Raw genomic sequence first — 64,551 nt, forward strand, 5'->3', positions numbered from 1 at the left:
CCCCCCCCGCTCTAACCGTTGGGGCGAAAGAGCTACAAAGAAGCAGCCTCTTCCCCACCAATGGTTTGAATTTCCTGCCTTTTCTCCCTTGCCCTTTTCTGTTCTTTGGTCGAAGCTCCGCTGGCAAGTTGAAGCAAAATTTTGGGAGCGGAGCTACAGTACTCGTAAGTCGAAATGTTTGTAGGGTAGGGGTGTGTGACAAACCCAGACCTACTGGGATATGTCACACAGTTACACTAAGCTGCCACCAACCATTCCCTATAAGAAGTCACACAGACCAGGGATGGATTTTTAAACAATAAAAAGAATAAGGTTTATTTAAATACACACAGGGAAAAATAAACAATCAGGTGAATAAGATAAAGTAACGTGGCTTATTCTCACTCATACAAACATACAGTTTGGTTCACCCAGAACCCTAACTTGAAGCACAGACCCTGAACCTATCAGTTCTGGCTAACCAACAGACACCTGAACCTATCAGGTTGGTACTCTGACACACAGAAGTACCCTGTCTGACACACAGACTCCCACAACAGCTTCTTCTTCCCAGCTGCTGCTTCGTCACATCCCAGTGTCTCTCAGTGTCTCCCAGTGTCTCTCTCTCACCACACAGGCATCACATATTTATACAGTACAGCCCCTCCTCCTGATGTCCCGCCTTCCACTCCCCATAGGATGGAACTTTCCCTCCAAACCCATGACAGACAGGTAACATCAGTGCTGTATGTAACACCTCCCCTCTTTATAAGTTGTTTCGTAGGGGGAAAGCTAACGTGCTTTTCACCAAAAAACAACCTGTATAAAATACACAACAACAGTTATACATACCATATTATACTTACTTATACTTACATTCTAAGTTAAACCATAGCAAATAGGCATTTAAACATTTAACATATACATTACATCAATTTACCTTTATTCATACAAACCAAATTCAAAAAACAGGTACATTTTACTTTTTGTCATCATTATCTACACATAGTCCATGTTCTTTCGCCGTCTTCATTCTTCAGGTCTTCTTGATAAGGCGTCAGCAACACAGTTCACTGACCCTCTGACCACCTTCACTTCAAAGTCATAGTCCTGTAGGTTTAAAGCCCACCTCATAAGTTTGCTATTGTGGGTTTTCATTGTCTTTAACCATTGCAATGGTGAATGGTCAGTACACAGAATAAAATGTCTTCCCCAGATGTAAGGCTTGGCCTTCTGGATCGCGTAGACTATGGCCAAACACTCCTTCTCCACGGTTGCCAAATGTCTCTCACCTTTTTGAAGTTTCCTACTCAGGTAGGACACTGGATGCTGGTCACCATTCTCATCCTCCTGGCACAGAACTGCTCCTACCCCGCTGTTAGACGCATCGGTGTAGATGATGAACTCCCGGTCGAAGTCTGGAGCACGCAGGACAGGATAGTTGATTAACGCCTCCTTCAACCTCTGGAACGCCGCCTCACAGTCGCTGGTCCACGGGATGCGGTCATCAGCCGTCTTCCTCGTCAGATCGGTCAGCGGAGCCGCAATCTCGCTAAACCTCGGGATGAACTTTCTGTAGTAGCCCACCAACCCAAGAAATGATTTGACCTTTTTCTTGGTGTTGGGTCTAGGCCAATCACGAACAGCTTCTATTTTGGCCTCCAGGGGTTTTATCATTCCTCCCCCTACCATGTGACCCAAGTATTTTATTTCTGGGCTACCCAGCTGACACTTGCTGGCCTTTACTGTTAGCCCTGCTGCACTTAACCTCTGCAGCACTAACTCCAGGTGTATCAGGTGATCTTCCCAGGTATTACTGAAGATCCCTATGTCGTCAATGTAGGCCACTGTAAAGTCACTGAGCCCTGCCAAGGTCTGGTCCATCAGCCTTTGGAATGTGGCTGGTGCATTTCTGAGACCAAAGCTCAGGACTCGAAACTCATAGAGACCAAAAGGGCTGCAAAAGGCAGTCTTTTCTTGATCCCTGGGATCAATTCTTAATTGCCAATATCCCTTTACCAGGTCCAATGATGAGATGAACCGACAACCCCCTATGGTTTCAATCAGGTTGTCTAGCCTGGGCATTGGGTAGGCATCAGGAGTGGTTACACGGTTTAATTTCCTGTAATCAACACAAAACCTAATGCTCCCATCAGGCTTGTCCACAAGGACTATCGGAGAGGACCAAGGACTAGAAGAGGGGACGATTATGTTCTCCCTCAGCATCTCGTCCAGCTCCTTCCGCACCTTGTCCCTATAGGGTCCCGTTACTCGGTATGGGGATACTGCCTGCGGGGGTGCATCCCCTGTGTGGATCCGATGCATCACTCCCTTCACTATCCCCGGCTTGTTGGAAAACACCTGTTGATATTTACTAAGCAGCATTTTTAGTTCTTGCTGCTGGTCTTGGGTGAGTGCAGGACTGATCTTTACCTCCTCTGGGTTGTATTTTACTTCCCCTCTACCCTCCCAGAAGGGTAATTCAGCTTCCTCACTCTCAGCTGCTTTTATAGCAAATAGAACCCTCTGTTCCCCTCTGTAGTAGGGTTTTAGGGCATTCACATGAACCACCCTCCTTGCTTGGTTCTCCTCCTGCTCTATTAGGTAGTTCAGGTCTGACATCTTGGAAATGACCCTATATGGTCCTGCCCATTTGAGCTGCAGTTTATTCTCTCTGCAGGGCCTAAGCCAAAGCACTTCCTCCCCTGGGTCAAAGTGCCTCTCTCTAGCTTTGTGGTCATACCATGTTTTCTGTCTGACCTTCTGAGCTTGCAGGTTTTCTGCTGCCAGCTCTAGATTTCTCCTTAGGTCATTCATCAGGGTGTCTATGTATGTTACAACGTCTTGTGGGTCATCCTGGGTGATCTGCTCCCAATTTTGTTTGATCAAATCAAGGGGCCCTTTCACCCTTCTCCCAAATAAAAGTTCAAATGGACTGAACCCGGTGCTGGCTTGTGGCACTGATCGATAAGCAAACAAAAGGGATTGCAGCTTCTGGTCCCAATTGTTTGGATTCTCTGCCAAGTAAGCCCTAATCATGCGCATTAGAGTCCCATTGAACTTCTCAGTTAACCCATTACTCTCAGGATGATAAGCAGTGGTTTCCTTGTGCTTAATTCCACAGATTTGCCATAAGCGTTTCATGAGCTTTGATGTGAACGATGCGCCCAAATCTGTGATTATCTCTGAGGCAAATCCCATCCTGGACATATACCCCACCAGAGCATCGGCCACTGTGTTAGTTTCAATGTTAGCCAAGGGTATGGCTTCAGGATACCTTGTGGCATGGTCCACAATTGTTAGAATGAACCTGTTCCCCCTCTTTGTGGCCTTGGGCAAAGGTCCCACAATATCCACCCCTATGCATTTGAACGGAGTGTCAATCACAGGCAAAGGGCACAACTTTGCTTTGGTCCTGTCGCGGTTATTCCCCTGCCTTTGACACACATCACATTGTTTACAGAACTCCCTGATCTGCTTCCCTATGTCAGGCCAGTAGAAATTCTGTGTGATTCTCTGCTGTGTTTTGTTCACTCCTAAGTGCGCAGCAAACATGTCAGAGTGCCCCCTTTGTAAGATCATGGGGCGATACTTTTCAGGTACCACCAGCTGACTTCTGATCCCATCTCCCCCTTTTGAGATATTCCTCAGGGTTTCTCTATATAAAATCCCCCTTTTCTCCAGAAATCTCACTGGGGTTTCAGGTGTTAGCTGGACGTCAGTCACCTGTTCAAAACACTTTTGGAGAGTGGCGTCTGCCTTTTGCTCCTGTCCAAATCTGCTGTCTGTGGTTAAGGTTTCCACCACAGCTTCTGAACTCCCCTCTGCTTCCGTCTCTGGCTCATCATTACCCCCCTGAACTGTCCCTGTGGTGGCTTGTGAGCGTGTAATCACTAGCACCCGTTTCACATGTTCAGCCAGGTCATTTCCCACGAGCACGGCTGCTGGCAGAGTCGATGAAATCGCTAGCCGCCAAACTCCCCTCCAGCCTTGAAAGTGGACAGGTACCTCTGCTACTGGCAGAGAGATTACCTGCCCCTCAATCCCTGCCACCTTCATGCTCTCATTTGGGATTATAAACTCCCTAGGGATGATATCTGGATGGCACAGGGTTACCTGGGAACAAGTGTCCCGCAGCCCCCTATACTGACGGTCAAGTATTCCTACGTCCACCCCTGCCGTCTCAAACAACTGAGAATCTGTTTTCACCAGCAAGCAGCGTTTTACCTCCACAAGAGGACCATTTTCCTCAGCCTGATCAGCAGAGGTAGCTGTTCCAGACTGAGTAGTCATGGCAACCGGCTCCCTCAGTGACACTGAGCCTTGCTCTTTCTGGACACAGAACACAGCTTTTGGCTTGGTTCCACTAGAATTCTGAGGCACCATTCCTTTTAGCTGCTTTAATTTCTCACACTCTGAGATTAGATGACCCTTTCCCTGACAGAAATAACATTTTCTGGTGTATTTTGATTCTCTCTCATCTTGTTTTGGTTTTCCCTCCAAAATCTGAGGTCTTAGTTTCATGTCTGAGGGCTTCCCTTCACCATGGGCCCCTCCCCCTTGCTGGCTTTTCCCTGGTCCCTGAGAGTACTTGCTGTAGGTTTCTTTGGGTTTACCTACAGATTTCCCCTCACCCAAGGGCTTTCTTATTTGGGAAATAAAATCTGCGATCTCTGCGGCTGCTGCCACAGACTTCGGTTTCCTTTCCCTCACCTGGAATTTCAATTCCCCCTGCAGGACTGAATAGAACTGTTCCAGTGCTATCAAGTCTTTAAGCTGCTCATAGGTCTCTGTTCCCTCCTGCGATAGCCATTTCTCAAGCAGCCTCACCAATTGGGCCCCCACTTGGGTAAAAGTCTGCTCTGGCTTCTTGGTGAGGGACCTGAATCTTTGTCTCAGCTGTTCCGCATTTATCCCATGTCTTGCAAACACCAGTTTTTTAAACTCTGCAAAATCTTTCATCAGTTCCTCAGGCATCTCGGCATAAACCTCAGCCAGGCTACCACTGATTAAAGATCGCATGATGGTCATCTTCTCAGTTTCCCTCACTGAGAAGTCCACAAACGCTCTTTCCACTAAGGAAAAGAACACCTCAGGACAATCTCCCTTGTGGTACACAGGGAATTTCTTCAGGTCCGCCTTAGACAATTGGCCTCCCTCAGAATCCCTATTGTTATTATTGTTCTGGTTCATCAGTTCCAATTTTTTTAATTCAAAGGCCATTCTTTCTTTTTCCAGAGCAATTTTCTCTCTCTCCCTCTCCATTTCCATTCTCTCTCTCTCTAATCTTTCTTCTCTTTCCAATCTCTCTATTTCAAATTGCCGCTGTTTCTCTCTTTCCCTTTCTTCTCTTTCCCTTTCCTCCATTTCAAATTGCCTCATCCTCAGTTCATGCTGTTGGGCTATGAGCAATTTTCTAAGTTCTGGGTTCTGCTCTCCTGTGCTGTCACCCTGCACTGAGCCAAATTCATCCTCAGAACCTTGGTCAATCTGGGGGTCTTTCACTTCACTCATTTCGGCCATCTGGCTTCGAGTCAAGGGCATAATCCCCCCTCAGAACAGGCTGCTTTAAAAGTCAAGCCTCAAAATAAAACGACCACTTTTTTCCTTCTTGCCTCAGAACCAGCCTTCTCTAGGCTGCTGTTCTTCAGCACTAACTTGCAACAGTATCGAGTCAGAGCCTACCCCCCTCTGCTGGGCCTCTCAGCTGGCAAGCTAGCTCGCTGTTGCTACGCAGTTTTGCCTCAGCTTTTTTCCCGCCAAAACTAGGCTGCCTCAGAGCACCTTAATCTAAGTCTCCCCAGTTGGCACGTTCTTCTACTAGCGCACCTCCCCGTGAGGTACACCTAGAAGATTACCTACGCGCCTCAGACTGTCCCTGCCTAGACCCCCCTTGCTCTGGGCACACTTGCCAAGGCTTTGCTGGACCACTGGACAACTGGACCAGTCGTATCCCACACGCTGGACACCAATCAATGTGACAAACCCAGACCTACTGGGATATGTCACACAGTTACACTAAGCTGCCACCAACCATTCCCTATAAGAAGTCACACAGACCAGGGATGGATTTTTAAACAATAAAAAGAATAAGGTTTATTTAAATACACACAGGGAAAAATAAACAATCAGGTGAATAAGATAAAGTAACGTGGCTTATTCTCACTCATACAAACATACAGTTTGGTTCACCCAGAACCCTAACTTGAAGCACAGACCCTGAACCTATCAGTTCTGGCTAACCAACAGACACCTGAACCTATCAGGTTGGTACTCTGACACACAGAAGTACCCTGTCTGACACACAGACTCCCACAACAGCTTCTTCTTCCCAGCTGCTGCTTCGTCACATCCCAGTGTCTCTCAGTGTCTCCCAGTGTCTCTCTCTCACCACACAGGCATCACATATTTATACAGTACAGCCCCTCCTCCTGATGTCCCGCCTTCCACTCCCCATAGGATGGAACTTTCCCTCCAAACCCATGACAGACAGGTAACATCAGTGCTGTATGTAACAGGGTGTTCGTAAGTTGAGGGAAGCAGTGGGCAAGTCCAGATCCAAAGGTGGCAGTGGAGGGGGAGGGGAAGGGCTCTCCTCCATTTTCTCCCCCACCTTCTCTCTACTAGGGGAGCGACAACTATGTAGGGCAGACTTGGGCAAAGTGTGGCCCGAGGGCCACATATGTCCCATGAGCTGCTCCTGTCCAGCCCGTCAGTTGTTGCTCCAGTCCAGTGTTCAAGCACTTGTTCAAGCCCAAGACAGACTGGATTTCTTTCACTGAACAAGTTGAACCTCAAAACCATTTATAGTTTTTTTTTGTCTGAAGTTGCTCAGTTGCTTACCTTTTATTTTTAAGTAAAGTTGGTTTGGCCCCCGAACACAGTTCAGATTTTTCATGTGGCCCCCCTATAGAAATTAATTGCCCACCCCTGATGTAGGAGTAACTGGGATGCCTTTGTTGGTACAGAGAGAGGGAAATGGACACTGAAGGCAGAAATGATGTTGGGGGAAAGAGATAATTCATATTAGAGGAGGGAGCAAGGCAGGGTGCATAGTAACACCCTTGGGATGTCATCCAGCTCTAACCATTGATCCAGAAGGCATGAACAGAGTAATTTGCTCCCCCCCTCCAGTCCATAATAGTTCCCTCCTCCTGGCACAGATCCTTTGGATGAGGGACGACGTTTTCGTAAGTCTTTGGACTATTGCCCAAACCACGCCTATGCGGACTGAGGAGTTGTCTGAAAAAGTTACTTTCTCAAGTTCCAGTTTTACCAGTGGCTTTATCAATGCATGGATTCCCTGTCTCCCTAGTCATGAAAGAAAGATGCCAACTGCTTCAGCCAAACAGCCTTGGTTGGGACTCTGTTATTAGCCGTTTAGTCATTCATATCAGTAACAGGGGAACTTCCCTGAAGTCTCGCCTGGGCAATTCCCATGGTAAAGTTTTGCGTTGTATAGGGACCAGGGGAATGTCCCGGCCCACATAGTTCCCCCCCCCCCCATGCCTCTGGGTAGGGAGTCCGTTGGCGTCAACAATTGTTTTAAAAAAAAAAAGCCAGGTTTTCTGCCTTTTTACTAACCTTAACTGTGTTCTCTGCACCTTCTTCAGATAAAAATGAAATGGCCGAACAATTGTTAATCATGGCATAGTGACACTGGACAACACTGCAGGAGAAATGAACAGTTTGGTACAATGAAATACACCGAGTGGGAGAAAGTCTTTGCTGAGTGGGAAAAATATAAAGCTGTCTGACCACATAATGGCCAGTAGATGTCAGTGAACACACATCAACAACCAGTACTGTACAGTGCTTATTTTTGAAGACAAGCGTAGGTGACCCTGGTTAACTGTAAGCAAGTCACCTCTCACTTTCAGCAATTCTAGAATCCTTTAAAAAGTAAGTAGGACATATTTATTTATTTATTTATTTATTTATTTATTTATTTATTTATTTGTTTGTTTGTTTGTTTGTTTGTTTGTTTGTTTGTTTGTTTGTTTATTTATTTATTTATTTATTTATTTATTTATACCTTGCTTTTCTCCTTAAAAAGGACCCAAGATAGTTTTTTTTTTAAAAAAAAAAAAATCAGTGCCCCAGCCCATGAGTTTCCACGGCCAAGCAGGGATTCATAGCCAGGTCTCCATCACTCTATCCACTACTCCATTGAGGTTCTTGTTCCCTTTTTGAGGCCAGGTTCTCACACGTCTATCCAGCTCCATCACGCCCAGCCTGAGGAAGATTTCTGCAGCTTTTATATCTGAAGAAGCTTGCTTTGGTTTGTCTGACTTTAATGACCTAATGAAGATACCACCCCCTATTATGCTTGGATAGTGTGCAAGGTCCACGAAGCTTATTCTTTCTTTTCTAATTTCTAGGTGGTCTTCAGATTATTTCCAAAGAAGAAACTGGCAATAGATCAAGGCAAGTGGCAGGTTCACTCAGACACGTGATATCGTTTTATCATCTGACTGTCGCTCATTGGTTAATTTTCTGAACTGATCCTGCTGAAATACATTCTTTTGGGATGGCAGTGAATATTTCTGATACGTTAGATGAGTTCATATATGTATGTCCACATTTGACCTGGAACATTGCCAGTTTTCCCAGCTGAGGCCCATCCACTGCTTTACCCAGAATGGGTCTCTGATGACTACCCTCACAAGGCCAATGTGAGGGACGCTTTCCCATGACTGGTCCCATTGTTAAGCAGTGTGCTGGGGCAACACTGGTACTCTCCCAGCTGCTCAATTTTTATTTGCTGAAGGACAGAAGTGTGTCCATGCACACAGTCTATTGTGACCCCTAAGACAGCATAGTGTGCTTCAGTGTAAGAGAAGATCCTGTCCCATAATCAGTATTGAAGTAGGATTGCACTAGGAGTTGAGCCCACGTCTGTATGAAAAACAAGGGAAAGGGGTTATGTGGTCCTTTTCCTCAGGAAATGAAGTCTCTTTTGTCAATTGATTTTTCTCCCAAAATTGTTATTGTGATATTTACTATTGATATTCTCCTTGCGCTTCTGGGTTCTCTAGCTTTTGAAATAAAAGTGCCCCCCGCCTTTCTGTACTTTACTCGGAGTGGCATTCCCTTTGAAGTGAACGGATATTCCTGCATGCGTATAATCACAGGAAGTGGCAGCAGGAAGGACCGCATAGGAGGGGCATGCCACACATATTACTGAAGAGCTGATGTCATCTTTTTTTAGATGCCAAAAGATTAGAGTTCAGAGGACCAGGAAATGTCTGCAGAACTTAGAAGTGGCTCGTGACTTCTGTCAAGTGACAGATTTATTGGGGCCCTTGGTGATATGTGACCTGTGGACATTTTTTTTTTTTGCTCAACAATCAGTTTTCTTCATTTGGAATAGGAATGCTGTAGAGGGAGTGGAGGAGGGGGGGTTCTTTCTATGTGCTATGTGAGAGGGATGCTAAGCCAGTGAGTTTCATACTGTTTTGCCATTTTGTATTTGTCAAGTATGTGGTCATACCCTAGAGGGATGACCAATACAACTGGCTCATCATCAAAACTTTGAAAACATTTTTGGGAACTTCAGCTTCCCTCCTCCCCTGCACACATGACCGCAGATCATGGTGGCTTGAAGACTGTGGAAGTTACATTTAAAAACAGCAGTTTTTTTTTTGAAGTACTAGCCATAGTATCTTAAATCAGGCGGAAGTGGAAAAAGTGAAAGGTCATAAGCAAAGCATGAAAATATCCTGCTCATAAAGCCCCACTTTCCACATTGTAATATTCTGATCTTTTATAACCTCTTTCTTTCTGTCTAGGTCTTTTCTTCTTTTCAAGCCCAGACAAGCACTCTGCATGTGTTTGTGTGTGTGATGCAGTACTGCTGATTCACAGTCTGTTTATTCTGAGTTTTGTTTCTGCTTCTGTTATAAACAAGACAGTCGTGCTGCACATGGTGGGAATTTCCTCCAGTCCATATTCAATGAGACTTGCTCCAGAAAGCAAGACAAATGCCATGACACACAAATATTTGCCAAACTTTGTCATATCCTAGTTGAAAGTGTTCATCTGAGAGCACAGAAACTGGTCAGAATACAGCCATCATTTCCTCTTTCAGCCGATAATTCACAGTGATAACAATGACTGTTACAGATTAGACTTGCAAAGTGACTTTCCAGCAGTTACACTGGTGGGATCTTACAAGGGGAAATGACATGCATTTCTACTTAAAAAAATTATAGGCATATCCCAAATTTTTGAGCTTGTCCGTAACGGACTTTTAGACCCTAGCCTTTATCTTTGTGCTGTGTATATCATGGTACTTTACTAACAGTGGGCATGAACCAAACCACGAACCAGAAAAACTGAGGCACCAAGCTGAACTGACAGGATTCGCTGTTCAGTTTGTGACCTGGTTTGGGGATCCTATTTTACTAGAGCAAAATGAAATGCCAAACTTTTCCCTCTTGGTGCTTCATTTTGCCCCTTGCCCCCTCCTCCTCTTCCTCCTCCACTGTAGTCCTCAGAGGCAGCAGGCCTAGCTTTCTTTCCAGGAGCCAGGCCTGTTGCCTCTGCGCATGGAAGTTCCGTTCAGCTGATAGGTGGACACCTGCAGAGGCAGTGGGACTGGCTCCCTCACCACCTCTCTCTCTGAGGGTGGTAGTGGTGGAGAAAGCAGCAGCAGGACCAGGTAGGGAGGCAACGGGGGCAGTGGGAAGGGGGTGGGTTGAGGGGTGGGCAGCAGGTAGTCCCCACCCCCAGGCACAAACTTGAAAAATGGATCTGTTTCCTGGTTTGTGCCCATCTCTATACTTTACATAGGTTGAGTTGAGTTGTAAGTAATGATGAAAGCTAAGTGATGAAAGTAAAAGAAAATGAGGAATGCTAGGGGGCCCTTTTTGTCATTACATTAAGGTTTAGTTGATAGTAAGGGGCTTTAACCTCATGGTATGCTGATAGGGTAGGGATGCGAATCTGTATTTCCACTTATATACATAGGTTTCCATCCCTAAACACACACACTTCCTCATCTAGGGATCAGGGCCACTGCATATGGGCAAATAATGCTGCTGCTTGGTGCAAAGAATGATATGTCTTCCATTCAGTTTCACCTACAAAATCCAACTAGAATAGCAGGTGGAATTTACCTTCAAAACTGGTGGTGGAACAATTGCTCCCAGCGATTAGCTATCAGGTAAAGTTGTTGCAGGAGTGGGGAAAATTAGCACCATTAACTGATCAGCCTGAATGAGAACATACAGAGGACAAACTGATCTCTTTCAACAATCCTTCCCCACACAGGAGGGAGAAAGGGCACTTGTTGACTTGTGAAAATATAGAAAGGAGTGTCTCAGCCTCTGTCCCTGTCCCAGTAGAAGGGTCTGCAGATGAACTCCATCAACACAAGATGACACTGAAGACAATTTCAGGATCTGTCTATGGTGATAAATGCCAGATAGTAAAAACAAAACAAAACTTTGCACATTTGGAACATCAAAAGGATGTTTTGTTGAAGCAAATGTCTGTATGTTTCCTCTGATAACCAAGGCATCATAAAGCTAGTTTGACAGAAAAAAAATCTTTGTTTTAAGATCATTAACTGGTATGCATAAAGTGACTTTGGCTGTAAATCCATTATAACTGTATCCAAAGGTATGCACAATTCCCATTGTTGATTGATAACTGATCGATATTATGTTCATAGCTGTAACAGAAAGAGAACTAAATATTTCAAATTAGGTTTGTACAATTGACTTTTAATTGGCACTTTAAAACTGCAAACTTGTATACTGTATGTTTATCTGCGACCAAGAATTTTGAACTCAGTGGGACTTACTTCTAAGTAGATATGTTCAGGATTGTTCTATTAACCAGCTTAGACTTATATGTGGAATGGAAGAATATAATATATAATGTGCTGGGATAGACACATACTGTAGATAGATTTGGCTGCTTGAAAATATATTTCACCATCTTTCATTGTTGTACACTATCCATTTTGAAAATCACCCAAAGTTCATGCACTTAACATGTTGCATTGTACTTCAGGAACAAACAATACATCACTTATAATATTCTCACTTATTGCATCAGGCAGTTCACATAGAAAAACCCCAGTTCCTTTTCTTTCACTTTCCATGGAATCACCATTAACAACTTGAATTTCTCCACTGGATCTTCCATCTAGATTTGGAAAGAAATCTTTTTAATGTGTACAATGACTGATGCGCCCTGAGTCAATGATCCAATAATCTGATTTCTGCTCACAGTCATAGGCCATGGAGGCCTTCAGCTCAAATCTCTTTGCAGCCTTTTCTTTTTGTCTCTCGGATAGAGTAAGGCTCTACATATTTTCTGCAATTTCTTTGTTCTTTTGATTTAAAACTAGTACAGTTTTTATAGGCTGAGGAATCTCTTGGGAATGGACAATCGTTTGCCATGTGACCGATCTTCCCACAGCTTCAGCAGATGCATGATTGGCTGTAAGATATGCCCCTCCTATTGCCTTTTCCACTCTGCGTGAAATCTGAGCCACTTTCATTTGAAGTCTCATGGGAGCCCTTTTGGTTTATGCACTCTTCTCTAAGACAAATGAAACACTCTTGAAAACATAGCTGTTTGCTGTACAAGATAGAGGCAAAAGGATCAAAACATTCATCCAGTGACACTGTGAGAAATCACATTTTCTGTCAGTAGGTCAGTTCAAAGCCAGTTAATCTTAAATTGTCAAACACTGTTAATAGAACAGAAATGTGCTTTTCACATTTTAGTTTGCTGTTAAGATGGAGCTGTTCAAGTCCCTAATAAAAATTGTATCTGATTTGAAGCTGGAAGAACTGTTGGATTGCTGAAGGCGTTTTGAAATAATTGTTTATGTGGCTCATGCAGATGGTTAATAATAATCATGTGCCCATCTGGTCAATTCTGATTTATGGCGACCCTTTTCAGGGTTTTTCAGGTAGAGAATACTCAGAAGTGGATTACCAGTTCCTTCTCTTGGGGCCGCCCTGGGACTGTGTGGGTTGCTGAAAGCCACACAGGCTGAGTCTACTTGCAGGAGGCACAGTGGGGAATCAAACTACCCTGTTCCCCCAAAATAAAACCTGAAAATAAGCCCTAGTATGATTTTTCAGGATGTTCATAATATAAGCCCTACCCCCAAAATAAGCCCTAGTTAAGTGAAACCCCACCCTCCACCAGGGACTCATTGTGCAGCAGCCGGGATTGACTCTATCTCGTCTGTGCGGGCCAGTGGGATCCATAATTCCCCCTCCCACCACCACCTCAACAAGCAAGTGTGTTCCCAAAATGAGAGAGAAACCATCTGGCCCTGTGGTGGAAGGGGTTTGAGGCCACTTCTTCTTGGAACCCTCAATGCCAACATCATCACTGCCGCAACCACTCTCCCCTCCCTGGAGGCAGTCACAAGAAATTCAGGCCGGAATTTGGGGTTTGGAGAATTATGAGGATGTTCCAGAAGAAGATGATATGACTGTATTTGAATAAATGTAGATCGTTGTTCACGAAAAAAATAAATAAATCATCCCCTAAAAATGTGCTTTTCACATTTTAGTTTGCTGTTAAGATGGAGCTGCTCAAGTTCCCTAATAAAAATTGTATCTGATTTGAAGCTGGAAGAACTGTTGGATTGCTGGTTTAGTTGTCACCTGCTGGGGAAGGGTGGATTTTGTCTGCCTCTTCTCCCCAACTCACTCTTGATGAGTGATATCCCTCTCTATCTACCCCACCATAAAAAAGACACACCCTTCAGTCCTTTAAAATAAGAATGCTAAACAAGATACATTGGCAGTATTATGTGCTAGGTAGATGCGTTGCTGTTTCACTGTGTCACTTACTTCATATAACAACAAAAAAACCTGCCATGGCCCTAAATGATGCTTGTGGGGAAAGGTGAAAAGGGGACAAGAAGGAGACAGGATTGGGACTGTCATATATTGAATGGGGGACAAATTGGAGTGATTCAAACACTTCTCTGGACGCTTCTCACAGAAGAAATGTTGACCAGTATGAATGGAAGGATCGCTCAAGTGAGAGACAAAATAGATCGCAGATAAGGGCCTTTTAGTTGTGAATCAGATCACTCCCATTTTCCCCATCTGGAAAAAGTGAAAGAGTTGATGAACCAGGGGGGAAACTGTGCTGTTTTGATAATGGAAGCTCTGTAGTGTACTCTTTTTATTTCAATTAGGGGAACATTTGATAATGAGGAGAGGAGACTCTCCAGAAAAAGCAAGCGGCACTACACAAAATTGAAAAGATTTATGCAGCAGACTGTTAAGAGCCTCGGAATTCCTCTTTTTGAAACTAATCTAGGATTTACAAAACTAATTTTACCTCTTGAATGGTTATGTTTAGCTCATAACAAGCATATTTTTTCTGTTTTCTTTTCAAATCATTGTATGTGCCAATTGTGTGAACATGATGGGTTTAATTTGACTGCACTTGATTTGTTTTAATGCAATCTTCTTTACAAAACTCACTATAATTAGATTAGCCTTCACGTCCGTATAACATTTACTATTATTTCTGGAAATGAATTTGACAGTAGTTTTGAAACTGCCCATTTCTCTCTGTGTGTATACATCAGGCAATAACACAATTCTGACATCACTTTTTCTAGAACTTGCATAAGAACCAAGATTCCAGGCACCTAGCTTATGTTCAGTTACCCTCTGTCATATCACATGCAGGAGGTTACTGGCATAATTAAATATATATATATATATATATATATATATATATATATATATATATATATATATATATATATATATATATATATATATATATATATATATATATATATATATATATATATATATATATATATATATATATATATATATATATATATATATATATATATATATATATATATATACAGTGGGTAACTGAACATAAGCTAGGTGCCTGGAGTCTTGGTTCTTATGCAAGTTCTAGAAAAAGTGATGTCAGAATTGTGTTATTGCTTGATATATTTTGTGTGAAGGATTCCTTCTTTATGATTCTTTCCTATAGCCAGAATTCTTCCTTGTGCACCTCATGTATGCACAAAATCAGAAACAGAGTGAAACCACCCCACCATCTGAGGGTCAAAAATCTACATTACATATAACAAATTATTATAAGTTGACACCCAGGTGTTAAGGGAATCCAGGGTAAGCAGCCTAAAGAATTTAAAGGTAAATATGTTTCTAATATTGCATTGACTGGTTCAAACAGCATTTTGAAATAACCTGGAATCAATGTACATTTTCCCCAAGAACTAAGGCAAAGACAAGAGGAGATAAAAAATTAGGGAAGAGGACTGTAGAATCTGAAAGTGTGATATGATGGCAAATAATATGATTCAAAAGAAATAAATCAGCAGGAAATAATAATGTTCCATTTGAAATTTTGAAACAAGCAGCAGATGACTTCATAACACACATCTTCAATCAATGGTGTGCATAGGCATAATGACAAAGTGTGTGTGTGTGTGTGTGTATGTATGTAAATTCAGACATAGAACTATAGCCTTCTTGAGCTGTGCTTCTTTTTAAAAAAAATTAAGAAAGATAAGGCAAATAAATATCAGAATAAAATCAGATGAGCCATTAAATGATAATCAATGTGACGTTTGGAATCAGAGGACCAAGGGAATGATTTCTATAATTCAAATATTAATACAAGACAAAATGGGAAGGACATTCATTCATTCATTCAATTTCATTTCTATGCTGCATTTCTCCAAACACATGACATTTCAAGGCAGCTCACAAATGATTAGGAAAATAGATACAACTAAAAACACATGTATGTATGTATGTATGTATGTATGTATGTATGTATGTATGTATGTACGTACGTATGTATGTACGTATGCATGTACGTACGTACGTACGTACGTACGGAGGGAGGGAGGGAGGGAGGGAGGGATGTAGGGATTTTGTAGGAATGTGGTGGTGCTGCGGGTTAAACCGCTGAAGCCTCTGTGGTACAAGATCGGAAGACCAGCAGTCGTAAGATCAAATCCACGTTACGGAGTGAGCTCCCATCACTTGTCCCAGCTCCTGCCAACCTAGCAGTTCAAAAGCATGCAAATGTGAGTAGATAAATAGGTACTACCATGGTGGGAAGGTAGCGGCGTCCCGTGTCTAGTTGCGCTGGACACATGACGATGGAAACTGTCTTTGGACAAACGCTGGCTCTATGGCTTGGAGATGGGGATGAGCCCTGCGCCCTAGAGTGAGACACCTCTGGACTAAATGTCAAGGGGAAACTTTACCTTTACCTATGTATGTATGTATGTATGTATGTATGTATGTATGTATGTATGTATGTATGTATGTATGTATGTATGTATGTATGTATGTATGTATGTATGTAATGCAATATACTACACAGATATACTATATATATATATATATATATATATATATATATATATATATATATATATATATATATATATATATATGTATATATATATGTATATGTATATATATGTATATATATATGTATATATGTGTGTATATATATATATATATATATATATATATATATATATATATATATATATATATATATATATATATATATATATATATATATATATATATATATATATATATATATATATATATATATATATATATATATATATATATATACACACACACACACACACACACACACAAATAAATATTATTTATTTTCACATACACAAACACATATGTATGTATAAGGAAGTAAATATGTAATAATATTTAAAAAGCCACTAACTTCAAATTTGACATGGTGGTGCTGCAGGTTAAACCACAAAGCCTCGGGGCTGCAAGGTTGTAAGATCAGCAGTTTGAATCCCCGCAACGGAGTGAGCTCCTGTCGCTTGTCCCAGCTCCTGCCAACCTAGCAGTTCGAAAGCATGTAAAAATGCAAGTAGGTTAATAGGTACCATCACGGTGGAAAGGTAACGGCGTTCTGTATCTAGTCACGCTGGCCACGTGACCACGGAAACTGTCTATGGACAAACGCTGGCTCCATGGCTTGGAAAAGGGGATGAGCACCGCCCCCTAGAGTCAGACACGACAGGACAATTTGTCAAGGGGAACCTTTATCTTTACTAACTTCAAATTTGAAATACTTTTTAAAAACACACATGTGGCATTTACCCCGTGGCCCCTGTTTGTTTCACCAAACACAGAGCTCACACGAGTATCCCAACACACCTTTTTCCTCGCTGCCACCAGTTCATCTCTTTATCAACCTATATTTCCTATGAAAGGCTGAGGCCCATTCAGTACTGAACTTTTAAACAGAAACAGGTTTATTGATTACAAGTTGTTTTAGGAATAGTTCTTAAACACATTCTTAAAGTTACACCAAGCTTCAGTATTTTACTTTAACCTCTTCTATCTTAATTAATACAGGTCACACTCTGACTAATCACTCCCTAAACACTTTCTCTCTGCCTCCAACCCCCAAACTCTTTCCTCCCAACTCTGCACACATAAATGCTCTTCCCTTGCTTGCAGGGTTGGAACGCAGTAGCAATGATTTTAATCGCAACCCCAACCCCAGAAGATCAATTGCAGTTTCTTTCTACTTTGAGAATTCTTGAGTTTCATTCGAGGAACAGATTATGGGAAGAAAAGCCCTGAGCCATCTAGGCTGCTAAAAGGCTTGTCTTGCGACATTAACCATCAACAGGTATTCCAGCAGCTGCAGCAGACGGAGATAAAAGAGATTTCAAAACTATTGCAACAACCCCACTAGAAGACTATCTGTTGTTTTTCCTTCTCTCTTTCTCATTCCTTCCTTCTATTCTGCTGTGTCTTTTTAGGCTGCTAGCTAGCAATCAAGGACTGTTTTGTGTTTAATTGCACATAGGGTGCTCCTGGAGTGTTTCTGAGCAAAAATTGGGGTGGGACACACACACACACACACACACACACACACACACACACACACACACACACACAGAGAGAGAGAGAGAGAGAGAGAGAGAGAGAGAGAGACAGGCAGACAGACAGACACAGACACACACACAGATAGACACACACAGACACAGACACAAACACACACCTTGTATAAGTAAGTAATAAATGATTTAAGCTCTACAGACTCTAAGGACTAGATCTCATTGATTGTTCAGGTTTGCATGTAACAATAAGCCAGGTTGTAGATTTGTTGAATGCTGACTTTTTATTGAGTCAGAAATACATCCCTGTAAACAAAGTATGGTTTGTTGTTGTTGTTTAGTCATTTAGTCGTGTCTGACTCTTCATGAGCCCATGGACCAGAGCACGCCAGGCCCTCCTGTCTTCCACTGCCTCCTGGAGTTGGATTAAATTCATATTGGTCGCTTTGATGACACTGTCCAACCATCTCATCCTCTGTCATGCCCTTCTCCTCCTGCCTTCACACTTTCCCAACATCAGCGTATTTTCCAGGGAGTCTTCTCTTCTCATGAGATAGCTAAAGTATTGGAGCCTCAGCATCAGGATCTGTCCTTCCTGTGAGCACCCAGGCTTGATTTCCTTTACGTAGAATGTTCTCCTTGCAGTCCAGGGGACTCTCAAGAGCCTCCTCCAACACCACAATTCAAAAGCATCAATTCTTCGGCGGTCAGGTGTCTTTATGGTCCAGCTCTCACTTCCGTACATCACTACAGGGAAAACCATAGCTTTGACTATTCAGACTTTTGTTGGCAAGGTGATGTCTCTGCTTTTTAAGATGCTATCGAGGTTTGTCATCACTTTCCTCCCAAGAAGCAGGCGTCTTTTAATTTCATGGCTGCTGTCCCCATCTGCAGTGATCATGGAGCCCAAGAAAGTGAAATCTGTCACTGCCTCCATATCTTCCCCTTCTATTTCCCAGGAGGTGATAGGACCAGTGGCCATGATCTTAGTTGTTTTGATATTGAGCTTCAGACCATTTTTTGCGCTCTCCTCTTTCGCCCACATTACAAGGTCCCTTAATTCCTCCTCAGTTTCTGCCATCAGAGTGGTATCATCCGCATATCGGAGGTTGTTGATATTTCTTCTGGCAATCGTAATTCCGGTTTAGGATTCCTCCAGTCTGGCCTTTCTTGGAGTTCTCTGTCCACATACTGCTGAAGCCTGCCTTATAGGATTTTGAGTATAACCTTGCTAGCGTGTGAAATGAGTGTAATTGTACGGTAGCTGGAGGATTCTTTGGCACTGCCCTTCTTTGGGATTGGGATGTAGACTGATCTTTTCCAATCCTCTGGCCACTGTTGAGTTTTCGAAACTTGCTGGTATATTGAGTTTAGCACCTTAACAGCATCATCTTTTAAGATTTTAAATAGTTCAACTGGAATGCCATCCCCTTCACTGGCCTTGTTTTTAGCCAAGCTTTCTAAGGCCCACCTGACTTCACTCTCCAGGATGTCTGGCTCTAGGTCAACAACCACACTATCTGGGTTGTCTGGGGTATCCAAATCTTTCTGGTATAATTCCTCTTCTTGATGTCTTCTGCTTCTGTGAGGTCCCTCCCATTTTTGTCCTTTATCATGTTCATCTTTGCACAAAATGTTCCTTTAATATCTCAGATTTTCCTGAACAGATCTCTGGTTTTTCCTTTTCTGTTATTTTCCTCTATTTCTTTGCACTGTTCATTTAAGAAGGCCATCTTGTCTCTCCTTGCTATTCTTTGGAAGTCTGCATTCAATTTTCTGTAACTTTCCCTCTCCCCCTTGCATTTTGCTTCCCTTCTCCTCTCTGCTATTTCTAAGGCCTCGTTGGACAGCCATTTTGCTTTCTTGCATTTCCTTTTCTTTGGGATGGTTTTTGTTGCTGCCTCCTGGACAATGTTATGAGCCTCTATCCAAAGTTCTTCAGGCACTCTGTCCACCAAATCTAGTTCCTTAAATCTGTTCTTCACTTCCACTGTGTATTCATAAGGGATTTGGTTTTGATTATACCTGACTAGCCCAGTGGTTTTTCCTACTCAATTTAAGCTTGAATTTTGCTATGAGAAGCTGATGATCAGAGCCACAATCAGCTCCAGGTCTTGTTTTTGCTGACTGTATAGAGCTTCTCCATCTTTGGCTGCAGAGAATATAATCAATCTGATTATGGTATTGCCCATCTGGTGATGTCCATGTGTAGAGTCGCCTCTTGTGTTGTTGGAAAAGAGTGTTTGTGATGACCAGCTTGTTCTCTTGACAAAACTCTATTAGCCTTTGCCATGCTTCGTTCTGAACTCCAAGGCCAAACTTTCCTGTTGCTTTTATCTCTTGATACCCTACTTTAGCATTCCAATCCCCTAGAATGAGAAGAACATCTTTCTTTGGTGTCAGTTTTAGAAGTTGTTGTAAGTCTTCATAGAATTGGTCAATTTCAGTCTCAGCACTGGTGGTTGGTGCATAAACTTGGATTATTGTGATGTTGAAAGGTCTGCCTTGGATTCGTATTGACATGATTCTATCATTTTTATGATTATATCCCAGTACAGCTTTTCCCACTCTTTTGTTGACTATCAGGGCTACTCCATTTCTTCTACGGGATTCTTGCCCACAATAGTAGATGTGATAATCATCTGAATTGAATTCACCCATTCCTGTCCATTTTAGTTCACTGACGCCCAGGATGTCAATGTTTATTCTTGCCATCTCCTGTTTGACCACATCCAGCTTCCCAAGGTTCGTAGATCTTATGTTCCAGGTTCCTATTCAGTATTTTTCTTTTCAACATCGGACTTTCCTTTCACTTCCAGGCGTGTCCGCAGCTGAGCGTCCTTTCGGCTTTGGCCCAACCACTTCATTAGCTCTGGAGCTACTTGTACTTGTCCTCCGCTCTTCCTCAGTAGCATGTTGGATGCCTTCCGACCTGAGGGTCCCATCTTCCAGCGTCATATCTTTTAGCCTTTTGTTTCTGATCATGGGGCTTTCTTGGCAAAGATACTGGAGTGGCTTGCCAGGTGGATTGCGTTTAGTTGGAACTCTCCACCATGACCTGTCCATCTTGGGTGACCCTGCACGGCATAGCCCATAGCTTCTCTGAATTACTCAAGCCCCGCCACGACAAGGCAGCAATCCATGAAGGGGATTTGTTAGCTAGCCACAAACCACAATTAGAAGCCATGGTGCATTGTATTATCTGAGTCCACAACTGTGGCTTATTCTTGGCTTGTTTCCTCAGCTACTCATCCTGACACAGGTGCTGGGATGGAACAAAAACAGTCCAGAAGTGGCGAAAGCAGCTTGTGAGACAACTAGTGGCTAAAGCAAAATAAAAATATAAATAAATAAAAAACCATGGTAACACAAACCCTGGCTTAGCATGAGTTATAGTATGAATATGCCTATTTTGGTTTCATTGAGAGAACTTTAGCAAGCATACCTTCTGTTATGTGAATCGAGACATGGTGGCGCTGCTGGTTAAACTGCAGAAGCCTCTGTGCTGCAAGGTCAGAAGACCAAGCAGTCGTAAGATTGAATCCACGCGATGGAGTGAGCGCCTGTCGCTTGTCCCAGCTCCTGCCAACCTCTTATGTGAACCATGTTCAACCAGCAGTGTGTAGAGAAATCTTCCTAGTGATTGCTTCCTACCTCTGGAACTGCCTTTCCACTTGAAATAAACCAAAGCATGGCCTGTTTTTTTAAAAAAGGATTAAAGACAGTTCTGATTACTTTCAGTGGCAGTTTGTGGCTTAGGATAGGCGAGGGCTAATTTTAGTGACTTGCACTCACTATATAAATGTTTATATTTCTAAAAATGAAATCCGTGTTTTATACATATATTTTTAGTTTAAAAGATAGTTACTCTGAGCCCTCACAAATAGGACATATTGACCAAATCCCTGTTGCTTAGCCTAAAAATTAACACAGGCATACTAAGAACGCAACACAGTACACATTTTTTTTATTTCAAAAAGCCTTACACCACCACCCCATTCCCCAAAGTGTGTTATTAATTCTCTTGGCATATAACAGCAGAGTGATTGCATTTATGAGCTTGGCTCCTTCTTTTAACATGATCCAACGTATGCTTCGTAAACCTCTTGTTTTTATATCCATTACATACAGTAAGTGCAGAAATCAACCAAAGGGCAGCTCAGAAAGCACTGCTTGTGTCAAATGGAGATTGCCAACCGTAAAAGGTGGATATAATTTCCCCACATTATTTTATAATTAAAGTAATAAGTGAGGTTTCCTGCTATTGTTTAAAAATGTGTCATGATGCATTTAAATCAGAGATAAAGGCTTCGAAAGAGCTACTAAGTAATGTGTTGGCAGGAAAGATGGTATGAAGGGAAGGAAGGAATAGCACAGGGACATGTGCAAGCAATTTCATTGGAACTGTTATGTTTATGGCATGTAGATTTTCTTTTAGGAACTCTAACCATCTAGAAAGTGTTTTCATTCATGCCAGAATGAGGTTAGCTTGTTTGCTATTTACATCCATATGGGTAGATTTAAAACACACACACACACACACACACACACACACACACACACACACACACACACACACCAAAAACTGCCAATGAAATCTAATATGGTTTTTATGAATGAACAATGTTTTAACCGAGTTATAAGGGATGGCCTGAAAGAATGCTGAAATTTAATCCATTTGGGTGCAATCCTGCACCAGGGTAGTCACATATGAAAGCCACTGAAGGCAATGGCTGGGACCCAAAGAACCCCATAATTATTTCCATGCATGCAAAGAGGTTCTGGTCTTGTGGCTCCTCAAGTCATCTCTCTATGGTGCACTGCAAAGAATCAGTGAAACACAAGAACTTTCAAAGGCATTTCTGGTATGGCCTGGCAGCAAAGAAAAATTGAAGTGAGGGGGCTGAATGAGAAAAAAAAGGCTCACTAGGCAGGCAGAAACCCTGGGATGCACCCCAAATCGCTCTTTGGATTCAAGCCAATGGTTCCTCATACTTATGTATCAATAATATTAGGAGGGTATCTTTTATTTGTGGATTCATTGCATAATTTTATTTATTAGTTTACTTGTGATATGTATATATCATCCTGATTTTAGGACTTCACTTATTACTCCAACAGCAATAAACCAACACAAGAAAGAGATCAATAAAAATCAGCCAACATATTTAAAAGCCCTTGGGGAATGAGAGAAGACTTCGTATCATTCTTGAATGATATAAAGAAGGTGCCTGTTGGACCTTCCTGGCAGAGGATAACACAGATTGGGCACCACAGGGCATGTTTGTGTGGTTGGATGATACAGAGGCCACTGCCAAAGCATGGTGGACTTGAATAGAGAGATGTCTCCTGTCAGGAAAAATAATACAGTGGGGTCTCTACTTAAGAACGTCTCTACTTAAAACAATCCAACTTAAGAACAGCTCCATTTGCTAAATTTTGCTTCTACTTGAGAACAGAAATCCAAGATAAGAACAGGAAAAAAAACCTTTCCTGCTCTTTTTTTAACCTTAGGTCATCTTAGGTTAAAAAAAAAAATTCTCCCCCTAGTGGTAGAGTACGTATTAACCAGCTTTGCATTAGTTCCTATGGGAACTAATGCTTCAATGCATGAACGCACCTCTACATAACAAAAAAACAGCCGGAACAGATTAATTGGTTTTCAGTCCATTCCTATGGGAAATTCTGCTTCAACTTAAGAACGTTTCAACTTAAGAACACCATTCCAAAACGGATTAAGTTCTTAAGTAGAGGTTCCACTGTAGTTTCTATGGACGGAAAAGAGCAGATACGGATTAAATGGTTTTCAATGCATTCCTATGGGAAATGCAGATTCAACATAAGAACTTTTCAACTTGAGAACCACCTTCCAATACGGATTAAGTTCTTAAGTAGAGACCCCACTGTACAGATAACCAGATCCCACAGCTAAAGCTTCAGCAAAGACTACCCCAGTTCCCGTGATCATATTTTGGCTTGTTATATAATCAACTCAAGTCAATACGAACAAACAGATGAAGGGTGCAATCAGATGCTTCACTAGGTGTGATCTCCCTTAAAGTGATCTTTCAGGGATTGCTCCAGCCTCGCTCCAAAAAGAGCAGCTTTGCCACTGGACAAAAAGAAGGGTCCTGATTGGGTATGGAGAAATATTGGGCTGGTTTCTAATTTCCTACATATGGTCTGGTCACTGGAGAATGGCTTGCACAGGACTGTGCCATAAGTGGCCCAAAATGTGAGCTGCATCTCCATCTGATCATAGACAAACCAATAAGGCAGAAATGACCCTCCTTCCAAAACAAAACAAACAAACAGACAAACCCGTTTATGGTAGAAAAGTGTTATCAGGCCTTCTAGAGCAAAGGTTCCCAACTTTCCATACCTTGCAGTATATGAGTCAGACTGACAAACAACATGGGTCCCACCAGTAAAGAAACAAAAAGACATTTAAAAAAAAATAAGGACAATTGTGGTATAGATTCTAAATCAAGTTTCTAGTAGGGATGTACATTCAGAAATATTTAGAATTCAGTGAATAATGTCCTATTCCAATAGTTCCAGAGAAGGACAAAGGTGGCACCAACACTCAGACGGGCACTGTCAGCTTGGGTACCAGTGGTGCTGCTGCTTTTGTGGTTGGGAAAGAGATTTATGAAGACCACCAGACATTGCCTTCCATACCCATACGATGCGGCGCCATCATATTCAAAGAAGGGCTCATCCTCAGTCATTCCCAGCAAATCTCTTGCGGCAGTGGAAAGTCTCCTTCAGGTACATAAACATCTGACGAAGGGGAGGAGACAACTGAGGAGACTCAGAAGGGGGCACTATTTCAGAAGCAGGTGACACTGAAATCACTCCTGCCCCTCCAGTTAAACTTCCTCCACCACTTGCTGGAACTAGTAGTGATGGCAAGTGAGCGATCCCTGTTAGGAATATGCATCCTTATCCCGGTGGTCCCAATGTTCCAGGGCTTGGTTGGCATGATGGAGAGCATAACAAGAGGATAGTTTAGGTGGACAGGGGGTTTCGTATAGGGAGAACAGCATTTTCTCCAGCTTGAAGTGGTGGCCCTGGTCAGCAACCTCAAGGACTTTGCTGCACCACAGGTTTGCTTCCTTGTGGAAGAAGAAGAAGTACATTCTAGCAGTCCTCTTGGACCCATGAATTAAATGGGGGCAATGGATATTAAGCAGCAGTGAGGAGGACAATGGGCAATGCCAGCCAACTTTCCGTCACATGCAGCAGTAGGTGAAGAAGGTCTGGCTAGCTCTGAGGGGGGTCACACAGAGCAGGAAGAAACTAGCAATGTTCACGGCACCTCAAACAGCAGTATCAGCAGTTGTATTCCAGAGTTCAAGTCCCTCACCATTGCACAAGCTTTCTGGAACATTGTCTTGACAAGCATGGCAGAGGCCTGTCCTTCAGAGACAACACACCAGAGGAAGGACCTGGCAGAGGTAGAGGCATACATGCAGGAGTCCTGCAAGCCAAAAGAGACCGACCTCTTGTCTTTCTGGACTGAAAAAGAGTCCATATGGGGAACTCTGGCCAATGTAGCAGGGGGATTCCCATTCAGAAAAGGACACCACGCAAGGGAAAAATCCCAGAAGCTGGCTCCTTTTTTCATCAATTCACCACTTCTCACCTAAATACAAAGCAATGGTCAGGGCTGTTTTTTAACCAACTCTATAAAAGAGGCCACGGCCTTGAATTTGCCGAAGCTGAGCAGGGCTGTTCATGTCCTCTCACTTATTGACAATGAATGGCTTCTTCTTCTTCTTCTTCTTCTTCTTCTCCTTCTCCTTCTCCTTCTTCTTCTTCTTCTTCTTCTTCTTCTTCTTCTTCTTCTTCTTCTTCTTCTTCTTCTTCTTCTTCTTCTTCTTCTTCTTCTTCTTCTTCCAATGTGCCAGGTGTGTGTGTGTGTACTATCCTTGACACTACCATCAGTCCTGCTGGTACTGCCATTTCCATGCAGAGCGCATTGACCTGTGGGCGCTCTTCAGGTGGCGGCTTTGCCATGCTACTACGCCATTGACTGTGGTGGTTGCCTCACCAGAGCTAATCCAAAGGCTGGCCCTGCCCCTTCCCTTTGAGGCAAGGCTTGACTTGTATCAAGGTTGCACTCCCAGGACTGACATTTGCTGGGAGAGGCAATGGGGAAATGTTTCTGCTGGCTTTTTCCTATTGATTTATTGATATATTGATTTAGGGCAAGCACTGGATTTTGGGATTGGGAGGGAGAGGAGAGGAAAAGAAAATAATTTTCTGTCTTGCCCCTATAAACCCAGACAGGCAAAGGTCTCTAATCTTGGCAAATTGAAGAAGAAAAAATTTAAAAAAACCACCTATGGCTATAAAATATATAATACGGAAAAGGGCTGAGAGGCTAGAGGCTAAAAAAAGCCTTGCTGCCTCCCAGCCCTTTGAGAGAAATCAGGTGGTTGATCCTGGCAGGAAAGGGAATGCAAATCATGACAAGTTATTCAAATTGCAAATAGTTCCTGGGTGGCGTTCTTCTTTGCTCTTCCTCCTCAACTAAGATTAGGAAATCCCAGAAAATCCAATTTGATCTATGCCAGTGAAATCATGCCCTGCCTTGACTCCCAACCCAGAAGCCACGGATATGCATGCACACCCACCCACACCCACACACGGGAAAGAAGAAGGCTGATGGACCACAGCTGTGACTTTGGTACCAGATATTGAGGGCTGGTGATGTAGAACTACTCTAGGTGGTAGGTGTTACATACAGCACTGATGTTACCTGTCTGTCATGGGTTTGGAGGGAAAGTTCCATCCTATGGGGAGTGGAAGGCGGGACATCAGGAGGAGGGGCTGTACTGTATATATATGTGGAGCCTGTGTGGAGAAGTTAAGAGGAGAAGCTGGAGAAGAAGCTGAGAGAAGGAGCTGGTGTGGAAGTCTGTGTGTCAGACAGGGTACTACTGTGTGTCAGTCAGTACCTACCTGATAGGTTCAGGTGTCTGTATGGTTAGCCAGAACTGATAGGTTCAGGGTCTGTGCTTTATAGAAAGGTGTTCTGTGTGAACCAAACTGGTGTATGTATAATTGAGACTAAGCCACGTTACTGTATCTTATTCACTTGATCATTTTATTTTCCCTGTGTGTTATTTAAATAAACCTTATTCCTTTATTTGTTAAAAATCCATTCCTGGTCTGTGTGACTCCTTACAGGGAATGGTTGGTGGCAGCTTAGTGAAACTGTGGCATATCCCAGTAGGTCTGGGGTTGTCACAGTAGGAAGGCCTGGGCCCGCCCTGGCTGCAGCACTCCACAAAAGCTTATGCAAATAGGGGCGGGTGTGGGGGATCCTGTTTGCAAACATGGAAGAGGAGGGCTCCACCGCTACCGTGCTCTGTATTTCTTCCAGAAATCTCCGGCATGCAGTTACACAAGCTGGAGATACTCTGCTGAAAGGAAGGGGACTTACTCCTCGTGCAAGGGGGTAAGGGACTCTCCCTTGGGTTAAGTGGCAGGAAACAAGGAGCGGTGCTCTGAACAGACCACTCTCGTTGAAACAGAGGCAAGAGACCGCTGTGCAAAGATGGGAAGAATTACCTTTTTGGACTGCATCAGGCAGAATCCCACAGCCAGCATGGCTGAGTCGATAGGCTCAAGAAGAATTGCTTACTTTTGCCAGACTTACTTTTTGTCTTTCTACACTAAGGTGGGCATCCCTTTCTTTCCAGTGGGAAACAAGTAACTTACTATATATATATATATATATATATATATATATATATATATATATATATATATATATATATATATATATATATATATATATATATATATATATATATATATATATATATATATATATATATATATATATATATATATATATATATATATATATATATATATATATATATAAAACAGTATATGAAATATAAATCACAGTGTACAAAACATGAAAAGGTTTAGTAAAATAACCCACTGATGCAGTGCAATCCACAGAGTGCCAAGTTGTGTGTAAATCTAGGAAAAAGCACTGGCAGTCCCTGACAGAGATGCCCTTGGCTAAAACAACGCTGCTAAAGTAATGTGAAAGTATTAGGTTTGGAATGCACAACTTAGGCTGCTTAGCTGGATATGGTAGGATTTCGATCTATCGCCCTGCTTTGACAAGGTAGATGGCTTCTGTTGTTCCATTTCTTTAGGCAGCTGAAGTCTCTTTGGGCTCTTCTGTAAGGTTGTGAAGTCTATGGCTAGTGCTTTGTTCAGGTCAAGAGGTTTGGCTTTTGATTTTGTATTGTATCTTGATTTTGCATTTCGATTTTGTAGGGCTTTGGAAGTTAGTTCCCACCAACCTAGCGGTTCGAAAGCATGCAAAATGCAAAAATGCGAGTAGATAAATAGGTACCACCTCGGTGGGAAGGCAAACGGTGTTCTGTGTCTAGTCACGCTGGCCACGTGACCACGAAGGATTGTCCGCGGACAAACGCTAGCTCTATGCGTTGGAAACGGAGATGAGCACCGCCACCTAGAGTCGGACACAACTGGACAAAATTGTCAAGGAGAACCTTTACCTTTGGAAGTTAGTAGTCTGTAGTGTTACCATAGATTGGGAGCACATAGGAACAAGATGAGGGTTTCAGAGGAGCAGATGCCAAGCTGGCATTGTCACCAGTATGTCAAACACCCCAAATGACAGTTTTTTGAAGGGGGATTCAATACTGGATTCAAGGATCTGCTCTAGATTTAAGTCTCTATTGTGGACACCTAAATGGCAACAGTGTCCACCCTGGGCAGGCTGCAGTACATGACAGGCAGGTTAGTTATGGCGGCGGCAGTGGTGGGGGGCTCATAGATTGTGCTGCTGTGATATTGTCAAATATCTCCAAAGAAGAAGGCTGAGGGCACGCTAGCCCTTAAATCATGTACAGTACATAGTGAGTTAGATATCTGGCTGCAGAGGTTGGGAGTTCGATTCCCCACCGTGCCTCCCACGAGAAGAGCCAGCCTGTGTGGCGTTGGGCAAGCTGCACAGCCCCAAGATGCCTCCAGAAGAAGGGGATGGTAAACCACTTCTGCGCATTCTCTGTCATGGAAAATCCTGCAAAGGGTTGCCGTAAATCAGAGCTGAGTTGATGGCACTTGATGATTATTGTTATGGCTTCAGCTTCCAAACAAATTACAAACAGGTTCATGGTGCCTGTAAAGGACAATCTCAATTCAAGCAATAGGTGGCACTGCAGATTCACATTTGTTTCGGTGCTCTAATTTGGCAACGGTGAGCTTTGGCAACTAAACAAGCACCTGCAGTTTCAAAACATACAAGGTCAAGATTATTTCCAGCATGTCCGGAAATGTAGGGAAGTTAGTTTGGTGGCTCTTTGTCACATCTTTGGAAATATCATATGCACCGTGTGCGAGAGAAGGTCACCAGAAAGTGGGGGATTCTTAACCTCAAAGCAGTGCATTTCGGAACTAAATGCATGAAGACTGATGTTCGCTCCATATTTGTGCCAGAATGGTTATATAAAAGCTGAGTGATTAACTGGTGTACAGATTATACGCTGCTTTCCGCAAAACAACAAGGAAAAAATGCTTTAAAGTGGTTTAAAATGGGACTGGCTAAAATACATATAAAATAATAAATCAGAAAAATAAAACCAGGAACTTATAACAAGATAAAACTGTGTGAATTATTCAAACAACTAGCATCAGTAGTTAGGTTATATACGTTTCTGGTATGCTCCTAGACGTAGGAAGGTAGATAAACAATCAGGCTTCTTTTGAGGCATACCAAAGAATGGGCACCGCCTCACAGTAGCCCACGGTGTGAGTTGCCATCGGTGATGGCTTGGAAGGTGCAAGGGGGTGGAACAAATCACATCCTGTCCCCTCCTACACATTTTAAGGCACTGTAGGGTCTGCAGCCATAAAGCCTATCCATATGCTGTATTCTAACAGCACAGAGAGGGACTTGAATCAATGTACTGCAGTTGGGCCAATCCAGCCATGAGGTGGAGTGAGACAGTTGCCTCAGGTGGCATTTGGGGCAAGGGCAGACCCATCCATTCACCACTGCCTAGCACAGGAGCCACTGCAGGGGAGGGACAACAAGGCCAATAATGGTAGCAGCTGTGCAGATGTTTTGAACAGGTGTTGGCTGTCTTCTCCCTTTCTGTGTGCGGCCAGCTGCTTGCCTAAGGCCAAGATATCACAGGGCTCCTCTCGCTGCGCTTTGTCACCTCAAAACCCAGGATATAGGCAAACAGCGGATCATTTTCTGAATGGGGATCTGAAAGAACTCAGCATCATGGTTGCTGCCAGCCTTGTTTTCCTTTCCCCCTCACTGCTCCTGGATGTGCTTGCGTATAGCGTCAGTGGCTGGCTCTGGCTCTGACTCGGGCAGATGAAGTGTCAGGAAGCAGGGTAGCAGAATGCAGGGCAAGAGGCAGTGCTTCCTCTTCATCTGTCTTAGGTTCTGGGAGAGCTTGTGCTAGCAGGGTCATTTCTTTGTGCTCATGGTTTAAGACCACCTTAACAGCTTACTCCAATAACAAAGGCAAAGGTTCCCCTTGACATTTAGTCCAGTCGTGTCCGACTTTAGGGCACGGTGCTCATCCCCGTCTCCAAGCCATAGAGCCAGCATTTGTCCAAAGACAGTTTTGGTGGTCACGTGGCCAGTGTGACTAGAACGGAACGCCATTACCTTCCCACCATGGTAGTACCTATTTATTTACTTGCATTTGCATGTTTTTGAACTGCTAGGTTGGCAGGAGCTGGGACAAGCGATGGGGGCTCACTCCGTCGCGTGTATTTGATCTTACTGCTGGTCTTCTGACCTTGCAGCACAGAGGCTTCTGCGGTTTAACCCACAGTGCCACCATCTCCCAATAACAAAGGAGCAGACAAATCTCCAGTTCTATAGTGGCCTGCAGAGCTGGAAAATAACCAGTTATAAGTACTGTAATATACTCTACAGTGACTAGTTAGTTTTCTAGGTAAGGAGATTGTAAATAAGTTAATTTTCTGCTGTAACAAGAAACATCTTCTATTTAAAATTAAAAATTATTTTCAAGAGGTGTGTGTGAAGCATTTTCAGAAGGATTGTAACAGAAATTTCTCATGTTTTGTGCTATTCATCAATACCAAATGGTAAGGCAAGTACAGTGGTGCCTCGTATTACGAGTGCTCCATTTGATGACGAAATCGCATCACGACGAAGATTTTGCAATCGCAAAAGCGATCGCAAAGTGATGTTCCCTATGGGGGAATTTCACTTTGCGATGATCGGTCCCCTCTTTCGCTAACCGATTATCACAAAGCGATGATTTTCGGCCAGCTGATCGGCGGTTTCAAAATGGCCGCTGGGTGAAAAACATGGCCGCCCGCTGTTTTCTGGCACGGATTCCTCGCTGCACGGGCAGTGAAAATGGCTGCGCTATGGAGAATCTTCGCTGGACGGTGAGTTTTAAGCCCCTAGGAACACATTAATTGGGTTTTAATGTGTTTCTATGGGCTTTTTAAAATCGCATGACGATGTTTTCGTTTGACAGCAATTTTTTTGGAACGAATTAACGTCGTCATGCGAGGCACCACTGTATTGTTTTTTCTTTTCAAGGTGCAATATCAGGATTGGCCACTAGGGGAAAGCAGAGAATATTTATCTGTGGATTTTGTTTTGGGGTGCGTGTGCGTACGCGCCCCCCCACATACTGCTAAGGTCACTGCAAGGTGTTAATGCACAAATGAAAAGAATTATTTTTCCAGATGTGGCAACAAGAATGGTAAAACCAACCTATCTGTTGAAAAATCATGACTAACACAAGAAGCTCCTTTTAAAATAGGAAATTAGAAGGAACGTTGCAGTAAACCCATTGAATTATTGCGGATTTAGTCAGTAAGCTGCTCTGTAAGTTCCATTGGTTCAAATTGGTCTACTCTAAGTGTGACTTCCTATGGTAGAGTAAGTCACAACTAGAGTAGACCCATCTGAGTCAATGGAACTTACAAAGGAGTTGCCTCACCAAACATTCATTGATGTAGTGGGTCTAATTTAGGATGATTTACTACATTAAGCAACAGGATTTTGGCCATGGAGTCAAATTCCACAATGAGATATCACAGAAAGGGTAGAGTAAGTCAAATAAATAACATTTTTTGGCTATCGGCAGAAGACAATTCCAAAGGTTTTTACCTATTTCCCAAGCATGTTGCAGGAGCAGGGTACATATCTACAATTCTCAAAAAGAATCACAGACAAATGAAATCCATATCCAACCAACGAGATCCATTTCTCTTTCCAGTCCACCACAAAAGTTGTTCATTTAAAGTCTTAATTTATAGAGTCTTTTGTACTGAGTCTTTTGTACCAAATGATCTGTTATTTAAATATTCCCACAGCTGACAACAAGGCCAGTGGAGGTGATGGCATTCCAGTTGAACTATTTAAAATCTTGAAAGATGATGCTGTTAAGGTGCTACATTCAATATGCCAGCAAGTTTGGAAAACCCAACAGTGGCCAGAGGATTGGAAAAGATCAGTCTACATACCAATCCCAAAGAAAGGCAGTGCCAAAGAATGCTCCAACTACCGCACAATTGCACTCATTTCACACGCTAGCATGGTTATGCTCAAAATCCTCCAAGGTAGGCTTCAGCAGTATGTGGACCGAGAACTCCCAGAAGTACAAGCTGGATTCCGAAGAGGCAGAGGCACTCGAGACCAAATTGCTAACTTGCGCTGGATTATGGAGAAAGCCAGAGAGTTCCAGAAAAATATCTACTTCTGCTTCATTGATTATGCAAAAGCCTTTGATTGTGTGGACCACAACAAACTATGGCAAGTTCTTAAAGAAATGGGAGTGCCTGACCACCTTATCTATCTACTGAGAAACCTATATGTGGGACAGGAAGCAACAGTTAGAACTGGAACAACTGATTGGTTCAAAATTGGGAAAGGAGTACGACAAGGCTGTATATTGTCCCCCAGCTTATTCAACTTATATGCAGAATACATCATGCGGAAGGCTGGACTGGAGGAATCCCAAGCCGGAATTAAGATTGCCGGAAGAAATATCAACAACCTCCGATATGCAGATGACACCACTCTGATGGCAGAAAGTGAAGAGGAATGAAAGAACCTCTTAATGAGGGTGAAAGAGGAGAGTGCAAAAAACGGTCTGAAACTCAACATCAAAAAAACTAAGATCATGGCCACTGGTCCCATCACCTCCTGGGAAATAGAAGGGGAAGATATGGAGGCAGTGACAGATTTTATTTTCCTGGGCTCCATGATCACTGCAGATGGAGACAGCAGCCACGAAATTAAAAGACGCCTGCTTCTTGGGAGGAAAGCGATGACAAATCTTGACAGCATCTTAAAAAGCAGAGACATCACCTTGCCAACAAAAGTCCGAATAGTCAAAGCTATGGTCTTTCCTGTCGTGATGTATGGAAGTGAGAGCTGGACCATAAAGAAAGCAGACCGCCGAAGAATTGATGCCTTTGAATTGTGGTGCTGGAGGAGGCTCTTGAGAATCCCCTGGACTGCAAGGAGAACAAACCTATCAATTCTAAAGGAAATCAAGCCAGAGTGCTCACTGGAAGGACAGATCCTGACGCTGAGGCTCCAGTACTTTGGCCATCTCATGAGAAGAAAAGACTCCCTGGAAAAGACCCTGATGTTGGGAAAGTGTGATGGCAAAAGGAGAAGGGGACGACCGAGGATGAGATGGCTGGACAGTGTCTGCGAAGCAACCAACATGAATTTGACTCAACTCCGGGAGGCAGTAGAAGATAGGAGGGCCTGGTGTGCTCTGGTCCATGGGGTCACGAAGAGTCGGACACGACTAAACGACTAAACGAACAAACGAACAGCTGAGAACTTAGCTTGTAATCAGCTTCCTTGCGGTGTGTACATCTTTTAAGGAAGCAATTGCAGAAAGTATGGTGTGTATGTTCTTTTCATGATCAGGAAACTCCAAGTAATGGCATAGGCCTCTATTTGTCTCTGCCCACTGGCATACTAACAATATAGTTAATCCTGCCTCCGCTCCAAACAGGTGACTCTAGGAATCAATCAGATCAAGCTGAAAAATGTAGGTGAAGAAAATTGAACAAGTAGTATGAATCACAACAAGCTCCCCACCAGTAAAACTATCCTTCCTTTAACTTTCACTGGCCTACTTCAGTTCCTCACCTGCCTTTCTAGCCATAAATACTTTCTGCCCAGGATATTCTTGTGCAGCAAACTTTCTGAAGGGGTACATTTTTCCTCTTCCACCTATAGTTTAGGTAACTTTAAAAATACAACTGAAACACTTGATAGTGAAGTCATGTCTTTTGTGATGTCAGACTCACAAAGCAAAGTCAGCTGGCAACCGGGGCAACTAGTGGCCTCTCTTTCTGTCCCATGTAGATGTTTGGGATTCTCTGCTGTGCTGAGGACACAGAAAATGGACATCAGAGGCTCACCATGTAAATGAATAGCATGCCAAAAGCTCAGGAGCACATGTTAGAGGAGCAGCTTGGAAACAACACAAGCCAACTCTAGTCTGCGGTATCCGTGAGCCAAAGTGGGCAAGTGGACAGGCCCTCGGTGAGTTCATCACTACTTGGTTGTGGAATTATAATAGAATTCAAATTATAATAACATCTAGTTTTAGGTTTAGTGGCGAGAAAGATATTCCCTGAAGTTGCTTATTTGCTTTTGAAAACATAGTGATGCTTGCGAATGCATGTTCTTAGTGCTCTGCCTCACGAGATGAGCCTTGTGGCGCAGTGGTTAAACCGCTGTACTGCAGCCAAAACTGTGCTCACGACCTGGGGTTCAAATCCCAGGTAGCCAGCTCAAGGTTGACTCAGCCTTCTATCCTTCCGAGGTCGGTAAAATGAGTACCCAGCTTGCTTGGGGGGGGGCAATGTGTAGCCTGCATAATTAACTTGTAAACTGCCCAGAGAGTGCTTGAAGTGCTATGGGGTGGTATATAAGCAGCACGCTTTGCTTTTTGCCTTTTCTTTTGCATGCAAGGGTCTTTTTGTTTAGTAAGGTCCTGTAGGACAACCTCACTTTTGGACTACAATATACCTATAGCTGTTGGCCCAAGCCTTAAATCTTCTTCAAATGTTTCTTACTATAAAATTAGATTCTTATAACCTGAAGGTGTTGGTGTATGTTGGTCTTCATTCTGTAAAATACCTCAGCAAGCATGACCACTGAATGACAGGAAAAAAGTGTTTACACATTTCTTCTACCCACTTTTTTTTTCCAGAAACGAAAATAAGAATCCAAATCAGATGTAACAAGAAACCAAGGTGAGAATGAGACTATGCTCATCTTTTCCCCTCCTTTTGCTCTGCTACATGAATGAAAGTATGAGGCCAAAAGCTTTGTTTGTGGTTGATTTTAAACAACCGTTTGCTATTATGTTTAAATATGAGACACAGATTCATCCAAGACACCATTAGCTATTAAGCCAGAATCTGAGACCATGGTTTCATATAAGTAATTGTGACTTGTGTTCAGATGTAACAGGAACCTGCATTTTATTCCCAACTGCTAAAGGAAGCTTTAATTTTCCTCCTCTGCCACTCAAGTCAATCAGGAAAATGTGTGAACTCAAGGCTCTCTCTAGCCCAGTGGTTACCCAGATGTCTTGGACTAAAACTCCCAGAAGCCTTCACCACTAGCAGTGCTGGCCAGGATTTCTGGGAGTTGAAGTCTAAGGACATCTGGGGACCACTGCTCTAGCCTAATCTCATAGCAAAACATGGTTTCTCCTCTTTCCTCTTCTAGTTCAGAGTTTCTCCCATGGGTACTGAACCAGATCATGGCTAAATGAGAGTGTATACCTTCTATTTCCAGTGCTCAGTTCCATCCATATGTGTTGGCTCTGCTCAGCTTGTGATCTGACAACCTGAATTTAGCTCATCAGCTAGCTATTGTGATGTAGAAATGGCTTGTCAAATTTTTCCTTCTAGCCATCCCAAGCAAGTTAAAAAAAAAACACAGGCCTACTGAATCCCCAGGTGGGCTTTTCCCTGTGGCAGGAGTCAAGATTCAGTATGACTTGATAAGTCACTCGTCAGGCAGGCTGAGACTGGGCTAGAGCAGTGGTCTGCAGATAACCTGAGCCATTTGTGGCTGGAAAGCAAAGGTTGAATATGTCAGTTTCACAGGCGTCCAGTTCATAAAACAAAACAAGAATGTTGAAAAATTGCTTTTTTTAAAAAAAAGGAGAATGCCAACTCAGCTATGATCTATGAAGCAACAGAAGTGAGTTCAGATGGTTAGGAATGAGGGAAAATACTTCTGGGAATACCCAGTGAAACCAGAATCTGGCCTAAATCACGCTGTCGAAGTGCCATTCATTTCAACAAGAAATGGTTAATTACCCCTTTTTCTTCCATCCAGCATATGTTGAACACTCTGAAATCCCATTGGCTTCAGTGAAAAAGATCTAATTGCCTCCCTATTTTTCCCATGGTAAGACTTTATAGCGCTTACTCTGGATCACATTCTCAGTATTTTGGAAAGTTCAATATCTATTCAATAATTCAGTTTATTCAAAGTTCTTTCTCTTGATCTCTCTCTCTCATTTTCCCCTGCAGTCAATCAATCAATCAATCAATAAAAAGGAAGAACCTTTTATATAGACGATAATGGTTCCATAGGAGACATTTTATCATGCATTTGCCTTGCCTCTGGTGACAGGACCTAGCAGGAGACTGAAAAGTCATCATCTTTCATTTGTAAGCCTCCCATGTTTTCATCTTGTTTATTCCACTTACTTCTCTCTCTCTCTCTCTCTCTCTCTCTCTCTCTCTCTCACACACACACACACACACACACACACACACACACACACACACACACACACACACACACAGAGAGAGAGAGAGAGAGAGAGAGAGAGAGAGAGAGAGAGAGGGAGAGAGAGTTAAGGAAACGAGACCTGAAGAGCCAAATAAAGCCTTTTGATTGGAAGTAATAGGAGCCCCCCACGTGAGAACAGCAAACACCTCATAGCTCCTTCCCTTCCCATTCACAGAGATACAAACCACATCCTCTCACCCATCTGCTCTCCAGTGGTAGTGCTCTGGTGGAGCGGGATGGGGGACTTGTGCTCTTTCCACCCATAGCTCTTTGTGGGCTGGATGACAGTCAGAACCACACCTGATTTCATGGGGATCCCATCCAAATCAGGCTAAAGTAGCCAAGCTCTTCCACCTGTTGTTTCAGGAGTGTTTCTTTGATGTGTGGGGAAAGTGGGTGTTGTTTCAGCCAGTGTCCACAAATGCCAGCTGAGAGTAGCCAGCTTTGTCCCACACATACGGAAGTCGGGACACAAGGAGAATGAATCTCTAGGATTATTCAGTATTACTCTTGGGAGATAACATCAAGATTTCTTCTCCCTATCCTATAAAACAGAGGAAATAAGGAAGGAGCAGGGACTGGAAACTCCTCAGGTTGGATCCTGATTCTCCATGAGCTGCAAGCTATCCTCCCCTATGGATTATTTTCCATAGCTCAGATATTCTAAAATGACTTTACAATTGAGGCACACATGTTGACCAAGTTCTTCTGATAGTGCTAGTGGTGGGGCACTAGTTAGTGTCTTATGCATGTGGCTCTGGGCTTAAGTATTTTGCACCTCACTTTCTGCCCAGAGTACCCCATACATCCCATTAGGATGGCCTAGGACCCAAGTTGTGTGTGTGGGAAGCTCCTCAAGTTTAAACCGGATGGGAGAAATCCCCACCCCCTCCACTCAGACTACAAGCCATCAATGTATCCCACATGATGTTCCTGCAAGCAGATCTCTACCCTTTAGGGCAAAATGATCAATCAGTATGTTCACTGCTTAACAGTCTACACACAACGGCATACAGGAACCTCAGAGACATGCCCTTCCCTATGACAAAACCAGATAGCTTTGAAGAGAAGTCCGTGTAGCTTTAGGTAGATAATAGTTGGTTCTTCTTTCTTCGAAAGCGCAGATGGTTTGCCAAACCAGAGCCCAGCCTCTCTCAACAGCCATTTCACAGGGGTTTTCTTTCTGCAGTTAGAATTTCTTGCCCTTCTTTTTTATTTCTGGATCCCTGGCTATTCATTGCAGTTGGCCGAAAAACCACATCACTTTCTCCTGCAGTTGTGTTAGCATAAATAATTTAACATCAACATTTCAGCTGGAGAAAGTGGTTGTTTGGTTTGTGAGCATGAGATGAACCCACCCCTCTATTTCTACTTGGTTTTCCATCAACAGAGGAAGTAGTCTTGCAGAGTTCTCCCCATGAAAATGGGGGGGGGGAAGCCCTCACCAAAAACAGGGTTTTGTTGTTTAGTTGTTGTGTCCGTCTCTTCGTGACCCCATGGTCCAGAGCATGCCAGGCCCTCCTGTCTTCCGCTGCCTCCCAGAGTTGGGTCAAATTCATGTTGATCACTTTGATGACACTGACCAACCATCTCATCCTCCGTCGTCCCCTTCTGCTCTTGCCTTCACATTTTCACAACATCAGCGTATTTTCCAGGGAGTCTTCTCTTCTCATGAGATGGCCAAAGTATTGCAGTCTCAGCATCAGGATCTGTTCTTCCAGTGAGCACTCAGGCTTGATTTCCTTTAGAATGGATAGGTATGTTCTCCTTGCAGTCCAGGGGACTCTCCAAGAGCCTCCTCCAGCACTACAATTCAAAAGCATCAATTCTTCGGTGGTTAGCCTTCTTTATGGTCGAGCTCTCACTTCCATACATCACTACTGGAAAAACTATAGCTTTGACTATGCGGACCTTTGTCGGCAAGGTAATGTCTCTGCTTTCTAAGATACTGTCTAGGGTTGTCATCACTTTCCTCCCAAGAAGCAGACACCTTTTAATTTCATGGCTGCTGTCCCTATCTGCAGTGATCATGGAGCCCAGGAAAATAAAATCTGTCACTACCTCCATATCTTCCCCTTTTACAGTGGTGCCCCGCATAGCGACATTAATCCGTTCCGGATTAACCATCGCTATGAGAAAACATCGCTATACGGATAGGAAAATGCCATTGTTGTTGTTCCAATGGCTTCTACACTCACCGTAAAGCGATGTTTCCTCATAATGGCAGCCATTTTCGCGCCCTTGGTAAGCGAGGGCAGGGCGCGAAAATGGCTGCGGCCGCCGATCAGCTGGTCGCTGGCCGAAAATGGGGCCGGCGCTAGGGCAGGAGGGCGGGGGAAGGCTCCCACGCCCTCCTCCCCAGCTCACCCCTGCTTCTTCAGCCGGCTGACCGGCCGGCGATCGGCCAGGAGGGGAAAAGAAGCCTCCTTTCCCCTCCTGCCAAGCGCGCAGGGGCGTCTGTGCCGGCGATCGGCCAGGAGGGGAAAGGAAGGCTCCTTTCCCCTCCTGCCGAACGCCCTTCTGGCCGGCGATCGTGTCCATGGAGTTTTCTTGGCAAAGATACTGGAGTGGCTTGCCAGTTCCTGCTCCAGGTGGATTGCGCTTAGTCAAAACTCTCCACTATGACCTGCCCATCTTGGGTGTCCCTGCATGGCATATCCCATAGCTTCTTTAAATTACTGAGGCCCCTTCGCCACGACAAGGCAGCAATCCGTGATGGGGAAGAACAGAGTTAAGGTTGTAGAAATGGGAGTGCAACAAAAAGTTGCAATTGGAGTGCTCTTATTCAGATTTCCAGCCATTCCTTTCCAACGACTGCTGTCACCACCCACCCTGCTGGTTTTGTCCCTCCTTCAACTACCAATCAGCATTCTTTGCCCACAAAATATACTCAGCCCTCACTAGGCTATTTTTACCCTGCTTCCTTAGGTTACCCACCCCCAAACTTTTGTATACCTTGGATCTCCCCAAGTTTGTTGACATCCCTCCCTCATACATGGCTGGAACTGTTTAGCTTATCAAATGACAGGAATCAAAGTCTAAGCATCAAGAACTGAGGGAGACCAGAATGAGCCTTAGGAATGGTCTCACCACCCTGTGAACTAACACATCTGACAGATCACCAGATAGGAAGAAAAGTGGCTACATTTTCTTACGAAAGTCTCTCTCTTTTTGCTCTGATTGATCCTTCACAGTATTTTGACCAGTTTTTGGATGACAATGGCTAGAATCCTCCAGTCAGCATGGCCACCTGGCCCATGCTCTACTGCAACTCCCAGCATGTCTAAGAATCACTACTCTGTCCACAAGGAGGCACTCAAAAGATTTGCAAACTTCACTTCTTTTGTTCACATGTTCCTGGACAGAATCATTCAAGGATCCTTGAGAGGCTGAACGCAATGGTGACTGAACACTAAATGGACTTCAACACCATGGCTGAAGTTGGTCCTGGTACAACAGATAAATGTTATCAGAAAATACTAAAGGGAGGAAAACCACCCAAAAAGAAGCTCTTGCTGTAGGTTAATGTTGCACCACAAGGGAAGTGAGATGATTCTGGAGGGAAGGGAACGGAGTCCAAGGATGGGCCTGTGGGGGAGATGGTGGGAAAACAGGCTCTTGTCTTTTCGAGAAATCTGCTCCAGTAATTGCATGTGGTAATTAAAGCTGATTCAATCTTTCTATCGTGCATTAATGCTGTTAGTTGCCAACTATGCTCTGATTCCTAAGTACTGTTCTCCCCCCCCCCCCCCGCAACCCCGCTTTTAAGATAGCACAATAAGGGAAATGGACCATTTGGATCACTCTAAATGCAATTTGTTCAGTTCTTTTCAAGCATATAATCCTGGTACAAAGAAAGGATTTGGAGGGCATTTTCGGCTCTGCAACAACAAAGGCTTGGGCCAGTCAGAAGGCAGAATTGTCACTTGCAGCTGCACTGATAAAAGAGCAGCCACTAAATGCCTCTACAGTTTGGGAGGCTTCTTAGGGAAAACTGAACTTTCTCCATAGCAGGTGCTTTGGCCCCAGTTATCTGACTTTCTTTGGGGGGCTGGTCATCGCTTTTTTTCTAGGTCAGGGTGCAGAGCCAGTTCAGGAACAAGGGCCGCTGTGGGAAGAGCATCACGAGCACAGGACCGTTGCCTCATGCCGAGCCAAACCATTCAGCCAACGGGCCTCATACCATTCGCTCTGACTGGCAGCAGTCCTGCGAGGCTGCTGGGCAGGCTAGATTGTGCTGTGACATCACTGTATGCCCCTAAAGGATGCTGTCTAGGAGGGGGGGGTAATTGCCATAGATGGAACTAGACAACTGGTGGCAATGAAATAGGGAGCTTTCTGTCCTGGGTTTCCCACCAAATACCACTGGAGGAGGGAAGGGAGACCCAAGAGTTCCTGAACTGGGCTCCTGTCTGAGGGGACGAGGTGTATCTCCGCTTGCACTCGAGAAAAGGCATGTCTTTGCAAAGGGAAAAGGATAGAAGGAAGACCTCCTCAGAATTCCTAGAGCATCCTTCACCTGCTCTGACCTGGGGTGACCTGCCTTCAACCTAAGGCAGCTATTCTTAGGGCTGCTGGTATCACTTCCTTCCTTCTCTCCCTTTTCTCTTGACCCTCCAAGGAGGACATGTCTTGCCTTTGTTCTCTAGAGATGAAAGGAGGAGCCATGTCTCCTGATTTCTCTGAATTTACTTAGCGTTAGGACAAACCTTCCTATCTCAAGGGTACATCTCCTAATAAACACATGCTTTCTCGTTTTTCTTAGGAGTGTGGACGTGATTCCTTTACAAAGAGAAAAAGTGTGCTCAGGCAAATCATTCTAAGGGTGGAAATCCACAAGTTAATCTTGCTCCATGTGCAGCCTCCAGCAGTGCCCACCCTGTAAGTCTCTCTGCAAATGCCTCGTCCATTAGCTTTTAATGTATTATCAGAAGCAAAAATGGTGGGGTTGAGAGGCACAGGAGTTGAGATGGATGAATTTACCGGTTTTGCTTTCTCTGACATTTTTTTTTAAATATTCTCAGTATGAAGAAATATGCAAATGTTAATAAATCCACATATAAATCAAATTAAAAACTTAAGGCTTGCCCACCTACCAGCAACCAAATTCAAGAGCTACAACTAATCACAGCACATAGAGATTGGTGCTGTGTTGGTTTACCATAAGCCCATCAAAGGAGCCCATCAAAAAGAAACAGATGACAGCCCAACTTTGATGGTGCAAACATGGTTCCCAGCCAGAATGCTTAAAGGTTCTGAACACAAAATACCTCAATGGTCATATCTGCCATTTCCCCCCTTCTCACATTCATATTTTTAAGCATTTGAAAATTCTTTCTCTTCCCCAATAGGAAGGAAACATGGCAAATTATTATTTTTTTAAAAATGAATGGAAATGAAACTCTCTCCCTTCCCAAGTGAGAATGTTTCTCGGAGAGCATCAACAAGGCCTGAGGGAGGGAAAGTATCCCAGGCTCCCTCCCTGCCCTTAATGTCTCCTTCCATGCCTGTAATCTGGTTATCCTGGGAAACATGAGCTTGGGACAATGTGTTATCCAGCTCAATGCTAAGGTATTTCTATCTGGATGAGTTTGTGGAGGATAAGGGTGACTAGCCTTCTCTACTATAACCTAAGTCATTAGAACCGTGATGCTTTTCCTGATATTTTAGTGTGCCTTTAAGAGAGTGCTACGAGATGCTTGGTTTTAAGGCTTCCCCATGCAAAAACCTATAGTGAGGAAGGGGGGTTGAAAGTGAAGGGGTGTGTGTGTGTAGCAGAGACAGCTGTATGAGCAATCTAAAAGGCTTCCTTTAAAAGAGAGCGCCCTTTTTTTCTATTCCATTCCTATTTCTGCTTCTCTTCCTGCTGACAGCCCCTATCTGCATCTGGATGTGAGCAAACTCCAGCACCACTTTGTGTGTCAAGTGTTGGGACATGGCATGGGGCTGATACCGTCTGAAGAGATAGGGCGGCCAGGTGCTCTTGAGAGCAAAAGTTCAATCCCCATCTGCCTCTATTTAGAACTAGAATCTGCAAAAGCAGGTGGTGGCAAGTTACCTGGTGTTGACAGGTCAGATGAGAGAAGGTCATGTCACAGACCCCCTCAGTTAATTCCTCAGCAGGCAGAACAGGGGGCAGCTGATTAAGCAGCATGTGCGCTTAAGGAGGCAAATGCTGTTGAATCTTGGTCTGTGGGTATGGCACTTAAACATGAGTACAAATCTCACCGAACTGCAATGAGGGATCCTCAAACAGTAGTATCTTCACCGCTCACCAATCATCCTTACACAGGACTTGGGTCTCATTAAAATGGAAACAAACAAACAAAAAGACCAGTTCTTCTCAAAGGACATTTATAGGTTATTGCATTTATCACTCATGATAAGTTTTAAGGACACAATTTCAGTAATATTGTTGGAAGTAAACATTTAAATATTTTAAATCCATTGAAGCTCTGGCTGAGAAGGTACACAAGATTAAATGAAATTGTACATCTTGATAGCTTTCATAGGTTCAAAGCACCTGTGAGCCTCCCAGCACCCAAGAACTCTGAAAAATTTTCATTATTATTACAGTATATATTTTTTAAATTGTTGGCCTGGAAAGGCCCCTTAAATGGCCACTAGATGGTACAAGGGGGCTTTCTCAGAAAGAAAAGTAATTTATAAGGCAAAAAAATCTGTTGGGGGTAGGTTGTGGGGGTGGCCCTCCAAGTTACAGGGATCACTGTTTGTGGCCCTTGGGCCCATTCCTGTCACAGAATATGTTACTACCAACATCAATATATTATTGTTGTTCATCAATTTACTGTTTCTATTCCAGCACCTTTTCGGGCTTGGCAGTACAGTACTCAGCTCATGTCTATGAAGCAAGTCATTGATGTCTCCAAGTTACCTGTACACATTACAAACTGGAGCTAAAATGAATGCTCTCCTTCCTTCCCTTTCATGGCAGAGCAAGGTGGTGACTCCCTCAGGTAAAAGCGGTTTCCAGTTGTAATTATATGGACACTGAAAATGAGTCATGTTTTCTATATTTGCACTTGTAATAAATGTTCGAAGTGTAGTTGCACACCCTCTCTACAATAAGGATGTGTATGTTGTTTCCACACTGCAAATACCCACCCAATCCCGCCTGTGCAGTAAACACCAAGGATATGTGTAAAGAAACGTAAACGGCATGGCTACCTTGCACTTCTTATGTTTATACCTGTGATGGACACCAGCTGAAAACAATGACTGCTTCCGTATTGGCCATTTACTTTGGAACAGCCATGCCGTGCTCATTCACTTTTTAAAAGGCAGCTGCAAGATATCACGAACAAAACATCTTCTCCTTTTATCCCCCTCTTTTGACTTCTGGTGTTATTTTCTCTTGAGCTCCAGAAGGACTTTCTTGTAAAGACAACCCACCCAGTAGAACATTTGGGACTAGTATGTTGGCAAGTCTTTGGATATGAGTCCCAAGTCTGAGTCTGGTACCAAGTCCCGAGTCCCAAGTTCCCCCCCCCAGAAAAAAGGGAGGGTTAGATAGGTTCTGAGTTGTGAGTCGTGTTTGTCTTTGAAAAGAAAAGAAAAACTGAGTTGAGTCTCAATTGAGTTAGGTCCATCTTGACAGTGAAATTCATGTCTCCATCTCTGAGTTGTGGAAACTCCTCAGGGGAAAAAAAAAATCACTTATCATCATATAACTAAAAGGCTATTTAAAAGCTTTTGAGAGGTGGCTATAGGTTGGTTTGCTAGGCGGTTGTTCCCAAACTTTTTGCTGTTATTTTCTACTGACTAAGGAGCCTGTGAACAAAGACAGGCTGGGGAGCAGTTGAATCTGGGGTTTACTGTGGAGATTTGAATTTCCTAAGATGGAGGACCAAGCTTTTGTACCTCTCCAGTTCCCAGCAAGTATGTGGGCTACTGTGGATAAAATCTCACTCTGTTGCAAGAGCTGATAAGCCCTGTTTGGATGTGTGCAGAGCCTTTGTCCTCCATTAGACCTCAAGACACAATGCAGATTACATGGCTTCAAAACCAGGCTTTCCTTCCCCCGTCCTCTCCCTGCCTCCTTTTCTAATGCCTTGCCTGATAAAAGGATCTGTGATCTTAAAAGCTTGCACACTGTCTTGTGCATTTGCTTGGTCTAACAAAGGTATTATCTCATTTGGGAGTTTGTCTTAGGGACAACACAGGAGCCCCTGCTTTAGATTGAGGGCTGGCTTTTGAATTGTTATTCTTTAGGTGCATCGGCTTGTCTGCCCTCCTATTTATTGCAAAAGAAGCAATTGTAATGTTAACCCATTATGTCCAAGCTGTGCTTTTGAGTACTGCCTTCAGGAGAATGCCTTTTCTTGTTTGCACCCCATAGGCTATGAAAAACACCAACTGGCAGATGGCCCTTACCTTGGATCAGATTTCCAGCTTTGACCAAATTCTATGTATGTATGTGTGCATGGTCATGGATGTGTTCCAAGGTACAAAACAAATGTTTAATCAGATAAAACTGCAAGGCAGTTCAAATATTAAACATAAAAGGGAAACCTACTGGTTGAAACAAAGGAGTAAAGGAGGAGAGGGAAGGGAAAAAGAAGTTGAAGGAAAAGTTTGCACTAGCTAGGGATGTGCCCTTTGGATTTTTTTTTTACTCCAACTCCCAGAATTCTCCAGGAATGTCCAACACACAGAGTCACCACTTATAGACACCTTCAGATACCTACATTTCACTCACCTGGAAGAGGGCCTGTCTCTGAGCTTCCATGACTGTCTTGGGCCTGTTTTTCCTGTTAGGGCATGGTCACACTGATAATAAGAACTGCTGTTGAATTGGGTTTTGCATAATTAAAATAATTTTTTTAAAAAAATCCTGGTTCCATGACGCACAGAGAAAACGGCTGCTTTTTGACCACAAAGCAAAGTTTTTTTTGAAGAGGCCAGTAGGTTTTTTTTTTTTAAAAAAATTAACACGTTTCTGAAGTTAATTTTTCATGAATCACTTTGGGCAATGTGAGCACCCCTGTTGTATTAAATATTGCCTTTGCGGGTGGTCATGGTTTATGGAGGACAGGGACACTGCCGTCCATCCAAAATATATATTTGAAAACTTTAGCACTGCATCACTATAATGATATGCCACTTAATTTATTTATTTAAAGAAAGACATTTCAAAGGATGCCGGAAAACTGAAGAAATGCTACACAACATTGAAATCATGGTCTGCAAACATGCTGGACAATGAAAGGATTTAAAACCTCACATGCACTTTCCTGAAGCAGTTTAAAGTCCCTACTTTATATCAGAGTAATACTTTTCAAAGCAAATGCACAGTGATACAAAGACCATGTGACTGTAAATTGATTTTTTAAAAAACTGGGAGCAGAATTGATGCAAACCAGCTGTGTCACCAAGCCTTAAGTAATGTACAAAAAAGGAAGCTGCTGTGGTGTTTTCTGGGAGTCGTAGTTTTGCTAACCTTTAGGTTCTATAGGCATCTCCGGCAAAATCTTCATGATCACCCAAATAAAAGTGCCTAGATGGGTGCCTGACCCATCTGTGTGTCCTTGTGTGGACACTACAATCCTTGACTGTGCTCATTATGGTGTTGTCTGTTATCTTGGCTTGCAGAAGCCTCTTGGTGGTTGGTGGACTTGTGCAGAAGATGCTGCTCTTTTACTGCTTACTCCATTAACAGACTCTTAACTGGTTCAGCCCAGAGAGATGTCATCTTCCTATGTTGCCTCTGCATCCTTTTGCATCAGGATAGCTTTAGGTTTCCTCTGGAGATAGTGAAGCATGCTGATAATGCAAAAGATTAAATCATTCCCTCTGTTTACTGAGTGTCTACAATGTGTGGAGAAGGCAGCGCTAGGATCTGTCTCAAGTTGGAAGTCCTGCCACATTGTGTTTTGTTTCTTCTGAACAACCTAATTAACTGGTCCAAATTCTTTGTCTAGAACCAGAGTTGGTTCATGGCAATGGCTGGGAATATGATGTCTCCTGCTCCTCTTCTGCAAAGACAATCACATCATCCTCTTCCTCTTTCTTTTGCTGCACCTGGACCTTACCTGTTCTGCCACAACAAAGAGGTCATCCACTGTGCTCATCTCACAGTCTCTGACACCTGCCGCAGGAAACTCCCAACCTATAATAGTAGAGGAGGCCATGTTCTAGCCAATCCTGGCTCCTGCCTTCCTCCCTTGCCCAATAGGATCAAATACCAAGTGCCCTCCTGGAACCCTTCAGAGAGACATCTGCCCATCCTTGAATGTTGCCCTGCCAAAACATTCTTAACTGCACCATGGTGGAAAAACCCAGTCCCTGACTGTTCTCTGAAAACCAACTTGTCAGTGCCGGACTGTTTGAATTTGGCATAGTGGTAGTAGCCTGGTTGAACAGACGTGTGGCCAGGGAAGTCTATCTGCACAGTCCTGGCCCTCCTCTTGCCGTTGGTTTCCTTACTTTCAGAGCAGAAGGGCAGCCTGTCACTTGTACCCAGCCAGGCAGTGGGCAGCTGAGGCAGGACAAGATAGGCATGGGTAGTCATGTTAAGGCCAGCCAGCAGAATATTATTTCCCTTTGTTGTTACTCCTCACTTCAAAACACACAGTGCTTTGTTGTTAGACAGTCAGTTGGAGCGTCCCTGGTTTGTTAGTTGACTTCCCCCCGCCCCATGTAGTCAGCTGCATCATCAGTGTATAAGCTCCAGCCTCTCCCATGGTTCACAAGGGATGCTAAAAGACAGCTGGAAGAACTAGCTTTCACAGTCAGAAGGAGGGGTGGGGGATAGAATGGGCATCATGGACTTCATGTCTGAAACTCTTGCGATGTCTGTTCTAGTAGCTGAAATAGACTTCAGAGGCTATTTTTCTCCACCTCTTTGTTGGTTTCTGCGTAGCAGTTATAGCCAACATTCCAATATCCTGTTTGCTCTAGTGAACTAGGGCAGTGGTTCCTAACTTTGGGTCTCCAGATGTTCTTGGACTGCAATGTCCAGAAATCTTGACCAGTGCAGCTAGGGAGGAAGGCTTCTGTGAGTTTTAGCCCAAAAACATCTGGGGACCCAAGGTTGGGAACCACTGCTCTAATACAAACAGCCAGTGTACTGAGCTGATAGAGTTTTGGACTAGGACTCAGGATTTCAGTCCCCGTTTCACCGTGGAATCTCATTGCGGGTGTGTGACAATGATAAACCACCCCCCTGAACAACCCACGTATCTCAGAAACCCTGTTAGGGCTGCCATAAATCAGAAGTGACTTGATGGCATGTAACAGCCACCCCCCATAATCTATTCCTTATTGCCATTGTTGGAGCAGGCAAGTCTGTGGTCTTGGGCAACACCGATGGAGCCATGTCTAAGGTGAAGAAGTTGGGTACTTAAAACTGGGTTGGTCTACTGGTAGTCCTCTAGTTAATTTGTAGAAGATGGGCATTAGAGCTGACTCCTAATTGTTTAACAATAGTAAGCTCCCCTTTCTCAAATTAGGCTACTCCCCATTAGCCCTCCAGAGGCGATAAGTACTGGATTTGGTGAAAGACCCTATGAACAATCCAAACTACCACCTGCATTTCATCTAAAATGAAATCTGAGTCCATTATGTAGGCTGCTCCTTATAGGAAATATCCAAGAAATTTTGGATGGAGAACAAAATAAGGGATTTGGTAAAAATTAGCAATATTTCACATGCCTTGCTCCCACGCATTTAAGAAGAAGTCACAGAAAGCACAAATAAAGTTTTTTTTTCTAGTCACATTTTACTATGCACGTGTGTTTTGTTTTTGTGCTAACTGTCTCTACCTTTTATTGGTGCTACCTGCCCTGTAGGAGACCATCTTAAGCTGGTCATGAAAGTTTCTACACAGGTAACAAACAAGGTCCCGAATAGTACAGAGAATCCAACAATTGAACACAAGGAGAACATTCTCTCTTGATTGCGGCACTCAACTTGGTTAGGTGGGAGACTGGTGGGATGGGGTGGCCGTACACAAGGATGGGAAGAGTTAGTCCAGGGTGCATTTATGCAGTGCTATACATGCGTTGAATGGTACAGTCGGTGTAACTCACTGGTTCTTAACCTTGGGTTACTCAGGAGTTTTGGATTGCAACTCCCAGAAGCCTTCACCACCAGCTGTCCTGACTGGGGTTTCTGGGAGTTGCAGTTCAAAAGCATCCGAGTAACAAAGGTTAAGAACCACTGGTTTAACTGACCCACATGTTAATTTCGCATAACCATTTTAAGTGTATTTACAGGATGCCTGGAGCAAAACTATTTTTGGAGCTGAGCATTTAGTGTAGGAGATTCTGTTCAAGTTTTGTTTGAAACCTCCCACGCTGCCTGTGGTTTGTGCGACTGGGACTTTTCGGGGCTAGGGTGATTGTTTGTCTATCCAGCAGAAACCAATCATTTCTGCCAGCTTTTCATTTCAAAGAGAGCCCCACCTCTTTGCTAAGTGTTCTTTTCGCTCTCTTTGGTCTGTTGCTGACAGTGTTGTTTGCTGTTCTTCTGTTCATTTGGTTGCTAAGTATGTCTGCAGTGAAGAAAGCAGCATCTACAAGTCTGTAATTTCAAGCAACTATAAATAAAGACTTTTTAAAAAATATTTTCTTCTATGTATGTCTCAGACTCAGTTATTGAGACTTTAAGTGCCAGTTAATGAGAAAGGGGTGGGTTCTGGGGAATTGGTAGGTATTCTCTTATGTGGATCTCTGTATTTCTAGTGCATAGCAAAGGGGATTTTATCAGAAATTCAAAACTGCAACAGATTCTACATAAGGCTATTTTTATGAGTTGATAAAAAAAGGGAAGATAACAGAGAAGAGAGAGAGAGAGAGAGAGGAGGCCCAAGGGAGGGTGAGTGAATGAAAAGCACTATGGAAGGCCAAGACTGCAGCCAAAAGCACATTCATCAAGCAACAGCTCTGAATCCAGAACTTCACAGCGTTCCAGCTGGGGGCTGCACAGTAGTAGATAGGCCTGAGATGAGAGAACCTGCAAGCTCACGAAATTATAAAAGATTTATTGGCTTGCATGCTGCACTTGTTTTGTTTTTCCATAAACTGCATGATTTTAATAAAGTGTATAATTATCCAGATTGTTCCAATGGCTTTCCTCTCTCTTTCTGCTTCTGTTAAATGAACCCCCTTGTCCATATATTTTTGGCTTTCTTTCACATTTTAATTTAATTTTTAATTGAATGAAACTATTTATTAAACTACAAGTGTGAATATATGTGTGTGATGTACCATCCAGCCGTTTTTGACTTATGGCAACCCTAGTAGGGTTTCTGAGGTATGTGAGATATTTAAGGGGTGGTTTTACCAGTGCCATCCCCGAGGGAGTTCCCATGGCTGAGCCGAGATTCGAAGCCAGGTTTTCTGATTCCTAGTCTGACACTCCATCCACTACATTACAATAGTTTCTACAATACATACAATTAAAAAAAATCAATGTTCAGTTTTCAGAGATTCCAAATAGTCCTTTTGGTAGGTGGATACCTAAGGGGGGGGGAGCCGTGATATGATTTTACTACAGATATTTGTAGCTATTTAAGTGGGACAAATAATTATTTAAATGGGACAAATAGAGAGACCATCCTATGCAAACAGCTCATTTCAACATAGAGTAGCAGCTACACTTTTGTGAGCAAGTGCTCATATTAAAACCAAGTAATTCATTTATTCAGGAATCAAGCATTCCTTATTTTACTGTTTCTTCATGAAAAAGCTTCAATACAGAAGCAGCCATGTAAGAATTAGAGTATTCTGACATAAGTTTTACCAGGTGAGGGAATACTCCTTCAAGTGTCACCCAGAACCCCTATTCTGTTATATGGGTATAATAGTGTATGCTATACAGATAAGACATCTACATACATACATACATACATACATACATACATACATACATACATACATACATACATACATACATACATACATACATACATACATACATACATACATACATACATACATACATACAGAGATCGCCCACATGTTGGAAGTTTGAATGACTCTTAAGTCAGCTACCTGGGATTGAATCCAGGTCTTAAGCAGAGTTTTGGCTGGAGTACTGCACTTTAACCACTGTGACATGAGGCTCCTGGGAGGAGGAGGACCAAATATGAGATGAATTGACTCCTTAAAGGAAGCCACAGGCTTGGGTTTGCAAGAACTGAGCAGGGCTGTTGAGGGCAGGACAGTATGGAGAGCTTTCATTCATAGGGTCACATAAGTTGGAAGTGTCTTGAAACCACATAACAGCAACAAATTACTGGAAACCTGTAAACTTCATTGGGCCATGAGACCGTGATTTGAATCCAAACTATGTGCTGGATTTGAATTCAGGTGTCTTCAGTTCTAGCCCAACTCTTTAACAATTACACCACCATGGAACTCTCACATCTACTCCTAGGCACCTTGACCCACAAATATGTTTAGTTATATCAATGGACAGGTTTTCAAGGAAGGAGATATGGAATTGGTTAGAGTAGAAGGTTGCCTTTTAGTGAACCTTGAAGGTCTCCTCCCATCATCTCATAGTCTTCTGACAAGAAGGACTTTTTAATGTGAGTTTCAACTCTGTGCTGAAAGAGAAATTAATGGGATTTTGGTTATTTAGAAATACAATGTGTAAGCCCTACAAAAATCTCACTCACCACCTTTGGGATGTCCCCCTCCTTTTTCCTCCGTGGTCATAACGGGTTTGTGGTCTCTGATAGGTAGCATTTCCCCCTACTTCCAAAGGAGAAGGGTAGGTAATGCTTGTGTTGGCAAAGGTTTCATACAGCATACTGAATTTATTAAAATAGGTGAACAAGAGAGGTGGTCTTCTGTGTTACAAGAAAAACACACACACACTGAAGCTAGGAATATTAACTATATGACTGTTTAAAATAGCACGTAATTGACTCCTTCCCGTAGAGTTTGGTAGCAAACACTACAGTACTGAATGGAGATGGGAGATCTTGTCTGGACTGGCAGGCGGGTGGGTGGGAGCAAGGCGGAAAGGCAATAAAAGTTATGCTTAAATTTATTACATGAACAAAGTCTTCCTTAAGCCTTTTATTTAACCCTCTAGCACCTAAGTTGTTGGCTTATTTATTTATAAAGGATATTTACAGGTTAGCTCCTACATATTTCTCATTGTAGTGGAAAGAGCAAATATTATTACATGTGAGCCGTGCCTGTTTTCTCCCCACACAAAACGTGAAACATCTCAACTCAGGGGGGTCTGGGAACACTTAAAAGGCATGTAAGTTTTGAGTTCTATTTTTAAGCAGCTAATCCCCTGGAAAAAATATTTTGCTTAAATGGTTTAAGCTGTCCATCTTGAAATAATTTTTTAAAAAAGTATATCCAAGTAGTAAACTGATGTAGGGTCCAGAACATGCACTTGAGGGGCTTTCAGACAAGGTTTTTAGTGTGCCATCAGTTGGCTACTTGGGATTTTACTCCAGGTGGAGGATGGGAGGGGGCGTTCCAAGGCTTCACCTTCTGTTACTAACTCTCAGTGTTTTCCACTTCTTCTTCCATCTTTTTTCTTACCTTGATGGGTTTTTAAGGAGGAAGAGACAGAATGGCTGCATGTTAGGTTTAGGACTAAGGGGACTAGGAGCCATCTGCCTGGAAGGACATTTTTGTTAATGTTTTGGCATCATCATCATCGTCATCGTCGTCGTCGTCGATGCAGAGCTGGAAGGGATCCTATGGATCACTGAGTCCACCCATTGTCAAGGAGGCACAGTAGGAATCAAACTCCCAACTTTGGTTGCGTAGCCAGGGATCTAAACCACTGAGCTATCCAATAGTTCTTATGCTAGCAAGGACTTGAAAGGCCCGGTCATGTTACTGTGGTGGCAGTCACAGGGGGAGGAGGTGGGAGGATGTGCCAGGGTAGCAACTCCCATCTTGAAGGGTTAGATTTTGTTATATCAGGAACTAGGGATGTGATCAGCCCATTATGGGTAAAAAAAACCCCTACAGGCCTATTTTACTGATACCTGTTTTATGGCTACCTGAGCACACAGCTATTACAAACAAAATCATTTGAATTACAATTAGTATCACAATATATTGGAGAATCAGTGGATACTGTTAGACTAGGACTCAGGAGAACTGGGTTCAAATGGCGGCTCGGACATGGAAACTCACTGGAGAAGTGAGGGAACTGGCAATGGTGAATCATTTCTGGAACATCTCACATACCTTGAGAGCCCTGTTATTGATTAGTAATTGCACGCCCTCAATCAATTCTGTTTCATGATGACCCTTCTGAGGGTTTTCCAGTTAGAGAATACATTTAAATGGCTTACCATTCCCTTCTTCCAGGGGGGATCCTCAATCTGTCCAGCTTTCCTATGACTAGACCGGTTGGCTGTTTTCCAGGAGGCACACCAGGGAACGAACTCCCAGCCTCTGTCTCTGCAACCAGATATCTAAACCACTGAGCTATTTAGCCAGCTCGAGGTCCTTTATTAGAGTCATCTAAAGTGAGAGTACAATACTTACTATATGATTTTAGGTACTAGCATATATAGAGTGATATACTTTTACACATGTTGACATTATCAGTCTGTAATGTTGAATGGCATATAGAAGCATTTCTTGTTCTATTCCATTCAAATCTTAGTTACACCAGGTGGCAAGTCCTTAGAATGCAGCTATCAAATGTGTTACAGTTCATCTGAATTAAATTCATCAAAACATTAAGACCCCTGCTTTTCCAGGAGAGCTCAGAATCTGCTGAAAATTGCAAAGAAACAGACAACCTTGGCCTAAGGTCTGTACTACTACTACTACTACTACTACTACTACTACTACTACTACTACTACTACTACTACTACTACTCCTCCTCATCATCATCATCTTCTTCTTCTTCTTCTTCTTCTTCTTCTTCTTCTTCTTCTTCTTCTTCTTATTCTTATTCTTATTCTTATTCTTATTCTTATTCTTATTATTATTATTATTATTATTATTATTATTATTACTGGACACTTGTGAACTGTGGGGTTAAAAAACCCCAAAGGTTGATCCCAGTCCTGATCACAGAAACCATAAATACGACAGAAAGCTGCACATACATTCTGCCTACCCGCAATAGCACAGCTTCAAGTCCTCCAATGATGTGGTGGTTCTGCCAAACTGACAGCAATTTGCTAAGTGATATGTACAAAGTGCAGAAGCACTCTAAAGCTACAACAGTTGTGAGATGTGTTACTCCACAGGAGCTATTTCTAGCAGTAGGATGGCTGATCTCACATTACAATTAATTCAGATATTAAAAGCGAAGAGATTGTCTTTAAAGGGTGACTCATTTGAAAGGCAAAGACTCCATTCTATGTATTCTTCTGAGGCTGATATATATTATCCAGCTTTAATTTGGATACCTCTCATTGATTACTGAATCAAAAGCCCCCAATGCGCGACTAAAAGGCAAAATTTGAATTGGGCAAAACTAATGATCGCATGCTTTAACATATAATTCTGCTTTGCTAAATATTCCTTTGAAGCCAGGACACATGATTCCACCTTGGGTGTTGCCAACTGCTGATCAAGCAAGAAAACCTCAGCCCTACACTGACAAGAAAGTGCGAGCATGATTTGTGATTGGCTCAAATCATCTCTCCTGAATGGTTATTCAAATTCCTGTTGTATGTCACACTTTCTTTTGTCTCCTTAGGACTGTAGAGACCCCCCTTTTTATGATGGGGTTGGGGAGTCAGATTCAAATATTCTCTTACAAAATCCTCAGTTGATTTTCAGCAGTTTTACTTGTAGGACTCTTCAGACACAACAAAATGCCAGATCTGGGAAGCACTTTGGGCATGAAAAGGTGCTGTAGATTAGAAATCAACGGCATAGTTGTGATTGTTAGACATTGAGGAAATTACATCCAGAAGTTCTAAATATTAATAAAGACTTCCATAGGGCACTGGTATGAGAGGAAATAAATTAGCCAGCTGCACTGGCTCTTTTACTCATTTTTTCCAGCCCCCCCCAAGAGAGCTTTAATTATCAACAAATGGCAATTAATTTCCTGTCATGTAAGGGTTGTACAATAAATGCCCATCCACCCATTAGAAACCATGTTGACAGTACTAGGCTCTTTTCAAAGATGGGAACTTGCTTTGCTATATACAGTTGTCACTGCAATTAACTTGGACCTTTAATTATAAGCAGATGGATGAATTGTTTTAATCACCGCTATATATCTCCACATCTCACCAGTAGTTTGTTCATTTGACACAAAGTCAAGAACATCAAACAGGCACTAAATGCTAGCGCAGGAACCATGCCAGCCTCTAAGGGAAGCTGTTGATCACAACCTGTCATTTTGAAATGTTCGAAAAAGCCAGACAAACACTCTCTGGATTACTGTCCTGAGTGTGCTTTATCAACCCAGCTCTCTCTTTCTTGATAATTCATTGGTATCATTTCTTTTTTTTTTTAAATGGCAGTACTCTATAATTATAAAGCTTCGGGGATTCCCTTCTTCCTGCCTTTGAAATAATTTGCTTTGAGCCTCTTCAGAAAAAAAGAATCTATGATGATGATTAGTGTGCTATTTGATGAGCGGTAGGAAAAAAACAGGGTGAGCCATAAAGCTATCCATCTCGAGCGCTCCGCCAACTGTTCAGAAGGGCCACCAAGGAGAACGCCTGCTCCTCCATTCCTGTTGCTGCTCTTCAACCAGTTTGGGAATGTGGATGGGAAAAATCCAGTCCTGGTTGCACGAAGCCTGCTGAATCCAGGGTCTGAATGGACCGTTGTGACGCCTGCGGCAGCCATGGCGGTCCCTGCACGGCTGAGCCCGGCTAAGCCTAAAGGGCGCCAAGGACATTTAACAAAAGCTGCATGAGTGGCTTGCCCCCCCCCAAAACAAACCAGACTGGGGAAGGATTCTTGCTCTGATTCCCAAGCTTGCACATAGTTTCTCTCTTTGCTTGCACTGTTGTTTCCTGGACATTGTATCAGAGATTTTACCTGTCTTATATCATTTTACCTGTCTTATGTCATCAGGCAAAGCGATGACCTTGGGCTCTGTGTGCTCTGTAGGTCATTTTTGTGACCTTGGGGTCCCTCAATGGACCCAACATGCATTGCATCATCATGGGGGGGGGGAAATCAGCCTAGAAAAGGTACTTTCCCACTCCTGGAAGTTTCCAGAAGTGAAAATTTCACATGAAAACGGAGTGCAATATCTTCTAGTATCTTGCTTTTCCCACTCCCTACCCCACTAAAAGTGAAGTGGAAAGTAGACTGCCAGCTAGGCTAGTGTTTTTCTGGGCTGAATTTTCCAGAGAGGTTTGCATTTGGAGTCTTGGTAAAAATCCCAGTTGGTTCTGGGAGCACATAGTTAGCAGATAGACCTTACACAGTTACCTACAGCATCTTGTATAAGTTTAGGCTTTGATGCCTAGCATCTGAGAATCATAGGTAGGAGCTCTGGAAAGACTTCAATGGGGGAACCGAAAAAGGTCAAACCTGTGGCTGTTGTAATAGAGTGGACTAGGCTGAACAGTCTAATAAACTCATTCACTAAGGCAGCTTCCTGTGTTTGTTTACCCTCTTTCTCCATCTGTCACCATTCTATCATTACTCTCAAATGAGGAACCATTAACTGTCTCTCAGACATTGCAGTTCTACACATAACTATCCCTAAAGCAACAATTCTGAGCAACTGTTACCTCTAAAACCACAACCTTAAAAACAAAACAAAGAAGCACATAGATAAATTAAAAATAATAGTTCCTGGATTATCCTCAGTTGTGTTCCAGTTCTCATAGCCACAATCTCGATGCAAAATACTTTGTCCCAATATTTGGCTCTTATTCAATCTTGGGGCTCATTTAGCACAGCCTGCAGTTTCTGTGTGCCTCATTCAGAAGCTTCAAACACTAGCTTGAGACAGGAAGCTAGAAGGACTACTACTACCATAAAAGCAAGCTCTGCCATATTTTGGGACTACATCTATTGTCGGAACGCGATTTTCACTTATTCTCAAGCACTGCTGTTTTGTGATGGTATTACTCTAGTCTAGTTCTTGTTCAATTTCCTGCTCCCCACCCCTTTGTCTTTCCCAGAGTCAATGTGTAGACTGTAAATCAGCAGCAGAAAGTGCAGATTCAAGAGAATTCAGTGTACCCCCCAGGCTGTACGTTCTGTGGGGTAGAGGCAAATCTAGGTGAACTCTGAGAGGGCTCCAAATAAGTGTAAGCTCTTCCAGGCAGGCTCATAGTCGTCTTGTTGATTTTATTCTCAATGTTTACTAAATACAAAAAGACAACTTTCTAAATTGTTAAACTTGACACAAAATAAGATGTATTCTGTGTGGAGCCTTATCAGAGATCTTGACAAGGCATGCCTCGTTAGGTAATCAGCGGTTGAATGTTTAGGAAAGAATTGCAGCAGTGCTTTGAACTTCAGCATGCCCACATACTGTGTATGTTTCTCCTGAACAACCATAATTGCACACCCAAAGAGTGGAGTGCTCATCCTTCATCCTGCATAACTCTCAGAAATGTGGAAACTGTCTCTCTGAGTTGAATGATTCAATTGTTAATATACTTCCTGTTCTTCTCTTGCTTTTTGCCCGGATGTGTGTTTCTTCATTTAGGCTTCTCATAGGCACATTCTTCTGGCAAACATATATACAGTCTACAGCAGTGGTTCTTAACCTTTGTTACTCGGATGTTTTTGAACTGCAACTCCCAGAAACCCCAGCCAGCACAGTTGGTGGTGAAGGCTTCTGGGAGTTGCAGTCCAAAACTCCTGAGTAACCCAAGGTTAAGAACCAGTGGTCTACAGCATTCATAGGGGCAGCTCACCACTGCTGATCAAAAGCCTTTCTTTTGGCACATAAGTATGTAGTGGTGTGATCAAGCCAGGGCTCCCAAGGTTAAAAAACAACAACACAGGACTTTCTGAAAATTAAGGATAATGACATTACCCACACACCTTCTCAGGTTCCCCTATTCCCTCTGAGTTAGGTGCAACTCAGGAACAGTGTTATTTGTGGCAAGTTGTCACTGTTGTAATGGAAAATAGTTGAGGGCAATTTACTCGTGAATGGGCAATTAAGAGCCATTGCCTTTACCCAAGACCTGCTTCCCTTCTGTTAATATGGACTGCTTCATCTGCTTGCATTTTTGGACTCTTCCAGGGGCGTGGCAGAACTAGCTATAGGAACTGTCAACAACAAGCACCTGCACTTCCCAAGTTATGACTTCATGGCTATCTGTATGTAAATTTTCTCTGGTTCCACCACTGGGCTTCTCATATCACTCTTTGTTTCTAACTTTTCCCACAAAGTAGCCTGGCTCCTGCTTTTGGTGAAGACAGTGTTTTCCCCACTCCTATAGTAACACAATTTGTCTCCATCAAGGGTTGAATAAGATACAGCTTCTTAACCTCAAACGCTTGCCTCAAAGGATGAGGGCAGGAGATTTGGCCTGAATAATCCCAGATTTGGGCTGGAAGTTTGATTCTCCAATGCTCTTCTGTGGCGTTTGCCCTTGTGGCCCCTGCTTGTCATTGCCCCACAAAGGCTCACGTCACATTTTCTTCTTGCTGCCACCAGTGGATTACCTCAATCCACAACATAAATGATGTTAGTCTGAACACTTGACTTGTGAACAGAAACAGAACTTATTTATTGAAGTTAAGAAGACTGAATTCATAACAGAAGTTTCTCAGATAAACATTATGTGCAAGCAAATCATCAACAATTCTCTCAGTACATATTCTCTTCTCTTGCTATATCATCACCACCTTCTCTACCTATTTTCCTAACCAGCTCTATCTTTCTCAGTATCTGTTCCTTCTCTCTCTGACTAACCAGCCCTATCTGACTCCTTCTTTTCCCGCCAAGCCTCATGTAGCTGCTGACTCCGCCTCTCCAGTCCTCTCATAGGTTCATGCAAATCAGCTCATGAATATGAATAGCATGAGTGATGTGGGCGATCGTCACAGCTTCCTAGAAGGAGAGCCAGCTGGTGTAATCTTGGACAAGCTGCCCACTCTCAGAGTGTCCCCAAAGAAGGGAATGTTAAACCACTTCTAAATATTCTCTACATTGAAAACTCTGGAAATGGTAATCATTACTCAGAATTAACTTGACAGCATGCAATATTTATTTATGTAGGTGTTTATTTATTTAGATTTTTGTTTAATTTAGTATTAGTTTTCAACTGCTCTCTTATGGAAAATATCTGCAATTAGAGTTCTCTACCATATTCAGCCAAATGTCAAAACACTAACCAAATCAGGGCTGTTTTTGCATCTCTGTGGCCATGGGAGAGAGCCAAGAGCCCGGTGGTACTCATAGGATGGAGCATCCCTTCCTTGCCCCCAAGATTGTTCACGTTAAATCCAGCATTCATGAAATCAAATATTTAAAAAGACATGATGTATTTAAAAACAGAGAAAAGGAATGCAGTCTACTATCAATACCTTCTAAGGATGCACAGATTATTGGTATGAAAGGAAAGGAGAGTGTCAGCTTCACATCCCAATGAAACCCAAGACCTCTCTTGCACACTCCACCTGTTGAGCACTGGGGAGGGTCTCTGAGCTGGACTGTAAACCCTTGGTGGCATTTTTCATACCTCAATTGAAAGTCAGGGACTTGTATTTTTGTAGCATATTGGCTTTACATTCTTTAATTTTCTCAGCCCTCTTCTTCTATTATTACTTACACTATTAGGACTCAAACTACACACATGTGAAAAATGTGAATGGATCTGCTGTGAAGTTGCAACTGGGAAGTCAGATTTCCCTGGGTGAATTTGCTTTAGCTGACTGCATAGGAATTTGCAGAGAGAGAAGAGGAAATTGGCAATCAATCTTGTTTGAAGCTTGTTAAGGTAGCTCTGCTGTGGCCATCCAGAATTACATAAGGCACAACAGAGCTACCTTAACAAGCTGAAAAGAAGTGCTGATTACCAATTTCCTCCTTGCTCTCTGCTGACACTTCCTTCCTTCCTTCCTTCCTTCCTTCCTTCCTTCCTTCCTTCCTTCCTTCCTTCCTTCCTTCCTTCCTTCCTTCCTTCCTTCCTTCCTTCCTTCCTTCCTTCGCTCTGCTCTGTTCTGCTCTGCTCTAATCTACTTGGTGCCATAGCATAATGGCACCAAGCCATCAGAAGCCAGTTTCTCATCAGAATGAGCCTGCTGCCCTGCCTCATTGTTGCTGAGGTGGGTGGAATTGATGTATACATCAGCAGAAGTGATCACAATGTCAAAGCTGATGAGAATGCATTTACTTCAAAGAAAGAGAGAAGCTCAGGTTGAAATTCCTGGCTGACTGGTATTGATTTGTATTTTGTGTGTTCAATGGAAAATAATCTGACTCAGTCCAGGAGCAATTCCCATATTATTTGCTAATTCAGTAGCCCACTGAGTATATATGTGTGTACGTTCATGAAATGGATTTGATTGCTTAGGCCAGAACTTCACTGCAAGACGTTAGGATCTCTGTCATTTAGGTATTTGGCTGTGGAGATTTGGAATTCGATTCCCATTGTTCTTCCTTGATAGGGCTGGACTCCATGATCCATAGGGTCCCTTCCAGCTTTGCAGTTCTAAATTGAGAATGATAATGTGTTTTTCTTCTCATATCCCTTTTGTTTCTCTTTTCATGCTAATGGGGTCACTGCCAAAGTCCATCTGAATGGCTGTCTCTTGCTTCTCTTTTTCTTGTGTTTCCCGGGCAGGGGCTGGGTAAATAATTTTGCCAGAAATAATTCTGATGGTTCTATGTAGCACCCATCTCCTACTGCTGCTGTTTGATTCTTCCCTATTTGCAGGAATGTCATCCCCCGCCCCGTGAATCAGTAACATGCAGATACCAGCATGGGTAGAGGCAGAGATTGGTTAAGAGTATCTCTAGAGGGCCGGAGGGAGAATTGGGTCCTGATCTGTATGCCCTTCTTCACACACAAACTCAATGGGGGGGCAGTGCACAGACCTACTTTTCAGATTAGTTATACAGGTACAATTGTTTTTGATCAGATGATGGCTACTAACTCTTCATTGGCATCTGTTTATTACAGGAATGTTGTTGTTATGTCCCATCAAGTCCCATCTGATTTATGGCCACCCTAAGACGGTTTCCAAGGTATGTTCAAGGAGTAGTTTCTCATTGCTAACCCTTTCCCCTAAGTGAGTTTCCATGGTGAGTCATGGATTTGAACCCAGGGCTCCAGAGTCCTAGTCCACACCCTATTCATTGTGCCACACTGGCTCTCACTGAAGGTATAGTGAGGTACTATCAGTGGCACCTGACAGGAGGCAAGGGAGAGTCATCCCACGCTGTGGGGCCTGCCTGGAGAAGTGAAAATCATATTGGAGAGAATGGGAAAAGAAAGAGGATCAAGAAAGCCTTGAACTGCTCTGTGGCTGGATGTTCACATAGCCAGCTACTTTTAAGTGATTGGCTATGTGAACATTTGAGGTCCTGTCCAAGTGGGAGCAGCTTCAGCATGAGGGCATAATGGCCACTCTCCATCCTTGTTTCTGATACTGGCTAGCATCAGCAGAATGTCACAATGTCCAGCCACTCTCTTTACGCAGGCAGCATTGACTGAAAGATGCTGTATAGGGCCCAGCCTCTTCTTTGGATAGGCAGTATCACCATGGAGTTTGAATATTTAGTCCCTTGCAGCATCACAGTGTGGCCAGCCTCCCTCCATGTAAAGAGTGTGAGGTCACAATAGCCAGCTTTTCTCCTCCAGGTGGGCAATATCACCTGGTGTTTCCAGAGACTAGTTTCATTCATTGAAGTAGGCATCAACATGTGGACACGAGGTCTTTCTCCAGGTCTGACTGAGGGAGAAGAGACAGAAGTATAGGGACACATCGTGGTTGTTCAGGTGAGCTGGGCACTCCATCTATTTTAAGGCTATTTATGAACCAGTGACTAAAATCCTGTTCTGTCCTCATCTATGGTAATTTTTCAGAAATGAGGCCCTGAGGCACCTGAGAAATATTTTTCATTGTTGGGAAGCCATAGGGGACCATGGGACATGGGGAAATCTTTAATTACTGAAAATCACAGCGGGGGGTGGTGGTTTGATTTTACCAGCAGTAGCAATTTTAGCTAATTAAAGACTCGCCCCATACCCCCCAAATCTGGCAACTCCTGATAGCTTTCTGTTGAGGAAATGAATCCTATAGGAGCCTTTGGAGAGGGGCATCAGAGATGTTTTACTTGTGGAAATAAAATCATCGCATCTGATGACATCATCACCTTTATGTTGTATAACTTGTGGAACAGGATTTCAGATTATATATATCCCAGTCATGCCCTGACACACGAAATGAAGAGATATAATGGAGGCAACCCAGGAATGTTAGCAGCCTGACACCCTTTTGCCCAGCTAGATCATCTGGGCACCAGATGAAAGTGGGTGGGTGGGTGAGGGGCCACACATGGCCAATAGTAAGAGATTACAGGAACTTTAATCCATTTCATCTGGCTGGCTCAGGCAGCCAAACCCTGCTGTCTGTTTATCAGTATCTCTCTCTCTCTCTCTCTGTTTCTCTGTGTCTTATCTACCTACCTAATTATCTCTCTCTCTCTTGCTATCTGTCTAATCATACGCTGGGTTTGAATCTCCTGAACCCCCCCTTCCTTTACTTCTGAAATATATTCACCTGCCCCACATTGCTCCACTCATCTGATTGCCAGTATCATAAAGATTTTTTTGTACAGAGGAGGTTGCACTGGTACTATAAGGCAAAGCTGTGCCCCATGCATGGGTTAAACAGATCAAGTTAAAAAAATAAATAAATCCTAAAGCAGACCTCTGTTCATGGGTCTCACGATGATGAAAGACGGAGGGAAGGGAAGACACAGAGCTGACAGTTGCAGCTTCCCTCTGCTCTCTTAGCCAGCAAAGCTGACAAGTAGATTGCCCAGGACAGGCACTTACAGGTTACCCTGTCAGCTACTTGAATGGCCTGCTTCTTTTATCTGCCACCTTCACGGCGGACTTTGAAAAAGAGAGAGAGGGGATCTGTGCCCATCTGATGAGCTGGCTCACATTGGCATGTCGTCAGCTTTTGCAGCACAAGAGAAGACGAAAATTACAGTAGGATCTTTCATGTATCTGTCGGATTTGTGCTGCTGCTGGATTACACCGAGATCTTTGATGTTTGCGGATAAAGGCACAACATGGAAGGCAGTGGCAAAAGCAGCGCAGGCACCATCCAGGGTACCAGTTGTGGGACGATGACGGTAAAATGAACAGTTGCCACCAGCATGCAGATTGTTCAGTTCCATAGGCACATCTGTAGTGCATGCCCATCTGGATGTGGTTACATGACCATAGGATTATTGTTGTTTTCCCCACTGCCAGAGAATCTGGGACAAACCAGTGAACTTTTGAACAGGATATCAAATAGTTAGTGGGCCTGTTGGTAATCTTGCCGCTAGGCATGCAAATATCTTCACTTATTTTGTTCTCTGAGAGGAGAGTGAAATATTTGAAGTTTCTCCACTATGAGGAGATTTTGGGGCATTCTTCACCTTTCAAGAGGTGGGCCTTTTTTGGCAAAAGGTTTATAGCAAACAGCCCTGAAATGTGTGTAAAAGGGCTTGTATGTTGCATCCAAGCATTATATTTTGTGGGGGGAAAAGTATTTTCCATTAAAGAATTATATTTTGTGCAAAATGCAAGACTTGTTATGCAAAAGACAACGCCCCCCCCCCCCCGACTCAGGTTTTTGTTGCTAGTACTGTACTGCTAATGCCAAGGGGGAAAAACTCACTAATCTTTTTATTCTTGTATAGGAACAAAAAATTCTGAGTCCTTGACATTTTTTTTTCTACAGGATGTCTTGACGTATTGAGATACACTTTTTTTCATCAAGGACAGGACTGTTTGTGAGTATTCATTATATCCTTACTTGCTCACAATCTGTAGTTTCCCCCCCTCTGCTGCTGGGGCTTCTACTTTTTAAAAAACGGATCTTTTGACTTTCCGTCAGACATGGGGTTGCTTGAACAAAAGCAGAAAAGAGAGGACGAGCCCCCTATGCGCGCACACAAAGTGATGCTTTGCTGAAGCACCTTCTGCCTCACCTCATGAGGGAAGATGATGCATGTACAAAGCAGCACCAGCACACTCTCTGGCAAAGCCTCTCTCCCAAGACTTTTTTTTCAACACCTTCTCCTTTGTCGGCAGCATTCCCTGCCCCCCCTTTTTTTTACAGTTTAAGAACAGACTTCCTCTCCCTCAGCAAGAGTTCCTTTAAAAAAAAATCGAACAAGATGAGGAAATTAAGAAGGCAGCCTTATCACAACTTGTTAATGAAGTTTAGAGATGAGCACAAATTAGAAAAATTTGATTCATGATTCATCAAGGTTGAAAAATCATGAATTACAAATGTATGATTTTTTTTTCCTGATGAATCAATTTGTCAATTCATTTTTAGCTTTAAATCCCTATAAAGTTGCCACCCCCAAGCACCAAGAGACACTAAAATTGCTGGGAAGCTTCCACTGACTCTCTTCTACAATCCCTCCAAGTTTGGTGAGGCTTGGGTTTCAGACATCCACGTTATACACCCACAAAATGCCCCCCCACCAGGAAACGTGCCTTTTGGTAGATGGCTTGGGGAAACCCAATGTCCACCATACTTGGATGGGGTTTTAGATGAGAGTCACTGGAAGCTTCTCTGTGATTTTGGTATCACTAGGTGCCTGGGGAGAAATTTACTTGGGGGGGGTGTTCTTTGTGGGTGCATATCTTGGACACTTGAAATCGAATCTTCGATTTTCGAGAAATTGTAGAAAGGAGTTGGAGGAAGCTACTCTGCAATTTCAGTGTCT

The 64,551-nt window shown here is 43.1% G+C and overlaps 1 long non-coding RNA gene across 1 annotated transcript; it reads right to left on the bottom strand.

The window, feature by feature from the left end:
• Window positions 1-288: 288 nt before the first annotated feature.
• On the bottom strand, window positions 289-59,798 carry LOC144587367 (uncharacterized). Its single transcript, XR_013542520.1, has 2 exons — window positions 59,692-59,798; window positions 289-736 (listed from the first exon to the last, which is right to left on the bottom strand). It is a non-coding gene; the product is annotated as an uncharacterized LOC144587367 (long non-coding RNA).
• Window positions 59,799-64,551: the final 4,753 nt, after the last annotated feature.

The sequence above is a fragment of the Pogona vitticeps genome, chromosome 1 (assembly GCF_051106095.1).
Source record: "Pogona vitticeps strain Pit_001003342236 chromosome 1, PviZW2.1, whole genome shotgun sequence".
Lineage (NCBI taxonomy): Eukaryota > Metazoa > Chordata > Lepidosauria > Squamata > Agamidae > Pogona > Pogona vitticeps.